This window comes from Oryctolagus cuniculus, chromosome 2 (genome assembly GCF_051225735.1).
Source record: "Oryctolagus cuniculus isolate XC-2025 breed Fujian yellow rabbit chromosome 2, ASM5122573v1, whole genome shotgun sequence".
NCBI lineage: Eukaryota > Metazoa > Chordata > Mammalia > Lagomorpha > Leporidae > Oryctolagus > Oryctolagus cuniculus.
In genome coordinates, this window is record NC_142868.1 from 118,583,322 (window position 1) to 118,653,352 (window position 70,031).

At 49.2% G+C, this 70,031-nt stretch overlaps 2 protein-coding genes across 2 annotated transcripts in view; both read left to right on the forward strand.

The window, feature by feature from the left end:
- The first annotated feature begins 13,578 nt into the window (after positions 1-13,578).
- On the forward strand, positions 13,579-48,664 carry TTL (tubulin tyrosine ligase). The gene is made up of 7 exons (XM_008254086.5): positions 13,579-13,879; positions 16,321-16,399; positions 26,829-27,061; positions 33,139-33,274; positions 34,821-35,090; positions 41,495-41,638; positions 44,990-48,664. Exons 1-7 carry the CDS (start codon positions 13,723-13,725, stop codon positions 45,102-45,104), a joined length of 1,134 nt encoding a protein of 377 aa, XP_008252308.3. The 5' UTR covers positions 13,579-13,722; the 3' UTR covers positions 45,105-48,664.
- Positions 48,665-55,874: 7,210 nt separating this feature from the next.
- Positions 55,875-70,031, forward strand: part of POLR1B (RNA polymerase I subunit B) — a 25,945-nt gene continuing 11,788 nt past the window's right edge. The window contains exons 1-10 of the mRNA XM_002709591.6: positions 55,875-56,317; positions 58,478-58,645; positions 58,813-58,959; positions 60,212-60,344; positions 61,857-61,993; positions 62,650-62,873; positions 63,562-63,733; positions 65,697-65,868; positions 66,550-66,831; positions 69,022-69,155. Coding sequence (XP_002709637.1) covers positions 56,141-56,317; positions 58,478-58,645; positions 58,813-58,959; positions 60,212-60,344; positions 61,857-61,993; positions 62,650-62,873; positions 63,562-63,733; positions 65,697-65,868; positions 66,550-66,831; positions 69,022-69,155 — 1,746 coding nt within the window. The 5' untranslated portion in view covers positions 55,875-56,140. The remainder of the gene's footprint in view (positions 56,318-58,477; positions 58,646-58,812; positions 58,960-60,211; positions 60,345-61,856; positions 61,994-62,649; positions 62,874-63,561; positions 63,734-65,696; positions 65,869-66,549; positions 66,832-69,021; positions 69,156-70,031) is intronic.

The following is a 70,031-nucleotide window of genomic DNA, read 5'->3' on the forward strand; positions in this document are numbered from 1 at the left end:
GGTCAATGGCCACATCTGGCAAGGGCATTCTTGCTGCATCATCACCTGGGGGAAGGCACCACATGGCACACGGGCAGAGAGAGCAGGAGGGAGGCAACCCCACACCCATGATAGCACCATTGGTCCATTCCTGGGACTGCAGCCATCATGACCTAACTCCCCTTCAAGGTCCCACCTCCTAATACCATCACAGGACAATTCAATTTCAGCATGGGTTTCAGAGTGGCCAAACAGTCACACCATAGCATTCCTTAAACCAGTTGCTGTCATATATGCAGTATTTCCCACTGAGACGAGGACCAAATGGTGGTTTCTCACCATCATGCATGCGATCTGTGCTTCCCTTCCTTGCCAACTTTAGACCTGCAGCCGTGGGTCCCAAAGCAGGCACACGTGCACCAGGGCACACAGGAAGAGTCCCATTCAGCTTCAGGTAGCAGGTGCCTCTTCAGATCCCCTCACTTGCAAGGTTCCTGGTGCTGTGATGTAGGCTGCTAGGAGTTCACAGGGGGTTGCTACGAGATGCCAGAGCCACTTCCCTGAGGGGCAGTCCTTCCCCCAGGGGCAGACTATGGCCAAGACTGAATGATAAAGAACATGGAAATCAGGCCCCCTGTGCTCACAGGGAAGGCCCATCTATGACACAGTCTGTGCTCTGTGGCCATGTCTTGTAGCGCAGAGTAAGTAAGACCAGACCTGAGCCTGCATCCGCGCTTGGCTCCTTCCCCGTGTGCTCCAGTTTCCCTCCTTCCTCGTAAGGCTTTTCCCGAAGGCTGCTCTGCAATACATTGTGTGTCTCCAAACCACTGTCCAGGCGCTGCTTCTAGGGAAACCAGACTAAGGCCTTTCCATCGGCTGCAGGGATAAATTCATGGAGGACAGATGATCTCAGCCTATCCAGTTAGGGCTGCCCCCCCCCAAACCTGTGGAAAGCTCTACTATGTGCTTGGAGCTGCTGTGAGCCATTTCCCCCCATTGATGGGGGCCTATCTGGGGATGGAGCCAGTACTACAGACACTGTAGCCAAGGGTTGGAGAGTGTTAAACCAAATCCGGAGGACATTGCTCAAACCCTTAGATTCAAGCAAAAGTTGGTCCTCTAATACATACATTTTTTTTTTTTTTTGCTTAAGCCATTTTGATCATGTTTGGGTGGTGAGACCGTCACACCTGTGCAGCCCACCCCTCTGGGGATTGCCTTTCTGCGCAGCTATAGTTGGTTCACGTGAAACGTTTACAGAGATGAAGGGGAGACATGCAGAATCCAAACACACCTCCTTGATTATCCAGAAATAGAGGTGGTTGTATCCAGCAATGGGGTTTGGTTTTGCTTTTTACTTTAGTAGATGCTGAGTTCTAAGTGGATAACTCATACAGCATTTTCAGCATGAACTCCTATCATCAGGCATTATAACACACCAAAGTGTATTATTAATAATTCAAATGACAAGGATTTGCCAACAAGGAAATGTGATTATTCCTTATTCAGAACACATCTAGAGATCAGCCAACACCATTTTATTCAAAGCCCAAGTTGTACAAACCCTGTGTCCCATCTTTGATGAACAATTGTGAGAGTGTAGCCACACACAGGAAACCAAAAAAGGTGAAAACATGGACATTTTTGCTTACCTTGGTGGGAGGACACTTGCCCCACTTCAAGCTAAAGCTCAGATGACTGGATTCACTCTCGTGTAAGAAATCCAGTTGGTATACCAGCCATAGGGATCTAGCCACCTCTCCACTACGGTTCAGTATGGAAGCATCTCCCGGCGACTGTTAGCCGACTCTGCGGTGATGTCATGGGCAGTATCACTAACAAGCAAACACCATAATTTATGCATGGAGCTATGGAGGCTCCTATTTCTGCTGGTAAAAGATGCTGCTTCTGCACAGGAGCAAGAAATAAGCTACAAGCTTTAATCCAGGCGTAGGAGAGAGGTTCAACTGTGGGTCTTCAGAAAGTGTGTGGGGAGCTCTGAATGAAATTAGGTACTGGGTGTGACGAAAGCCACACAGGATGAATCACTGAGCGGTTTAATCAATTTCCTTTTTGTCTCTCGTTCTCTTGTGGGAATCTTCATCATGGTGAATTTTCACAAGAGTTTGGTTTGGGCCGGTGCTGCGGCTCAATTGGCTAATCCTCCACCTTGCGGCGCCGGCACACCGGGTTCTAGTCCTGGTTGGGGCACCGGATTCTGTCCCGGTTGCCCCTCTTCCAGGCCAGCTCTCTGCTGTGGCCCAGGAGTGCAGTGGAGGATGGCCCAAGTGCTTGGGCCCTGGGAGACCAGGAGAAGCACCTGGCTCCTGCCATCAGATCAGCGCGGTGCACCGGCCGCATTGGAGGGTGAACCAACGGTAAAGGAAGATCTTTCTCTCTCTGTCTCTCTCACTGTCCACTCTGCCTGTCAAAAAAAAAAAAAAAAAAAAAAAAAAAAAAAAAAAAAAGAGTTTGGTTTGTGAGTGAATAGTCCAATTGCTATTTCCTGGGACAGAAATGGGCACTTAAACTAGAATGCAGATAGGTTTAAGTATCTGTTAGGTGTGTATAGTGTCCTAGGTACTTATCCACACAACATCTCTCTTACTCCCCTGAGCAACTTCATTATGCATTTCTTATTTCTTTTTATAAATTGACAAGTAGAAATTTTATGTATTTATGGTATACAGCATGATGTTTTCTTTTTTTAATTTAAAATGTTTAAGAAGGTTTATTTATTCATTTTGAAAGGGTTACAGAGAGAGAGGGTCATCCCCAGATGACTGTAATGGTTAGAATCAGGGCTAGGCCAGGCCAAAGCCAGAAGCCAGGAGCTTTACCTGGGTCTCCCATGTGGATGGCAGAGGCCCAAACACTTGGGCCATCTTCTGCTGCTTTCCCCATGCCATTAGCAGGGAGCTGAATTGGAAGTGGAGCCACCAGGACTTGAACAGGTGCCTATTTAGGATGCCAGCATTGCAGGCGGCAGCTTTGCCTGCTATGCCACAATGCTGCCCCAGTACGATGTTTTTCATCTATATATACATTGTGGAATGGATAAACTAAGCTTTTTAACATATGCACCATTAGGTATTATTTATAGACAAGGAAGTCAGAGCTCACAGGGCTCAACATCAGAGCTGACAAGTGAGTGGAGACTGGGCTCAAACCCATACCTGGGTGATACCGAAGTTGTGTTTTGTGTATATGTGTCTGTGTATGAGGGGAGAGAAGATTGGGGCATATGAATGGTGCTAAGCCTTTGAGAACTGTTTCCTATTCAAATTATACATTCCTTGAATTGCAGTACGTTCCTAATAGCACTGCCTGATCAGGAAAACAGGAACCACTCTAGTTACTTAAGCCAGAGTGTTAGTGTTGGGAGAGACAGTGATTCTGGTGGAACTCAGAGCTATGGTTGAGTGAGATCATCAGATCATTGTCCCTCAAGGCTATCACAAAGTTTGACAAAACTGCTCCCAAACCAACCATTTTAGCACTCTGGAAACTGCCCAATGGCACACACTCTCAGAAGCATTTATACCTGAACATCTGCTGATCTTTGTGGAGACTCTAGCCTAGGGAAGGTTCTGTCCACACACAGCCCATTCAATGCATCAGCACAGAGACTCTACCAGGGAGCACAGCCCAGGAGGACCAGGAGCTTCCCCTGCTGCCGTTGAAGGGGGCTCACTTGGGTAGGAGCAGTGATAGTCACAGCTACGGTCATTGTCAGTGAAGCTGATTTCCCCGGGAGGGCAGTGGGGGCGGGCCAAGGTCTTACCTCTGCTAGGCTAAAACTGTGATTGGGGCAAGCACCTTGCACTCTGCATTATGTGTAGCAGAGGCCGAGAAGCCCCAAGTTATTCACACACTCCCAGCTGACCCTAAGGCTTTGTGTCTGAGCATGGAGGCCTTAGACCGGCCCATCACAAAGTAAATCCCGAGGGAGAGCTGAGGCCAGTCTGAAGGCTGAATGTGCTGTTCTGCCTATCTGCAGATGAATTAGTAGAGGATGCATGGCTGATTGGAAGTGCTTAAGCACTGTCTCTGTTGAATTATTAGCCGAACACTAAGTTATGCAGACACAAGGTAACCATAGGAAACTAGGTTGAAGAATAAAAACAGGGCCAGCGCCGCGGCTTACTTGGCTAATCCTCCGCCTGCAGTGCCGGCACGCTGGGTTCTAGTCCCGGTTGGGGCGCCGGATTCTGTCCCGGTTGCCCCTCTTCCAGGCCAGCTCTCTGCTGTGGCCAGGGAGTGCAGTGGAGGATGGCCAAGTGCTTGGGCCCTACACCCATGGGAGACCAGGAGAAGCACCTGGCTCCTGGCTTCAGATCAGCGCGGTGCACCAGCTGCAACGCACTGGCCACAGTGGCCATTGAGGGGTGAACCAACAGTAAAGGAAGACCTTTCTCTCTGTCTCTCTCTCTCTCACTCTCCACTCTGCCTGTCAAAAAAAAAAAAAAAAAAAAAAAGGAAGTCCTTTAGCCCAAAGGGGAATGGTATCTGTTGGTTACTCAAGTCAATTGAAAGAAAGGAAAAGTTTCTATTAAGGTATCCACATAAGTAATTATCAGAGACAGTGCATACACATATTTTTCCATTTTTTTCCTTAACTGATTTAAAAGACCTAAGCGGGGCTGGTGTTAGGGCACAGTGAATTAAGCCGCCATCTGTGACACTGAGGTCCTGATTGCTCTGCTCCCAATCCATCTAACTGCTAATGTGCCTGAGAAAGCAGCAGAGGATGGTCTTGGCTTTGGTCTGGTCCAGCCCTGGCCATCGTGGCCATCTGGGGAGTGAACCAGCAGATGGAAGATATCTGTCTTTGTCACTGTGCCTCTCAAATAAATGAATCTTTAAAAAAGACATAAGAGGCCGGCGCTGTGGCTCAATAGGCTAATCCTCCACCTTGCGGCGCCGGCACACCGGGTTCTAGTCCCGGTCGGGGCGCCGGATTCTGTCCCGGTTGCCCCTCTTCCAGGCCAGCTCTCTGCTATGGCCAGGGAGTGCAATGGAGGATGGCCCAGGTGCTTGGGCCCTGCACCCCATGGGAGACCAGGAAAAAGCACCTGGATCCTGGCTCCTGCCATCGGATCAGCGCGGTGCGCCGGCTGCAGCGGCGGCCATTGGAGGGTGAACCAACGGCAAAAGGAAGACCTTTCTCTCTGTCTCTCTCTCTCACTGTCCACTCTGCCTGTCAAAAAAAAAAAATAAATAAATAAATAAAAAATAAAAAAATAAAAAAAATAAAAAAGACATAAGAGCGGCCGGCATTGTGGCACAGTGGATTAAGCTGCCACCTGTGGTGCCAACATCCCATATGGACACCAATTTGTGTCCCAGATGCTCCACTTCTGATTCAGCTCCCTGCTAATGTGCCTGATAAAGCAGTAGAAAATGACCCAAGAGCTTGGGCCCTTGCCAACCAGGTGGGAAACCCAGATGAAGCTCCTGGCTCCTAACTTGGATGTGGCCCAGCCCTGGCTGTTGTGGCCATTTGGGGAGTAAACTAGTAGACAGAAGATCTGTGTCTCTCTCCCTCTCTTTCTGTCACTCTGCCTTTCAAATAAATAAATAAATAAATCCTTTTAAAAATAAGATTAAATAAAGCAATAGTTTAACACTATTTGTAGTTACAACAATAAAATTGTAAAGAAAGAGAATGGAACTACATTAAAGCAAATTTTCATTATTTTACTAGAATTAAGCAGTTAGATGAAGTAGATTGGAAGTTAAGATGGCTGGTGTTGTGGCACAGTGGGTTAAGCTGTCACCTGTGACGTCAGCATCCCATGTGAGTGTGGGTTTGTGTCTTGGCTGTTCCACTTGTGTTCCAGCTCCCTGTTAAATTGCTTGGGAAAGCTGCAGAAGATGGCCTAAGTACTTGGACTCCTGCCATCCATGTAGGAGACCTGAATGGAACTCCAGGCTCCTGGCTTTGGCCTGGCCCAGCCCTGGCTGTTGCAGTCATTTGGAGAGTGGATCAGCTGATGCAAGGTTTCTCTCTCTCTCTCTTTCTCTCCCTCCCTCCCTCCTTCTTTATCACTGTACCTTTCAAATAAATATGTCTTTAAAATAAAAGTTAAGATAAACATTATAATCCCAAAAACAACCACTAAGGAAATAACTTAAAACATGAAAGGTAATAAAATGAATTAAAATTAAATACTAAAAAAATATTTAATACAAAAGAAGAAAGGAAGGAGAAAATAGAAAACAAGTAGCCAAAAAGTGCAAATGTATATAATAATAGGAACAATTATACTAAACTTGAACTACCTACATACCCTAATTAAAAGGCAGAGATCGACAGTTATTAAAAAAAGCAACATCTCGGGGCCAGCGCCGTGGTGCTGTAGGTTAATCCTCCGCCTGCAGCGCCAGCATCCCATATGGGCACCATTTCTAGTCCCGGCTGCTCCTCTTTCAGTCCAGCTCCCTACTATGGCCTGGGAAAGCAGTAGAAGATGGCCCAAGTCCTTGGGTCCCTGTACCTGCATGGGAGACCCAGAAGAAGCTCCTGGCTCCTGGCTTCAGATCGGTGCAGCTCCGGCCATTGCAGCCATCTGGGGAGTGAACCAGTGGAAGGAAGACCTCTCTCTCTCTCTCTCTCTCTCTCTCTCTCTCTCTCTCTCACTGTCTGTAACTCTAACTCTCAAATGAATAAATAAAATCTTAAAAAAAAAAAGGCAACATATCTTGGACCAGTGCTATGGTGCATCCCATATGGCTGTGGGTTCCAGTCCTAGCTGCCCCACTTCTGATCCAGCTGCCTGCTAATGCACCTGGGAAAGCAGTGGAGGACGGCCTGGATCCTTGGGCCCTTGCACACACATGGGAGACCTGGAAGAAGCTCCTGGCTCCTGGCTTCGGATGGGCCCAGCTCCAGTCATTGTGGCCATTTGGGGAGTGAACCAGTGGATAGAAGACCTTTCTTTCTGTTTCTCTACATCTCTGTAACTCTTTCAAATAAATAAAATAAAATCTTTAGTAAAAAAGCAACATCTCATTCTGCCTACAAAGGCCATAACTTTAGAGTGGGCTCTAATCCAGTGATGCTTGTCCTTTTTTTTAAAAAAAAAAATTATGTATTTATTTGAAAGTCAGAGTTAGGAAGAGGCAGAGAAAGAGAGAGAGAAAGTCTTCCACCTGGTTCACTCCCCAGATGGCCACAATGTCAGGCCTGGGCCAGGCTGAAGCCAGGAGCCAGGAGCTTTATTCGGGTTCCCACGTGTGTGGCAGGGGCCCGAGCACTTGTTCCATCTTCTGCTGCTTTTCCCAGGCCATTAGCAAGAAGCTGGATCAGAAATGGAGCAGCCAGGACACAACCCGGTGTGCTTAAGGGATACTGACACCGCAGGCAGCAGCTTTACCCACTATACCACAATTAACTTATCTTTGTGCTTTAAAAATTTGTTGGGGGGCCTGGTGCTGTGTCATAGCAAGTAAAGCTGACGCCTGCAGTGCCTGCATCCCTTATGGGCGCTGGTTCCAGTCCCGGCTGCTCCACTTCTGATCCAGCTCCCTGCTAGTATGCCTGGGAAAGCAGCAGAAGATGGTCCAAGTGTTTGGGCCCCTGCACCGGCCCAGAAGAAGTTCCAGGCTCCTGGCTTTGGATTCTCCCAGCTCTGGCCATTGTGGCTATTTGGGGAGTGAACCAATAATGGAACTCTCTGTTTCTCTCTCTCCCTAACTCTGAATTTCAAATAAATCTTAAAAGTAAATAATAATAGTAATAATAAATAAATCTGTCTCTCCCTCTCTCTGTAACTCTTTGTTTCTCAATAAATAAATAAATCTAAAAAAATTGCCTTGGGGCTAAAATTGTGACACAGCAGGTTAAGTCACTGATGGGCCACATACGTCCCACATCAGAGTACCCGGTTCAAGTCAACCCTGTGGTGTTGCTTTTTTTTTTTTTTAATACAGGCAGAGTTAGACAGTGAGAGAGAGAGAGAGAGGCAGAGAGAAAGGTCTTCCTTCCATTGGTTCACCCCCCAAATGGCCACTATGGCTGGCGCGCTGTGCCGATCCGAAGCCAGGAGCCAGGAGCTTTTTCCTGGTCTCCCATGTGGGTGCAGGGGCCCAAGCACTTGGGCCATCCTCCACTGCCTTCCCGGGCCACAGCAGAGAACTGGCTTGGAAGAGGGGCAACCGGGACAGAGTCCAGCGCCCCGACCAGGACTAGAACCTGGTGTGCCGGCGCCGCTAGGCGGAGGATTAGCCTAGTGAGCCGCGGCGCCGGCCAACTCTATGGAATTTCTAATCCAGCTTCCTACTAATGCACCTGGGAGGCAGCAGGTGGTGGCTCAAGTACTTGGGTTCCTGCCACCCATGTGGGAGACCCAGATGAAGTTCCTGGCTCCTGGCTTTGGCCTGGCCTAGCCTTGGTGAACATTTGGGGAGTAAAACAGTAGAGGGAAGAAATCTCTTTGTTCTCTCTCACTACCACTCTGCCTTTCATATACATATACACGTATACACACACACACACACACACACACACACACATATATATATAAATCTCTCAATTACATTTTTTAGTTTTGGTGTAGAAGTCTTGCACAGCTTTTGTTAGCTAGTCCCAAGTATTTGACATCTGTTGGAACTGACATAAATTTTTCCTTTTTAAAATTTCATTTTCAATTTCTTTATTTTTTTTATTTTTTTTTTTATTTTTTATTTTTTGACAGGCAGAGTGGACAGTAAGAGAGAGAGACAGAGAGAAAGGTCTTCCTTTGCTGTTGGTTCACCCTCCAATGGCCGCCGCGGCCGGCGCGCTGCGGCCGGCGCACCGCGCTGATCCAATGGCAGGAGCCAGGAGCCAGGTGCTTTTCCTGGTCTCCCATGGGGTGCAGGGCCCAAGCACCTGGGCCATCCTCCACTGCACTCCCGGGCCACAGCAGAGGGCTGGCCTGGAAGAGGGGCAACCGGGACAGAATCCGGCTCCCCAACCGGGACTAGAACCCGGTGTGCCGGCGCCGCTAGGCGGAGGATTAGCCTAGTGAGCCGTGGCGCCGGCCAATTTCTTTATTGTTGGCATATAGAAATACACTTGATGTTTTCATATTTACCTGCTACCTAGTGACTCTGCTATATTTTATTCATTCAAATAATGGGTGGAGTTTTTCAGATTTAGTATGTGCACACAATCATGTTGTCTGTGAAAAAGACAGCTCATTTTTTAAAAGATTTGTTTATTTATTTGAAAGGCAGTTACAGAGAGGTAGAGGCAGAGAAAGAGAGAGAGAGAGAGAGAGGTCTTCCATCTGCTGATTCACTCTACAGATGGCTGCAATGGCCAGAGCTGCGCTATCTGAAGTCAGGAGCCAGGAGTGTCGCTCGCTCCACAGGCTCATGGAGGAGCGGTAACGGATTTGCTGTTGTTTCTTTCCCCGGTCCTCCCCGGATTAGCTGCCCCCCCCCCCCCCCGCCTGTGCCTCCGTGGAGGAGCGGCACACCGCCGGCTTCAGGTGTTCCTCTTGCATGTTGCATGTTGTCTCGCTCCTCCTTTATAGTCCTCTTCCACCAATCCCGACTCTGCTGGCGTTCTCTCCCCACGCGCTGAGCACACTGCTCTCCTCCAATCAGGGGCAGGATCAGCTCCTGCAGCTTGTTAGTCGAATTGGTGAGGCAGCTGTGTGGAAGTTGTTTACTCCCTCTCAGCCCAATATGGTGGAAGATCAGGCACATAGAGTTAGTCTTAGCAGTTCCAGTAGTTTAGTCTAGTCTCAGTAATCTCAGTATTTGTCCTCAGTATTTTTTTGTCCACAGTCTTAGTACTTATTTGTCTCCCGGGCGACGGGCCCTGCTCCCCACACAGGAGCTTCTCCTGGTCTCCCATGTGGGTGCAGGGCCCAAGGACTTGGCCCATCCTCTACTGCTTTCCCAGGCCACAGCAGAGAGCTGGATTGGAAGTGAAGCAGCCGAGACTCAAACTGGTGCCCATAAGGGATGCCAGTGCTGCAGGCAGTAGCTTTACCCGCTATACCACAGCACTGGCCCCAGCTCATGTTTTTCAAACCTTACCTTTTTGGTGATTTGGTACTATTATAAATGAAACGTTGTTAACTTCCTTTTTGGTGTTTTCCAACTTTGCTAAATTTGTGCATTAGTTTTTTGGGTAGGGGGAGTGGTGAGTGATCCTTAGCCTTTGTTGCATAGCATTTCCTGCATACGTGCCAGCTGCAAACAGAATCAGTCTCTTTAATACATATAGCATTATTCAGATTTTGTATTTCTGCACATTTTGAGAAATGTGTCTATTTTATGCAAATTGGCAAAATTTTTAAAAATATTTATTTGAAAGGCAGAGTTGCAGAGAGAGAGAGAGAGAGAGAGAGAAAAGGAGAGACAGAGTGAGAGATCTTCCATCCGCTGGCTCACTCCCCAAATGGTTGCAATGGCTGGAGTTGGGCCTATCTGAAGCCAGGAGCTAGGAGCTTCGTCCGGGTCTCCCACGTGGGTACAGGGACCCAAGCACTTAGGCCATCTTCCACTGCATTTCCGGATGCATTAGCAGGGGGCTGGATCAGAAGTGGAGCAGCCTGGACTCGAACCAATGCCCATATGGGATGCCAGCATTGCAGGCGGCTGCTTTGCCTGCTGTGCCACAGCATATGCCCCCAAAATTGCTTATTGTACCTATTTTCCATGTCTTCAGAATCCCTAAAGATACTCTGCTTTTCGTTTTAATGTTGATTACTCATGCTTCATTTTCTTTGTTGAGCTTGAATGTTTAACGATTTAAATAGTGTTTTTCTAAGCCCTGCTTTTGGCTTTGTTAATTTCTTTACAATGCATTTATTTTTTATATTCTAGGTTTCGTATTACTTTTTTTTTTTTTTTTGCTCCACTTATTGTGGGTTTGATTTTTTTCTGTTGTTTGATGAGATGGAAGCTTGGATAGGTGATTTTCAATCTTCTTTCTCTCTGTACTTTAGGCTGTAAAATTCCATAAGCACTGTATTAACTGCACCCTGCTGGTTTTGATATGTCCTATCTCCATGGTTATTCAGTTATGCTATATTTTCTCATTCTGTTTTGACTACTTCACTGACTCATGGGTTATTTATAAATATATTAATTTCCAAGCAGCTTCATTCCACTGTTGTCAGAGAAAGTGCTTAGAATTGTTTCAATCTTACAAAAGTTATTGAGGTTTGCTTTATGACCAAGTGTAGGGCTGGCTTTGGTAAAGTCCTTACATCTTTTTGTTCTGCTATTGTTACTGGTTGTATGGCTTGCCTCCAGAAGAAGGGAGAGGCACTTCCACGCAGAGCAGTGAGTGATGGGATGACATCACTCACTCACGGATACTGGCAAGAACATATTCAAATAGCTGTGTGGCACAGTGGGTTAAGACCATATGGGAGTGCCAGTTTGAGTCTCTGCTGCTCTGCTTCCAATCCAGCTCCCTGCAATGGGCCTGGGAAGGCAACAGAGAGGATGGCACTTGGGCTTCTGCCACCCACATGGGAGACCCAGATTTCCAAGCTCCTGGCTTCAGCCTGGCCCAGCCCTGGCTGTTGTGACCATTTAGGGGAGTGAACCAGTGGATGGAAAAAGTCTCTCTCTTCTTTTCTGTTGCTCTGCCTTTCAAATAAATAAATCTTTTTATTTTGTTTTATTTTACTTATTTGAAAGGCAGAGTTACAGAGAGAGGTAGAGCCAGAGAGAGAGAGAGGTGTTACATCCATTGGTTCACTCCCCAAATGACCACAACGGTCAGAGCTGAATGGATCCGAAGCCAGAAGCCAGGAGCCTCTTCCAGGTCTCCCACATGGGTGCAGGGGCCCAAGCACTTGGGCCATCCTCTACTGCCCTCCCGGGCCACAGCAGAGAGCTGGACTGGAAGAGGAGCAACCGGGACAGAATCCGGTGCCCCAAGTGGAACCAGAACCCCGGGTGCTGGCGCCGCAGGCAGAGGATTAGCCTAGTGAGCCACCGCACTGGCCAATCCCAATTTTTTAAACAGTTTTTCTCTGTAGCTCTGGTTGAAGAATCCCAGAATCAGATTGTTCTGATCATTTTCCTGTGTTTTGCTACTCACTATGCTAAAAGGGATGGAGTGGTCCTGTTGAACCAAGCCAGGACACTCATTTTCCTGGACCTTTAATGGAGGGTGTTAATGCCACCAGGGCCACAAACATGGGTTCCCAGAAGAAACATGAATTCTATTATTAAGTAATAATACTTATATTATTATTATTATTATTCTATTATTAGATAAGAATTCTACTCTTATCTACAGGATAAGAAGTGCTGTAAAAAAGAGAACAAAAATGGTGTTTACTGTAAAAGATAAGTGAGAAAAAGGAGAAAAGTAACTGCTGATTTGGAAGTTCAGTGGTCGCTGGTGTTCCCAATGGAGCCAGGGCCGTGGAGAAGGGACCGGCAGTGAGTGTGGGCCGCAGCCGATGGCAGAGTTCCCCAAAGGGCGGTCCCGGGACAGGGACCCGGGAGGCGACCCTGGTCTCTGGAGAGGAGTGAGTGGGGTAGCGCGTAACAGAAGGTGCATGGACGAGCAAGCTATGCACAAACGGAGCTCCATCCTGCAGATTCACGGGAATGCGGCCTGGGACACAGCTCCACGGGCAAACCCACTGCAGCAGGAGGAAGGCAGGACCACCCGCGGACCGGCTCTGACCCTCGTAGACAGCTGCTGGGTGGGAGTGTGAGAGCCCCGCCCTTCCGGGCCGGCCCCCAACTCTGAGCAAGCTCCCCTCAGCTCCTGGACGCCTACAGGTGCAGGCACGTGTGCAAGGCGGGTGAGTGCCCGCTCCACGTGGGCACAGAGGGGCGAAGCGGGGCAGCTTTTGCAAGATGCTCTGTAGATGGCGGGAGCCTGGGGAGCACAAGGATGGGGAGGCGGCCCAGCTGTCTAGGGAAGAGAAAAATAGACGCGAGGCGCAGGGTTGATACTCTGTGAGGAAGTGTTGGAAATTTGCTGGGAACCCGACAGTCATTGTCCGCTTCCGGTCCCCTCAATGCACCAAAAATGGTTTCCTAAAAGGAAATCGGGACTCTCAGAACAGTTCCACCGCCACTCATCAGCAGGGCAAGCCGAGTCCCAGGAAGGGGAAGCCAGCGGCCTAACACCGGGCAAGGACGAAACGGGCACGGGAGCCTGGGGATCCCCGGGAGCCCGCAGCCCGAGCCACCCACGAGGTCTCCCCGGGTGAAAGGAGCGAGCCTTCGACCCAAAGCAAACCGACCGCCTCCGGGAGCTCCGGGCTGTCTGCGTGCAGCAGACGGGGCGGGAAGCGCCTCTTCCCGGGACACAACGCAGGGCCTTAAATAAAACTCCGAGCTTCTGGCCAGAAAACGTCCTTGGCACGGAGAGGGAGACCCCAGGGCGCGCCCCCCAGAAAGGGCGCATCCGCCAGCACCACCCCCTAGCCGGGGGCCGGGCCTCCGGGGCCGCCTCGTCTCCCTCTCCCTCTCCACTGCGGATTCTGAGAGCTGCGGCTGCAGCCGCGCCCGCCGCCGCTCCGCCGCACCCCTCCGCTGCCCGTGTAGACGCAGGCCGAGGACGCGGAGCGCGCGGGGAATCACGGGCCAGAGGCGGAGCGGGCGCGGCGCGCAGGCGGGCCGGGGGCGGCGCCCGGGCCAGGAGGCGCGGCCCGAGCGCGGGGCGCGGGCGCCGGCGGGGTCCGAGCTGAGCAGCCGCCTCGGCCGGCTAGTCCCTGCGCTGCTGCGGGGCTGCCTGGCCCCGGCGCGGGCGAGGCCTCCGCCATGTACACCTTCGTGGTGCGCGATGAGAACAGCAGCGTCTACGCCGAGGTCTCCCGGTTGCTGCTCGCCACCGGCCACTGGAAGCGCCTGCGGCGAGACAACCCTCGCTTTAACCTGATGTTGGGAGAGAGGAACCGGCTGCCCTTCGGGAGACTGGGTGAGCCGCGCGCCCTTCCCCGCCTCCCCGCGCCCCGGGCCGCCTGGCCGCTCCGCCCACGCCGGCCGCAGCGGGCGCTTTTGTGTTAAAGGCCGTGGGTCTTCCCCTCCGTCCCTCCTGGGGCACACAGAAAATGGTCCTGGGACGACCCAAGTCCACCTTTTTGTAGTGTCTTTTCTCCTCCTAAGTCGGATTTGGAGGCGGAGGGGACACCCGGGGACAATGACCCGCCCCCGCAGCCCGGGGCGCTTCGCGCGTCCCAGGTGCCCGGGTCCAAGCCCCCGAACCGGGCAGGTCTGGGGGCCACGCGGTGGCGGAGCTCGGCAGACGGCCCGGGTCCTTCCATGGGTGTCCCGCGCTCGAGGTTCTGCCCTGCAGGTGCGGGCGCCCATGGAGAGCTGTGGGTGGATTCTGTACCGCCCCCGCCTCCAAAGGCTCAAATGAACGGCCAGGGGATTTGGAAAAGACCTGGATTCCAAAATTAGGAGCTCCAGAAGGCACCCAGCCCAGGGCAGGGCGGAGGGGAGGGGCGTCTAGTTTAGGACGTTCCCTTCCTCTGACAGTGGTGCCCTGGGTAGCGGTTCGGCACCAGCTGGGGTTCGCCCTCCCCGCCCCCGTGTGTCCGCGGGACTCGCCCTGGTTCGCGAGGTGGGAGCGTGTTTGGCACCACCACCGCACACCCCCTACCGGAGGAAGGGGAGACCGGCGGCTCCTTCTCAATGACGTAATCCACAAGTTGTGCACAGGGGTTCAGATCCCATCTCTGCACCTGAGCGTGCCCTGTCATCTGGGCAGGCTGGCCTCTCCCTGAGCAGCCATATTCTTGGCCAGAATGCCCCTGGAGAGGGGGCCCACTGCATTGCAAGGACACTCAATGGGAGAACAGAGAGGGAGGAAGAACCTCTGTGCCTTGGAGGGCCACCCAGAGAGTGGTGCTTGGTGTCCCTGGCAGGAGATGGGTCTGGATGTGGGTGTGGTCTGGCTGGTGGCAGGCATTTGCAAGGACTGGCCACTGCTGAGCTGGCCGGTCTAGCTGTGCCAGCGTGAGGAGCGAAGGGTGTGGATGGTAACCTCATTGCATTCTCTTCCCTGGACTAGTAGTGGGGTCAGCTTTGTTGTACAGGTTTATCGTGCAGGATGGAGGCCCCACAGAAGGGCTGGCTGTCACGCCCAGGAATCTTCGAACACAGGGAATGTGCCAGGAGATTCCCTGTGATAAGTGGTCTCCTCTGGAAGCCCTTAGTAGAGAATGCCCATCCTACAGGAAGAAGAGGAGAAACTGCTTGTGGTGGGTAATAGTGATTTCCTCGTCGGGTCGCCTGCCTCTCTTCCTGACTGGCTGACTTTCATCTGTGAAGGCGCCAGTGGAATCCCAACACCAGCAAATGAAAAGGGCTTCCTGAGCGTGAGCAGGGATGGTTGGCACTGCTGTGGCGCTGGAGCACCAGGGGGAGCACCTGAGCCTAAGCAGGTGCCGCAGGTGCAGCAGCTGATCGGCCGAGATTTGGTTTTGGTGGGAAAGAAAACAACCCACCCGCAACCAAAATGGCTGCATGCCACTATTAGGGATGATGGTCATTTTCTTAGAGGCACCGTGACACTCAAGGGCTTATGGAGCAAGGTGAAGGCTCAGGAATGCTAGTCCCACGGGCATAAGGTCTGTGGTTGAGGTGTGAGTCAGGTGTCTCAGGCCCAGGGAGCTGGTGAGGTCTGTTGATGCCTGAAGCTGTGGATCTGATGGTGTGCCATTCTTGGGTGAATTACTCTCACCTTTGATTCAAAGCCCTTGGTTTGCTCTTACGTTGATGTTACTGGAAATGCAATACATTTTGTTAGGATTCGGAACTTTTTATTTCAAGTAGAAGTTACTTGCATCCTTCCTGCTTTAATGTTGTAGGGAAGGGCAGCTGTAATAAGAGCTGTTGAAAATGAGCTTCCCGTGGGCCGGATGCCCAGAGGAAAGCTCCCAGGGCTTCTGATTTGAGAGGCCTGGCCTCTCCACCCTGACGCTGTCCAGTGTGCTGGCTGTGCCACCTTCCTTACTGGCACACTGGGGATGTGAAATAGTGTGCCTCGCTGTATGGGAAAATCAGACCTGCGGGTGTGGACCCAGGAGAGAGGTGTGGTGAGGATCGGGGAGAGGTGAGGTGGGAAGCACCCGCCATGCCCTTCACCCTAACAAGAAGCAAAGTTTGCCACGGTCTTAGGCAGCCACACCACGCTGCTGTTAACATGTCCACTATGGGAAGGGACAGCGTTGCCGTGGCCAACTGAGAGAAATAAATAATAAGTAAGTGTCCCATTGCGAGCCAGCAGCCCTGCAAGAAAAGACAGCGAAGCCGGGCGTGGCGTGACTGCTGTGTTCTGCGTGTTGGTGCTGACACTGCTCCCGTTCCCCCATCTGCCCCTGCACCCTTCTGAACCTCCTCTTTCCTCCCAAGGTCACGAGCCCGGGCTGGCGCAGCTGGTGAATTACTACAGAGGGGCCGACAAGCTGTGCCGAAAGGCGTCTTTAGTGAAGTAAGTGTCCATTAATGCTCATGTCTTCTGTGTTTGCAAGCCCGGGGAATTCAAGGGCGAGATTCTTTTCCTGAAATAGCCGGCACATTTCAGTTCCGAAGAAGCTTCCTCTAAGCTCCGCGATTGCAATCTCAGATGTTGCCTGCAAAGTGCTGGAATCCCTCGGGGGGCGGGTCTCTTAGGGGGCGGCTCTCTGGAGGCAGAGGCTGACTCAGGACTTTTTGTGTAAGTGATTCCTTGGGGGAGGGCTCTCCAGAGAAACCCCTCAGGAAGCAAGGGGAGCAGGGTGTGGCAGGGGCCAAGCCAAGAGGTGGTTTCAGTGGAAGTCTCGCCCACAGAGCTGCGGAGCCGCAAAAGGCCCGGGCTTCTGTGCTCCTGAGTCCACCAGCCGCTGGCCCAGGGGAGAGATGGAGGATGTAGCTTTGAAGGCTTTTCTGGACAGAGGCTGGCCCCCCAGAAAGGATGTCTGGGCAGGTGTAAGAGGATCTAACCCACCGGGTTAGATCTAATCCACACCCATCCCTGTGCCCTTGGAATATGGCTGACATCACGGGAGTTATATTGTAAGGGAGAAGGCGGCAGTATGGCACGGTGACTGACATCCAAAGTCAACGGTTTTGAACCCCAGCTCCTCTTGTTAGCTTGGCAAATCTTCCCTCTCTAAGCTTCAGTACCTCCCTTGTTGTGAGGAGCAAACATGGTGATGCAGTAGAGTGTATCTGGCACAGTGGGCTGCTACGTGAATGCGTGTTGGAGTCTCTGCCTTCCTTGTCTTCTCCATACAATGAGGACATAGGAGTAACTGCTTTAGGGTGGGCATTTCACCTAGTGCTTATGACGCTAGTTAACGTGCCTGCATGCCGCATGGGAGGGCCTGGATTCAAGTTCTGGCTCTGTTCATGATTCCGGCTTCCTGGTAATAGGCACCCTGGAAGGCAGCAGATAATAGCTCAAATATTTGCATGCCTGCCACCCACATGGGAGACCCTGATGGAGTTACAGGCTCCTGGCTTCACGCTGGCCCAGCCCCAGCTGGCCCAGCCCCAGCTGCCGCAGACATTTGGGGAGTGAATCAATGGATAGGAGATCTCTCCCTCTCCCCCTCCCTCCCCTGCTACTTACTCTCTCCCTCTTCCCTCTCTCTGCCTCTTTCTCCCCTCTCCCTTCTACCTCTTTTCTCCGGCTCTCAAATAGACACATGAATTTTTTTTATTTTTATTTATTTATTTATTTATTTTTTATTTTTTGACAGGCAGAGTGGACAGTGAGAGAGAGACAGAGAGAAAGGTCTTCCTTTGCTGTTGGTTCACCCTCCAATGGCCGCTGCGGCCGGCGCGCTGCGGCCGGCGCACCACGCTGATCCGATGGCAGGAGCCAGGAGCCAGGTGCTTTTCCTGGTCTCCCATGGGGTGCAGGGCCCAAGCACCTGGGCCATCCTCCACTGCACTCCCTGGCCACAGCAGAGAGCTGGCCTGGAAGAGGGGCAACCGGGACAGAATCCGGCACCCCGACCGGGACTAGAACCCGGTGTGCCGGCGCCGCAAGGTGGAGGATTAGCCTAGTGAGCCGCGGCACCGGCCGACACATGAATTTTTTAAAAATGGTAACTACCTCAGGGTTGTTGTGCGTGGTAACTGAGTTAATGTATATAGAAGCTTGGAATCATGCCTGGCTCTTAGTTCCTCTTCCTGGTGCTTCCCATTAAGGTGGTTGTCCTTGCTGTTACTGTTGCCATTTTGATAGGGAGACGCCCGCATGGCAGGAGAGCGCAGGGCTGCATGAGGTCTTCAGGATTCTTTCTCAGAGAGTTAGTCAGTGTGTGTAGGTAGCTGAACAGGTAGTTAGGAAAGACACGGTGCAAAACACTCTTCTCACTAATATTTCTTTTCGGGGTCTGGATACTTAGTAGGTTGAGTGTTCATAGACAGTTACCAGCTTTGTGTTCAAACTCACTAGCCCTGGAAACGTGGGCACTCAGGCCTCTGTAGGATGGGTTCTCAAGATCTACCAGCTACTCCTAAAGGAGAGCAGGGCCTACAGTCTTCTATTTTCTTTTTAAAGATTTGATTTATTTATTCGAGAGTTAGAGTCACAGACAGAGAGAGGGAGAGACAGAGTTTTAAAAAGGTCTTCCATCCGCTGGGTCACTCCCCAAATGGCTGCAACAGCCAGAGCTGCGCTGATCCGAAGCCAGGAGCCAGGAGCTTCTTCCAGGTTTCCCACACAGGTGCAGGAACCCAGGCACTTGGGCCATCTTCCACTGCTTTTCCAGGCCATAGCAGAGAGCTAGATTGGAAGAGGAGCACCCAGGACTCGAACCATCACCTGTATGAAATGACAGTGCCACAGGCAGAGAGGCTCAGTCTACTGTGCCACAGTACCAGCCCCTGCAGTTTTCTTATTACCTATTCATAGATCTGCAGTACAGAAGGCTGTTACAGTAGAAGCAGGACAGGATTGTTTATTCAGATTTCTTTTAGAAATTTTTATGAATTTTGTTCAGTCCATCTCCTTAGGACTTTTCTCACTAAAGGTAGAATTTTGCTTTGGTAAGTGGGAAGCAGAAGATGGGATGCTGTGAAAAATAATGTTCTACATATTTCGTGTATTTGGCAGCTATAGTGAGGCGGAGTGAGTACAAGGCTGGAGTCATGAGCAGGTTCCAGCACATGTATGTGACCTTGGGTGGCACCGCCCGGAATCCCAGTGTCCCCGTTTGCACAGTGGGGATGGGCAGTGGCCGCAGTACCTGCTTCCTGTCCCTCAGTGACGTGTGACATGCCCTGTCATGGCAACCTCAGAAGTGTGACACCATCCTCATGCGCTTCTTCCTTCTCTCAGGTGCCCTGCAGAGGACCACACTGACTCCGGGAGAGGATGCTTCCCCGGTCTCTTTGCCTCTTCCCCATGATTTGGGTGGTGTGGAAGGGCTCCAGAACATCAGGAATGTAGGACACGGTGGCAGCGCAGAGAGGGGTGGATGGGACACGGGAGCTGTGTGACCAGGCATCCTCATAAGGCCTCCCGGGCCTCAGGAGGGTTCTGTGCTGGGCCCTCAGCCCACTCCTTCCAGCTGCCACTCAGAGAGGTTCAGAAATCCATTGAGGCCATAAGACCACGGTCTCCTGGCTCCTGGCTTTGGCCAGGCTGAGTTCTGGCTGTTGTGGCCACCTGGGGAATGAACCAGTAGATGGAGGCTCTCCCTTACCCTCACTCTCTAACCCACCCTCCCTCCCTTCCTCCCTCCCTCCCTCCCTCCCTCCCTCCCTCCCTTCCTTCCTTCCTTCCAAATTATTTTATCTCTTTGAAAGACACAGTAACAGAGAGAGGTAGAGCCAGAGAGAGGTCTTCCATCCTGCTGGTTCATGCCCCAGATAGCCGTAATGGCCAGAGCTGAGCTGATCCGAAGCCAGGAGCCAGGAGCTTCTTCTGGGTCTCCCACGCAGGTTCAGGGGCCCAAGGACCTGGGCCATCTTCCACTGCTTTCCCAGGCCGTAGCAGAGAGCTGGCTCGGAAGAGGAGCAGCCGGGACTCAAACCGGTGCCCATATGGGATGCTGATGCTGCAGGCTGGGGCTTTAACCCACTGGGCCACAGCGCCAGCCCCTGTAACTTTTTCAAATAAATAAATCTTTTAAAAATTGTATTTGTGGGGTCAGCACTGTGGTGTAGCAGGTTAAGACCACCGTGTGCAGTGCCTACATCCCCTCTGGGTGCCAGTTCGAGTCCTGGCTGCTCCATTTCTGAGCCAGCTCCTTGCTATGGCCTGGGAAAGCAGTGGAAGATGGCCTAAATCCTTGGGCCCCTGCACCCATGTGGGAGACCCAGAAGAAGCTCCTGGCTCCTGGCTTTGGATCGACTCCACTCTGGCCGATGTAGCCATTTGGGGAGTAAACCAGTAAATGGAAGATTTCTCTCTCTCTGCCTCTGCCTCTCTGTAACTCTTTCAAGTAAATAAAATCTTTAAAAAAATTTTATTTGTGAGAGACAGAGATCCCATCTATTGGTTCAGTCTCCAGCTGCCTGAATGGCTGGAGCTGGGCCAAGGCTGAAGCCAGGAGCCTGGAACTAAATCCAGGTCTCTCATGTGAGTAGCAGGAACCCAACTAGTTGAGTTATCACTGCTCCCTCCGAGGGTCTGCCTTAGCAGGAAGCTGGGAGCTGGAGCTGGAGCTGGGAATTAAATCCAGCCACTCAGATATGGGACATGAGCATCTTAACCACCAGGCCAAGTGCCCACCTCCCCACCTCTCTTGGAGTTTTAAATGTAGCTGGTTCATATGCAGTGCAGAGAGAGAGGTAAATTAATGCAAATAACACTGCCATTTTTTATCTTTGCTTATTGAGTGAAATATTTATTGAGTAAAAACAATCGTTTGGCAAGCATTCTCTTTATTCAAAAAAATCTGAATTAGAGTTCGCAGTACAGTAAATCTTTGTACAATTCCCTCAGTGAATATTGACAGAGAACTCAGTATCATTACATTCATTGTCTTCTGTTTCTTTCAACAATTCCAACTGGCAAATCATTGTAACATTTGCAGGTGCTACATACTGTACCAGTTCAACAGCTGTAGCCAGGATGCCTTACAGAGTTGGCTTCAGGAAACTGAGTACAGATATTTCCAACATGTATCACACAGCACAGTGAAACAAGTGTTTCCAATATGTATCATAAAGAAAGATGAAGTAAGGGAGGAAAAAGCAATCTAAAATCCTAGCAAATCCATATTTGATACAGCCTAGCTGCCAATCAAGACAGAAGGTAGTGGCCAGCTGTGGCACAGTGGGGTACGGCGTCGCTTGTGAAGCCAGCATCCCATATCAGAGCACTGGTTCCAGTTCAGCTACTCTGCTTCCAGTCTGGCTCCCTGCTGATGCGCCTGGAAAGGCAGTGGATAATGACCCAAGAGCTTGGCCCCTGCCGCTTGTGTGGGAGACCTGGATGGAGTTCTGGGCTCCTAGAGTCAGGCCCCAGTGGTTGCAGCCATTTGGGGAGTATAAACCAGTGGTTGGAAGATTCTCTCTCTCCCTCCCTCCCTCTCCCTCCCTCCCTCTTTCTCTCTGTTCCTCTGCTTTTCAAATAAATAAATCTTTTTAAAAAGTTGAAGTAATTTTTCACATGTGGGTGGAAATCGTTGACAGATGTGAAGGATTCAAAAATATCTACACCATGAGGTTGAAGTTTTGGGTGCTGCAATTTGACAATCTGTTTTCCTGCATGTGGAAGTTCTGAGGCCAAGTCTGCCGAAAGTATCAGCTGGGCATCATCTCTAATGTCACACACTCGTCTTAAGCTAAAGAGAAACTTTTAATCTTGAGTTCATCTTTAATATGGTTGGTTAGAAGGGCTTTGTAGACTGTGGGCAGCTGTGGCTTAACTGAGGATTGTTTACCTTTTGTAACATTTCTTTTAAGTTTTTTCCTTGAATAGTTTCTTTCACCATATTTCCTTCTAAAATAGTTCTTTTGGGCTGGCGCTGCAGCTCAGTAAGCTAATCCTCCACCTGCGGCGCCAGCACCCTGGGTTCTAGTCCCATTTGGGGTGCCGGATTCTGTCCCAGTTGCTCCTTTTCCAGTCCAGCTCTCTGCTGTGCCCCGGGAGTACAGTGGAGGATGGCCCAAGTGCTTGGGCCCTGCACCCCATGGGAGGCCAGGAGGAAGCACCTGGCTCGTGGCTTTGAATCAGCGCGGTGCGATGGCCGCGGCGCGCCGGCCGCAGCGCGCCGGCCGCAGTGCGCCGGCTGCAGCAGCCGTTGTGGGATGAACCAACGGAAAAGGAAGACCTTTCTCTCTGCCTCTCTCTCTCTCACTATCCACTCTGCCTTTCAAAAAAAAAAATAATAATAATAAAAATAAAATAGTTCTTTGGTATGCATGCAAAAATCCAAGTCATTTTATAGTAGACCAAAGTTTATAAGCTCAGATCATGTTAAAAAATTTTGGTGGATATTCGTGATATCAGTCACTAAATTCTTTTATTAATTTTTAAAACATTTGTTTACTTTGAAAGAGAGAGTGTTATCTTCCATCTGCTAGTGTACTTCCCAAATGCCCACAACAAGCAGGGCTGACCCAGGCCAAGGCCAGGAGCCTGGAACTCAATCTGGCTCTTCCAGGTGGGTGGCAGGGACCCGAGTACTTAAGCCATCACCTGCTGCCTCCCAGACTGCACACTGGCAAGAAGCTGGATCAGATGTGGAGCTGGGACTTAAAACCAGGCACTTCAGTATGGGATGAGGGCATCTCATGCAGCGACTAACTGCTGCTCCAAATGCCAAATGCACACCCCTATTTATTTATTTTATTTTGAAAGACAGAAAGACACACACACACAGACACACACAGACACATATCTCCCAACTGCTGGTTCCCTCCCCAGATGCCTGTAACAATCAGGGGTGAGCCAGGCAGTAGCCATACTCAATCCAGGTCTTCTCTGTGAGTAGCAGGGATCCAACTACTTGAGCCATCACCTGCTGCCTCCTAGGGTGCACATTAGCGAGAAGCTGGAATCGGGAGCAGAGCCAGGATTTGAACCCAGGCACTTGATATGGGATGCAGGCCTCCCGAATGGCATCCCCACTGAACCGTCTGGCCCTAGCCACTAGTTTCATTGATTGTGTTTTCACTGTTGAGAGGAAAGCACTTATGAGAACGTCTCCTTTACACGATAAGCTACTCCCTGCTCCTTTTTATTTCACTCTGCCCCAGCACGTGCAGTTGCCATTCCCTGTGAGTCTGTGACTTAATTTCTTTCAGTTCTTTTTTTGGCTTTGGTGCCCTGGTTATCGTTCTAATTTCTGTGTCTATTCAATTCCACATTAGTAGTCTGCCTTTGGTTTAAATTTGTTTAGGGAGCTGGTGTTGTGGTGTAGTGTGGATTAAGCTGCTGCCTGTGATGCTAGCATCCCATAGGGGTGCCGATTCAAGTCCCGGCTGCTCCACTCTGAGCCAGCTCTCTCCCTGCTAATGGCCTGGGGAAGCAGCAGAAGATGCCGCAAGTGCTTGGGATCCTGCACCCATGTAGAAGCTTCAGGCTCCTGGCTTTGGCCTGTTCCAGCCCTAGCTGTTGCAGCCATCTAGGGAATGAACCACTGGATAGAAGATGGGTCTCTCTCTCTCTCTGTGTAACTGACTTTCAAATAAATAAATCTTTTAAAAAGTACCAAGAATTTGTTCATACTTCTAAAAACTTTCTTAAAATTTATTGGGTGTGGAGATAATGAGAGATCTCCCATTTGCTGGGTCACTCCCCAAGTGCCTACAACAACCAGAGTTGGACCAGGCTGAAGGCAAGAGTCAGGAACTCAGTCTGAGTCTCCCACGAAGAGTCAACTACCTGAGCTATCACCTGCTGTCCCCCAGGGTGTGCATTAGCAGGATGCTAGAACTGGGAGTAGGACTGGGCTTGACCCTAGGCACTGTAGTATGGGATGCAGGCCCCCCAAGTGGTGTCTTACCCAAAGCCTGTCCCCAGTCCTTAGTGTTTGAGCTAGAAAAGCACAGAATTTTATTTCACTTTAGTTACCAGTTATGATTTACATAGCTGGTGCTGTAACTCGTGCTGAGTAGTACACGCATCATAAGGTTTCATCAGTGCACAGAAAAAAAACTCACTTGAACTTGAATCAGTCTGTTGTCCCTGAGTAGGACAACGATGTGTCTGTGTGTGATGCCAGAAAGGGACACAGCAATACAACAGTGAAGTGTCAGCTCACCACATCAGGAAAGTTGTGCTAAAGAGAAACATATTTCATAATGCATCAGGTGTTTTTAAAGATTTATATATAGGCCAGCGCCGCGGCACAATAGGCTAATCTTCTGCCTGCGGCGCCGGCACACCGGGTTCTAGTCCCGGTCGGGGCGCCGGATTCTGTCCCGGTTGCCCCTCTTCCAGGCCAGCTCTCTGCTGTGGCCCGGGAAGGCAGTGGAGGATGGCCCAAGTGCTTGGGCCCTGCACCCACATGAGAGACTAGGAAAAGCACCTGGCTCCTGGCTTTGGATCAGCGCGGTGCGCCTGCTGCAGCACACTGGCTGCAGCGGCCATTGGAGGATGAACCAATGGTAAAGGAAGACCTTTCTCCCTGTCTCTCTCTCTCACTGTCTACTCTGCCTGTCAAAAAAAAAAAAAAAAAAAAAAAAGATTTATATATATTTATTTGAAAGTCAGGGTTACAGAAAGAGAGAGAGAGAGAGAGAGAGATAGATTACCTCTGCTAGTTCACTCCCCCAGATGGTCATAATGGCTAGAGTCAGGAGCCAGGAGCTTCTTCCCAGGTCTGGCACATGGGTGTCTGGGTGGCAGGGGCCCAGACACTTGGACCATTTTTCACTGCTTTTCCCAGGTCATTATCAGAGAACTGGATCAGAAGTGGAGCAGCCGGGACACAAACTGGTGTTCATATGGGATGCTGGCATCTCAGGCTGTGGCTTTACTCGCTACACCTCAGTGCCAGCCTCAGTGCTGATTAGTTTTAAATTAGGATTAAATAAAATTTAAAATTGAGTTCCCAAGTTACACCAGCCACATTTCCAGTGCTTAGCAGCCACATGTGACCAGTGGCCACCTCAGGAGACAATGCAGATACAGATATGAACATTCATTGCTTTAGAGATTTATTTATTTTTGTTCCTTTGCATTTAGATAACTTTCAAATTCTGTTGCCTTTAGCTTTAAAACAAATTTATTTACTAATTAATAGTTTTAAATTTTTCATTGTATCTACCATTTTCTCACAGACTAGGAGTATTTTTGGGTACAGCTTCTTTTAAAAAAAAAGATTTATTTTTATTTATTTGAAAGAGTTACAGAGAGAGGTAGAGACAGAGAGAAAGAGAGGTCTTCCAGCCACTGATTCACTCCCCAAATGGCTGCAACGGCCATAGCTGAGCCGATCTGAAGCCAGGAGCCAAGAGCTTCTTCCAGGTCTCTCATGTGGGTGCAGGGGCCCAAGGACTTGGGCCATCTTCTACTGCCTTCCCAGGCCACAGCAGAGAGCTGGATCGGAAGAGGAGCAGCCAGGACTAGAACCATTGCCCACATGGGATGCTGGTGCTTCAGGCCAGGGCTTTAACCCGCTGCATCACAGCACCAGCCCCAAACTTCCTTTCTTAAAATTGTGTTTATTGGAGAGAGAGGGAGAGGGGGAGGGGAAGGGGGAGGGGAGAGGGAGGGAGGGAGGAAGGGAAGAAGGGAGGAAGGGAGGAAGGGAGGAAGGGAAAGACAGAGGAAGAGGGAAAAAGAGCTCCCATCTGCTGGTTCACTTCCCACATGGCTGGGGCTGAGCCAGGGCAAAGCTGGGAGGGGCAACTTATTCCAGGTCTCCCACATGGGTGGCAGGAATCCAAATACTTGAGTCATCACCTGCTGCCTCCCAGGACTGCACAGGGAGGAAGCTGGAATCAGGAGGCAGAGCTGGAAATCAAACTCAGGTGCCCGGAGATGGAAGGCAGATGTCTAACCGCTAGCTGAAGGCCTGCTCCCCAGTCTGGGTTTTATAGCTGAATCTTAGCACAGGCTCAGCATGAGCAGTCCTGTTCTAACCAGAAAGACAGCGTACCACCCAGGGGAGTCCCATACGTGTCCCTGGGTGGCTGTGAGTTCTGGGGAGTAAGGGTGGATTTGGAGTTGGGATTTGGGAGTTTAGGGATTGCATCCCGGCTGTCGTTCACTCCCTGTGTGATCGTGGGGCATTTACTTCTGTGTGGCCCAGCTCTCCCAGTTAGTGAAATGCGATGCCAGTGCCTCCTGTTCTGGGGCAGAGCAGAGAACAGATGCAACGGGAAGCCCTTATGTGTTGAAAGTGCCTTGCTCGGTGTCTGACTTTATCGTCGGCGGTGTTATGTTATTTTGGGAGCTGGAGATCTATTTCATTATGACTGCCGGTGTCCTATATCCCATTAAAAACCTTCCTCCTTTATTCTCTCACTGAAGCCAGGCTGAGCTAGAGGCAAGCAATAAAGAACTACAAAACGTCTTTAGATCATTGATTTCCAAGTCACCTTTTTTCTTCCCAGATATGAGCTAAGATAGTGTGTTTGCTGCTCTTCTAAATATTTGCCTCCATTTCCCACTTCATTTTTTAGTGTGAATCTGCTTCATCCACAGCATCTCTGTTGAAAAGATGTCAGCTCAGGATTACATCATTGGAGTTTCTTTAGAAATGCATTTTAAAAAGGAGCTGACGTTCTGGTTGTTAAGCTTTTTGAATGAGCCAGGAGATGCCTTTAACACTGCATGTAACAGCCGTGTGCTGCCCAGCAGTGTGTTTTCATATCTGAGCGGGGAGGCCAAGGACAGGGAGAAGGGCGGTGAGGAGACCAGGCCATGCCTTGCCTCCTTGAAAAGCTCTGCGGGAAAGTAGTGTCCTTTCTACATCCAGCGACAGTGCACTAAGAAGGGAGACTGACCCTCTGTCACCTGCCAGGCTGATCAAGACAAGCCCGGAGCTGGCCGAGTCCTGCACCTGGTTCCCTGAGTCCTATGTGATTTACCCAACCACTCTCAAGACTCCGGTTGCTCCAGCACAGAATGGCATCCAGCCGCCGGTCCACAACACAAGGACAGATGAAAGAGAATTCTTCCTGGCTTCTTACAACAGAAAGAAAGAGGAAGGGGAGGGCAATGTTTGGATCGCAAAGTCATCAGCTGGTGCCAAGGGTGAGTCCCTATTGCTGATCCCTCTTGTTCCCTGTTGGTTCCCGTCATGCTTTGTTCAATGGTGAATTCTATTTTTAAAAAATATTTATTTGTTTATAATCATCTACTTGAAAGGTAGAGTGCAGAAAGGGAGGGATCTTCCATCTGCTGGTTCACCCCCAAATGCCTGCCACAGCCAGGGTTTGCTGGGACCAAACCAAAGCGTCTCCCAGGTGGGTGGCAGGGGCCCAAGCACTTCAGCCATCATCTGCTGTCTTGCCAGGGTGCATGAGCAGGAAGCTGGATCGGAAGCAGAGTAACCAGGGCTCAGACTGGCCCTCTGATATGGGATGTGCACATCCCAAGTGGCAACCTAACCTGTTGTGCCACAACTCCCACCTGCATTGCATAAGATTTTAATAATTTCTGTTAGGGAATGACTGTTCTAATCTGAATCATCGAGAGTAGAGACCACATCTTTCTCTCATTGGTTCACCCCCCAAATGGCCTCTACGGCCACTGCGCTGTGCTGATCCGAAGCCAGGAGCCAGGTGCTTCCTCCTGGTCTCCCATGCGGGTGCAGGGCCCAAGCACTTGGGCCATCCTCCACTGCCCTCCCAGGCCACAGCAGAGAGCTGGACTGGAAGAGGAGCAACTGGGACTAGTACCCGGCACCCCAACCGGTACTAGAACCTGGGGTGACGGCACCACAGGCGTAGGATTAGCCTATTGAGCCGCGGCACCGGCCTGTTTATATGGTTTTAAATATCTGTCTATGCACGGATGTGTTCTGAATGTTCACCTCTGGTCCAGGTCTGTCCCTTTAAGCTCTGTCTTCACTGGCACCCTCACCATCTCTAAGAGGCATTTCAACTTAATGTGTCGGATGCCGGACTCCTCGCTTGCCCCACTGTGCCCGGCCTGCCCCTCTTCCAGTCTCCTCACTTAGTGTAAGATCCCACCGTTTGCCGGGTTGCTGAAGCCCAGCATCTGCAATTCATCCTTGGCTGCTCTTTGCTTTGCAGTCTTGACCTAATGCATTAGCAAGTCTTGCTAGCTCTGCTGTCAGAATATATTCTGAGTTGGGCTTTCTCTTGCCGTTTCTATTGCTGTCACTCTAAATTAAAGCCACCACTCTGTGTGGTGTAACGACACCATCTGCTCACAGCTGGCTGCCCTCTTCCCAGATAGAGTGGTGCTTTAAAAACAGATATGTTAGTGTGACTGCTCAAGACCAACCAGCTGGCTTCCTGACGCAGTTAGAATCAACTCCAGGTTCCTGGCGGTAGTCTACACCGTTACACGTTTGCTCACCTGTCTGCTCTCGTCTCCTTCCGGCCTTGCTCACTGCACTGGGTACACACGAAGTCTGCCGTGGCCCTCAAGTGCTCTGAAGCTAAGTACCTGGAATGCACTTACATGGATTATTTTCTGTGTATCTCAGCTCAGCTCTTGCCTCGTCAGAAACGGCTTTCCTCACCCCCAGGTCCATTGCGTTTGTCCCTTTCCTCTGCTGTTTTTCCCACCTTGTACTAACCCCTTCCTAGCTCTGTGTTACTATTTGTTTCTCTGTCTCATAAGCTCATGTCATCACAGACTTTTTGAAAATTTCTATTTCGTTCATCTTTGTACCCTCCTTGTAGGCACTCAGTAAACGTGTGTTAGATGAGTGCGTAGAAGGGGTGAGGTTATAGTAGTAACTCGGGCTTAAAACCAGTAGTTCCCAACGTAGTGAGCATATGAACAGCCTCTCTCTCTAATGACCATCATTTGCTCATTGAAAATCATTCCATCGGGACTTACTTCCTCTTCTGTTGCCTTGGAGACCAGGTACTCGTTTCTGTCCTGGGGTCCGGTGGGCCTCATCTCCTTAGCCACCACCCATATGATAGGAGGGCATCGTCTGGGTCTCCTGGGATGGGAGAGCTGGGCTCCGGCCGTGAGCCAGGTGCCTCCTCTTTACCTCTTGTGACCTCTTCTCCATTCCTGTCCCCCGCTTTGGTCCTAACTGCAGAGGGGGAGTGGAAGAGGAAATAGGCATCCATGGTATTCCAGAGTTTTCCTGAGGATTTGGGCTTGGGGTCAGAAAGGGCTTTGTGAGGACACGTGTGTGGTCCCTGGGTTCTCCCCAAGCCAAGTCTTAGCGGGAGGCCCAGTAGCAGGGAGAGACACAGAGAGAAGAAAATGCTGGAGAATTTTCACTTTAGGAGTGGAGGTAAGTGGTGGATAATTGTTTGGGAAGTATGAAATGAAACCAACAGAATAAATGGAAGACTTTTATCCTGTTAGACAAGCAGCTTAGTGCCTACCCCATGCTTGGGATGGTTGGGTCGGGATCACGCCCCTGTTCAGCAGTTCCACCGCCCATGTCTGACCTGAGCTACCTTCACCTCTTGCCTGGAGCATGTCTCCCTGTGTGGCCTCCTGTCCGTGGCCATTCCCCAGAGCCTGTGAAAGCCGGCAGGCGTGGTAGACCACGTCCCATCCGTGCCACGCAGCACGTGGCACCCCACAGAGGTTCAGTGTTGGGTGAATGGGTGAATGTTTGGAATTACAAGAGCAAATAAGATAGATTTGATCTCTTGCTCTCATGGCCCCACAATTTAGTCCTAAGGATAGTTAGTGATACACCTGTTTCCAAATGGGAACAGCAGTGGTAAAAATGACCATGACCTTGAAGCTTCTTAAAAATCTCAGAATTCCTTCATCCTTTCTGCATGTTTAGTTCATGAGAATATAGACATATAAATGATGTTAACACACAGAAACAAGCTATTCTAGTGTCCAAATCTAACAAAATAAATTTGGCTTTTAAGTATCATTTTACACTTATCAGAAAACAAACACCTTTAATGACAGTTCATAGCCCTGTGCAAAAGCAATAGGAAGACAGAGAGCAAGAGCCATAAAAAGTATGGATTGTTTGAACAAGTAATCTCATTCCTGAAACATGCTCTGAATAAATACTGACAAAGAAACATGAGTGAGCTACAGCAAATCCTCCTCATAGCCTAGCAAGTCAGTAAATCAATGTGTAACTTTGTGCCATCCATATGGTGGGGTTATTTTAAACATTTATTTATTTATTTGAAAGTCATATAGTGACACAGAGAGAGACTGATTGGTTGGTTGATTGATTGAATGATTTTCTACCCACTGCTTCTCTCCCCAAATGGCCGCAATGGCCAGGTCTGAGCCAGGCTGAAATCAGAAGCCAGGAACTCATCTCCCACAAGCACTTGGGTTGTCTTCTGCTGCCTTCCCAGGTACATTGGCAAGGATTGGAAGCAGAGCAGCTGGGACTTGAACCAGTGCCCTGATGATGGGATGCTGGTGTCCCAAGTGACAGCTTAGCCTGCCATGCCACAGCTCCAGCCCCATGCTGGGAGTTTTTCAGACACTAACATAATTGTGAAATTAATTTGGAAATAGTGAAAATATTGAGAATATAAAATGAAAAAAGGACACTAAAGAGTTCACTGTGTTTGAAACAGGCTTTTCCTATATGTAAACAAGAAAGTAATGTAAGAATTTAAGGAGTCCATGCTGTGATGGGGCAGGTAAAGCCATGACAACAGTATCCCATATGGGCACCGGTTTGAGTCCCGGTTACGCCATTTCCAGTCCAGCTCTCTTCTATGGCCTGGGAAAGCAATGGAAGATGGCCCAGGTGTTTGGACCCCTGCACCCATCGGGGAGACCTGAATGAAGCTTCTGGCTTCTGGCTTTGGATCGGCGCAGCTCCAGCTGTTGCATCCATTTGGGGACTGAACCAGCGGATGGAAATCTTCTCTATCTCTCTGTCTCTCCTCTGCCTTTCTGTAACTCTGCCTTTCAAATAAATAGAATAAATCTTTTTTTTAAAAAAAAGGAAAGACATATACTATATTCACAGGTTGTAGGACTCAATTATAGTAACTTAATTCCTATCAAAGTCTCAGGAAGGCTTTTGTGCACATGTGAGCCTTCTTCTAAAATTCCTGTGGAAAGGCAGAGGCTTAGCAGTTTTGAAAAAGGACAGCGTGGAAATAATCATCTGCCTGGTATTAAGGCACGCGATATAGCTTTGTGTGTAATATGTTGTGTTCATGGAAGGATAGAAATAGAAATAAGCCAGTAGAAGAGATAGGAGTGTGCAAAAATAGACCCAAATATGCATGCCCACCCAATTTTTTACAAGGGTACAAAGGCCATTCAGTAGAGGAAGGATACATTTTTCTGACAAATGTGCTTGTGCTCTATAAGGTGTTTTGCACCATATGCAAAACAGAAACAGGAACATCAGTGTAAACCTCACACCTCCTGCAGTAACTCAAAGCAGATTATGGACTTAAACATGAAACTAAATATTGGGGTGGGAGGACAGATTAAGAGTGAGGCAAAAGATTCTTAAACTTGATCCCAGTGTAAAATCCATAAAAGTAAAAATTAGTAAGTTGAACTACGTCAGAATAAAACTTTTGCTCTATGAAAAAAAAATCCCATTAAGAGACTGAAAAGCTTTAGACTGAGATGGGATTTCCAAACCATATATGTAATATAAATAGAGGATTCAGATCTAGAATAAACAACTTTAAAAATTTTTATTAATATAAAGAGAATAGATTTCATGTATTTCATAGAAAAGTTCCAAGACAACTTTTAAAACTTAACAGTAAACAACAATAGACACACAATCCAACTAGAAAATGAGCAAAAGGTGTAAAAATACATTTCTTTATAGAAGTTGCAGAGATGGAAAGCAAATATGTGAGATTTTCCATATCATTAACCATTAAGAAAATGCAAAGGAAAACCACAACACACTGCTGCTCCTATTGAAATGGCTAAAATAAGCAACGGCAACAACAGCAACTACTGGCAAGGACCTAGAGAAACTGGCTGTTATATTCTGCTAGCAGAATGAGCGGATGATTGAATAAAGTGTTGTGAACTAAAACCATTGAATTCTATTCACAAGTAAAAAGAAATCAGACAGTGATACACACAGTAATTTGGATGAATCTCTAGGGAATTATGCATGGTGGAAAGAGCTAATCCTAAAAGATCACATATTATATAATTCTGTTTATGTTTTGAAATGACAGAATTATAGAAATGGAGGGCAGATCAGTGGTTATTGGGGAGGGAAGTGTAGCTTTCAAAGGACCATGGGATTTACCCATGCAATAGTGGAACTGTTCAGAATTGGAGAAGATGCTTGCAAATCGTGTCAGATGAGGGACCTGTATCCTGAAATTTTTTCAAAAACTGTTATAACTCAGTAATAAAAAAGACAAATAATTCCATCAAGAAACAGATAAGAATCTGAATAGACATTTCCCTAAAGAATATACCCAAATAGCCAGTGAGCACATGGGACAGGTGCAACATGGTGAGTCCCTGGGAAATGCAAACCAAAAACACAATGAGATACCACGTCCTGCCCATTAGGATGGCTGTAATCAAGAAGACAGATGATAACAAGGCTGTACAAGGATGTGAAGAAATTGGAGTTACTGGTGGGATGTAAGATTGTGCACAATGGAAAACAGGTTGGTGATTTCTCAGAAAGCTACACATAGAACTATAGCATAATCTAGCTATTCCACTCCTAGGCATATTCCCAAGGAATTGAAAACATATTTCCACACAAAAGCTTATGTGTAGATCTTTATAGCAGTGTTATTAATAAGAGCCAAAGAACAGTAAAAACAACACAAATGTTCATCAGTTGATGAGTGAATGAATCAACAAAATGTGGTTTGGTCATACATTGAAACAGTATGTAGCCATACAAAGGAATTAAGTAGTGATACATGCTACACCACGGATAAACTTCAAAAGCTTCAAAAGCTTCGTGTTAAGTAAAATTAGCCAGATACGAAAGGCTCCTTCCTATATGAGTCCATTTATATGAAATGTCCGCAAGAGGAAAAATCTATGGAGACAGAGAAATAGATGAGTGGTTGTCAGGTGCTGAGGTAAGGAGGAAATGGGGAGTGACGGCTAATGGGCACAGAGCCTTGCAGGGGAGGTGATTAGAATGTTCTAGATTGTAGTGATGGTTGCAAATTTTGAATGTTCTAAAAGCCATTGAGTTGCTTTTGGTGTGTTAGGTGAAGGCATCCTCATTTCCTCCGAGGCCTCGGAACTTCTGGATTTCATAGACAACCAAGGCCAAGTGCACGTGATCCAGAAATACCTTGAGCGCCCTCTGCTTCTGGAACCAGGCCACCGCAAGTTTGACATTCGGTAATGCGCCAGCATCCGTAGTTTTGGTTTCTGTTCTGAAAAAGCAGGCAGTGGTGTATGGTAAGGATGCACGCATGGAGAATGAGCAAGTGTTTGCCGTGTTTAATGCTGGCACGGAGTGCAGCTGAGTGGAACAGAGCTTCTGCACCGAATGGTCTATTTTTCTTTCAATATTTTTTTTCTTTCTAGAAAATCTTACTAAAACTATAGTTTTCCTTTTTAACAATATTCTCTCTATGAAAATGACTCTGGGTGCAAACAGAAGAGTATAAATGCATGGGGCTTGCATATGAAAGAAGCTGTGAGGCCGGTGCCGCAGCTCACTAGGCTAATCCTCCACCTGCGGCTCCAGCACCCTGGGTTCTAGTCCTGGTTAGGGCGCCGGATTCTGTCCCGGTTGCTCCTCTTCCAGTCCAGCTCTCTGCTGTGGCCAGGGAGGGCAGTGGAGGATGGCCCAAGTGCTTGGGCCCTGCACCCGCATGGGAGACCAGGAGGAAGCACCTGGCTCCTGGTTTCGGATTGGCGCAGCACACCAGCCATAGCGGCCATTTGGGGGGGTGAACCAATGGAAGGAAGACCATTGTCTCTGTCTCTCTCTTTCACTGTCTAACTCTGCCTGTCAAAAAAAAAAAAAAAATACAAAAAAGAAAAGAAAGAAGCTGAGAGACATGCACAGCCCACACAGCTGAGCCACAGCAGGCTGCGTGGCGGTGCCCAGGAGTGTGTCCCACCTGTATGGGTTTGAAGAGTACACCTGAGGTTTGGGGACTGTAAGCCTCAAGCAAAGGGCCTGCCTGGAGAGAGGTGTGTGGTGCTCGCCCGAGCTCCGCGGCTCGCCCTCGGCCCCCTGTCATCTCCTCACCAACAACCTGTAGTCTCTGATGCCTTCCTAGTGATGGGCTGCTGCTTGAACGTCAGTGGTCCGCCAGATCAGCTCCAACAGGAACACTCCTCCTCTAGAGATGATGGCAAGGACACACGGGGCAAGTGGGTTTTCAGAGTTAGCCTGAAAGCCCGCCGAAACTCTCCATGGGGCTGTGTCTTTCTGATGAGCCCACGTGTCCTTGTCACTTACGGTGCGATGCTTTGATTGCCTCGTTGTAGTGACAGCCCACCACCTTGGCTTATGTCGCTTTGGGACTTAGCTTCTCTCCCAATTCCCCCCATTTCCCCAGCCAGAGCTGCGCCGATCCGAAGCCAGGAGCCAGGAGCTTCTTCCAGGTCTCCCACGTGTGTGCGGGGGCCCAAGGACTTGGATATAAACATGGGTGTAGAAGTTTTCAACAAGTTCATGGGAAAAATAGAATTAAAAGATTAGTTTATTTTGATACAAAAAAAAACCTTTGAAATCCGTGTGTATTTTTTCACAGTACACAATTTTTGTGAACTGTTTGAAGACCCCCTCATGGGTCTGGATTTCAAAATTGTTTGCGCCAAAATCAACTTTTAATTCCATTTCCCACTGACGTTTTGAAATACCTTGGGGTGACTGGAGAACTTTAGATGATGAGTCAGTGGAGTAAGAGAGCGTTTTATTGAATTGCAGAAGCTGGGTCTTGGTGGATCATCAGTATAACATCTACCTCTATAGAGAGGGCGTGCTGCGGACTGCCTCAGAGCCATATCACATGGACAATTTCCAAGACAAAACGTGCCATCTGACCAACCACTGCATTCAGAAGGAGTACTCGAAGAACTACGGCAAGTATGAAGAAGGCAATGAGATGTTCTTCGAGGAGTTCAATCAGTACCTAACAAGTGCTTTGAACATCACCCTGGAAAGTAGCATTCTACTTCAAATCAAACAAATAATAAGGTAACTTCACTGTGTCTTTTCCCTCTGTGTGCTTCTTGAAGAAGGTTTGGGTGTTTATGCCTTACAAGGAATGCTTCCATTTAAGTTGTCAAAGAGATGAGTAAAAATGGTTTGTCTATCCTTTATTTTTTCTTTTGATATCTGTAGGATCTAATCTATAATTATGTCACATGTTTCATCCTAACAGTGAGCATTTATATTTTCTCCCTGATTTGCTTTGACTATTGGCTCATGGTTTATCAATGTTAATAATTTTTCTAAAAAATCAGCATTTGACTTTGATTCTATTTATTGTTTTATTTTCAGTTTCTCTGGTTTATGTTCATCATTTCCTTTTTGTGGCCTTCTTTTTTCTCTTAAGGTAAAATATTTTCTTGAAATAAAATATAGCATTTTTTTATTATTATTTAAAGATTTATTTATTTATTTGAAAGAGTTACACAGAGAGAGGAGGAGAGGCAGAGAGAGAGAGAGAGCAAGCTTCCATCCAATGGTTCACTTCCCAACTGGCTGCAATGGCCGGAGCTGCGCCAATCTGAAGCCAGGAGCCAGGAGCTTCCTCTGAATCCCCACATGGGTGCAGGGGCCCAAGGACTTGGACCATCTTCTACTGCTTTCCCAGGCCATAGCAGAGAGCTGGATCGGAAGTGGTGCAGCCGGGGCTCGAACCAGTGCCTGCATGGGATGTCGGCACTGCAGATGGCAGCTTTACCCGTTATGCCACAGCGCCGGCCCCTAAAGTATAATATTTTAATGTAGTCAGTTTCCTTCCAGCACTGCCTGAGCTACATCTCCGAGATTTTCCTGTACTGTGTTTTACTTTCCAGTTTACTAGAATATTTTGTAATTTCCCTTGTGACTTCATCTTTGACTCATGTGTGATTTAGAAACTTTTGTTTGATATCCAAATATTTGAGGATTTTCCCATGGTAGTCAGAGGAATGCATTTTGTATGGCTTCAGGTCTTGAAGGTTTGTTTCATGGCCCAGAATGTGGTCTCTCTCAGTGAAAGTTTCGTGTACACTGGAAGAACATATATTGTGCTGTAGCTGGACAGAGTCTTATGTTAATGCCAGTGAGGTCAAGGCGGCTGGTAATGTTGTCAAGTCTGTACTGCTCTGTACAAGCAAGAGGACCAACACTGGTGCCTCCACGCATAATTACAGACTTGTCGATGTTGAGTATTGGGCATGTGTCTTTTGTTTTTGTTTGTGTGACTGGTCTAGAGGTTATAATATACAAATCTGATATATTTCACAACCTTCTTAGAGTTAACAACTTACCACTAAAAATAAAATGCAAAAATCTTGTAACCGTACTCGTTAACCTTTTATGTTGCTGCTTTGTTTCCTGCCTTTCCTGGCTTTTGTCCAGAATCATTTTCCTTATTGTTAAAAAAAATTTATTCTTGGTACTTTTATTTTTAGATCATGCCTACACAAATATCTTCAAGCATTTCCCATATGTGTGTGTGTGTGCATACATATATACACATATATATATATATTTAAGATTTTTTTATTTGTTTGAAAGGTAGAGTTACAGAGAGAGGCAGGTAGAGAAGAGAGAGAGATCTTTTATCTGCTGGTTCACTTCTCAAATGGCTACAAGGGCTGGGGCTGGGCCAGGCCAAAGCCAGGAGCCAGGTCTCCCATGTTGGTACAGGGGCCCAAGTTCTTAGACTGTCTTCTAAGGCTTTCCCTTCCATTGCCTTCCCAGGGGCATTAACAGGGAGCCAGATTGGAAGTGGAGCAGTCGGGACTCGAACTGGCCCCCATAGGGGGCCTACTATGCCGCAGCACCAGCCCCTCTCCTGGTACTTTTTAAGTAGGGTCACCAGGTGATGCATTATCTGAGTTATTTATCTGTTAATAAATTTGTCACTGTGTGTAAAGCAGATTTGCTCTGGCAGTAGATTTCTAGCTCAGTAGTTAGTGTTGCCACTTTGAATGTCACCTGCCACTGTCTTGTGCCATCCCCAGTTTCTGCTGAGAAGTCAGCTGAAATCTGTCTTATTTTTAATGTGCAGGGTATTTCAAAACGTTTATAGAAAATGGAATTAAAGGATAAGTTTGTTTGGGTGCAAAAAAATTTTGCAATCCATACATATCAGGGGTCTTCAGAGAATTCATGGGAAATAAGTATTTTGAAAAAACTGCATGGATATCAACATTCTTATATAAAGTCTGGCAGAATTAGCACAGCAGTTGGAGTCTCATTTTCTTCGGGAATTCTGAGTGATTAGAATTCTGACACCACAAAAATGAAATTTCTGGAAAAAGAATTCCTATTTTAGGCAAAGTGTATATTAGGAATTCGCTGCGCCCCCTCATTGTTCTGTGCTGTTAGAGGGTTGCTCCCTGGGTCCTGTGCATGCGCCTCAGCCTCGGGTTTTCTTCTGATCCATCTGTCCTCCCCCTCACTTCCCACAGCAGGGAAAACAACACATGCTATACACAGTCTAGGGTGATTAAAATAAATCCTTTAATGCAAGATTATTAATCTTGAGCTTTCAGCAGATGAAAAATAATTCTTAGTTTCGAGTTGGTTCTGACTCACTCTCACGGTTTTTCCTTTTTTTATTTTATCTATTTTTTTGAAAGGGAGAGGGAGGAAGGGAGGGAGGGAGGAAGGGAGGAAGAGAGAAAGAGAGAGAGAGGGAGAGAGAGATCAGTCTTCCATCTGCTGGTTCTCTCCCCAAGTGCTTGCAGCAGCGGGGACTGGGCCAGGCTGTAGCAGGAGCATGGAGCTCTACCCAGGGGTCCCAAATTGGTGATAGGCACCCAGGCACTTGAGCCATCATCTGCAGCTTCCCAGAGTGCGCATTAACAGGAAGCTGGATGGGAGGTGGACACAGGCCCCCTCCCAGGCTCTCTGCTACAGGGTGCAGGTGTCCCAAGTGGTAGCTCGACCTGCAGGACCGTCAGGCCCGCCCTCGCAGAGTATAAGGCTTCTCTTACTTTTTCATCCTTCAGTATTTTGGTTGCTGTCTCTCTTACCAAGAGCATCTATTGACCTTTTCAACTTTTTATAATTCTAATATTTCAAAGGGTATTTTAATTAAAGCCAAAGTTAAGGGCTGGTACTGTGGCTTAGCTGGTAAAGTCATCATCTGCAGTGCCAGCATCCCATATGGGTGCTGGTTCAAGTCCCAGCTGCTCCACTTCCGATCCAGCTCTCTGCTATGGCCTGGGAAGGCAGTAGAAGATGGCCCAAGTCCTTGGGCCCCTGCACTCACATGGGAGACCCAGAAGAAGCTCCTGGCTCCTGGCTTTGGATCGGCGCAGCTCCAGCCATTGTGGCCAATTGGGGAGTGAACCAGCGGATGGAAGCTTGCGTGCTCTCTCTCTCTCTGCCTTGCCTACTCTCTCTGTGTGTGTAACTCTAACTTTCAAATAAATAAATAAAATCTTAAAAAAAAAAAAAAAGTAGAGGTGCAGCTGTGACTAGAACAGGCACCCATATGGGATGCCAGTGCCACAGGCGGAGGATTAACCTGAGCCACAGTGCTGACCCCTGTAATTGGTTTTCAAGTGGCTAATCTATCTACAATTTTCTTTTTGAGGTTTCATTGTATTTATTTGAAAGACAAAGTTACAGAGAGGGACAAATAGAGAGAGAGCGTCCATCTACTGCTTTACTTCCCAGATGGCCACAATGGCCAGGGCTGAGCCAGGCCAAAGCCACGAGCTTCTTCCAGATCTCCCATAGGGTAGCAGGGGCCTACGCACGTGGGCCATCTTCTGCTGCTTTCCTAGGTGCATTAACAGTGAGCAGGATTGGAAGTGGAGCAGCCAGGACTTGAACCAGCACCTCCCTCTTTGAAACTCCGCCTTTCAAACAAAAAAATATGAAAGTCATGAGTGAAAACCTGGCTGTAAGGTTGCATCTTGGGGGTGGGCGTTGTGACACAGCAGATTAAGCCACCATCTGCCATGCCAGCATCCTGAGGGGCACGGGTTAGAGTCTCAGCTTCTCTACTTCAAGTCCAGCTCCCTGCTTATGTGCCTGAGAAGGCAGCAGAAAATGGCCCAAGTGCTTGGACCCCTGCACTCATGGGGGAGACCCAGATGAGGCTTATGGCTCCTGGCTGTGGCCTGGCCCAGCTCCAGCTGTTGTGGCCAACTGGGGACTGAACCAGTGGATAGAAGATCTCTTTGTCTCTCATTTGTCTCTGAAACTCTGCCTTTCAAATAAATAAATGATCCTTTTAAAGATATGAATCTTTTGGGCCGGCGCCGCAGCTCACTAGGCTAATCCTCCGCCTAGCGGCGCCGGCACACAGGGTTCTAGTCCCGGTCGGGGCGCCGGATTCTGTCCCGGTTGCCCCTCTTCCAGTCCAGCTCTCTGCTGTGGCCAGGGAGTGCAGTGGAGGATGGCCCAAGTGCTTGGGCCCTGCACCCCATGGGAGACCAGGAAAAGCACCTGGCTCCTGGCTCCTGCCATCGGATCAGCGCAGTGCGCCGGCCGCAGCGCGCCGGCCGCGGCGGCCATTGGAGGGTGAACCAACGGCAAAAGGAAGACCTTTCTCTCTCTGTCTCTCTCTCTTACTGTCCACTCTGCCTGTCAAATAAAAAATAAATAAATAAATAAATAAAGAATGATTTAAAAAATAAAATAATAATAAAAAAAGACATATGAATCTTTTAAAAAAAAAAAGAAAGAGATGCATTTTAGAGCCAGCCGTGTGGACACCAGTTCCCTGCATCTTTTCCTTTCTAAATACATAGCCGTGTGGGAGGACAGGTATCAGTTATTGTTGGTCATCCTACAGTAATCATGACATATTTTGCCCCCATCTTCAATGGAGGGAGAAATCAGGGAAGATGGTCATAAAACAAATGATGCAGCTTCTCTGGCATGGTTATAATAGATAGCAGGTATTCGTAACTAGTAGATTTGTGATTATCACAATGATAAATTAATGAGATGATGACTGTTCCTATAAGTAACATTTATAACATGCTTCCTAGGTGCCAGGAGTTGTGCTAAGTTCCTTATGTAATTATCTCATTGAACAATCTGCGCACTAAGAGTAGGTACTGTTTTCACCCTCAACTTTATGGGTAAGGGACTCAAAGTTTGGCCAAGAAAGGATAAAAAAATTTGCCTGGGGTTCTGACCTGACCTCTGATCTTATGTGCTATATGTTTCTGAGTTTCACTTTAAATGTTTTTTCTGTGTCTCTGGAATCCCCCAATTTTTTTCAGAAAGTAGTTGATGCTCATAATACTTCTATACTATTTTTTTTTTAATTTTTTTTAATGACAGAGTTACAGACAGTGAGAGGGAGAGACAGAGAGAAAGGTCTTCTTTCCATTGGTTCACCCCCCAAATGGCCGCTATGGCCGGCGCTGTGCCGATCCAAAGCCAGGAGCCAGGTGCTTCCTCCTGGTCTCCCATGCGGGTGGCACTTGGGCCATCCTCCACTGCCTTCCCGGGCCACAGCAGAGAGCTGGACTGGAAGAGGAGCAACCGGGACTGGAACCTGGCACCCATACGGGATGCTGGCGCCGCAGGCGGAGGATTAACCAAGTGAGCCACGGTGCCGGCTCCTCTATATTTCAATATTTGGTAAAATATGTACAGCTTTCTAATCTTTTTAATTAACAGTCGTGTGGCTTTAGAACTTGAGCTAGTGAAAGAAATTACTGAGACCAACATTCTGTTTTGCAAATTCTGCAAAACTTTATCAGATGGTCCCCATTCTCTACAAGGCAGAAGTACGTGGAAGTGTTTTCTTTCTCATAAACCAGCGTGGCAGCAGCCCAGCTGTTGGAGCAGTCTGCATGTACAGAGGCCACAGGGCTCAGTGCTGTGCTGCTCATGGGGCCGGAGGAAGCAGCCTTTGCCCGGAAGAACATGCGTGCTTACAGAGTTTTCCAGCTAATTTCTAGATAAAGCTGCATTCTCTTGAATAATCTGTTGGTGAGACATTTATTTATTTATTTATTTATTTTTGAAGATTTATTTATTTGAAAGCAGGGTGACGAGAGAGGGAAGAAGAGACAGAGATCTTCCATCCCCTGGTTCACCCCCTCAAATGACTGCAGCAGCCAGGGCTGGGCCAGGCCAAAGGCAGAAGCCAGGAACTCTGTCCTGGTCTCCCACATGGGTGCAGGGGCCATCCTCCACTGCTCTCCCAGGCGCCGTAGCAGGGATCTGGATCAGAAGTGGAGCAGCCAGGATTCGAAGCAGCACAGTGATACAGGATGCCAGTGACGCAAATGGCAGCTTCACCTGCTGCACCACAGTGCTAGCTCCTGGGGACAAATTTAAAAGAGAGGCTTAAGTCCGAGCCGGTTTTTATGTGTACTTGCTTTAAAACCTTGCTGGCGCGTCTCAGGTGTTCCTGCTGCCTGGAGCACCCTGTTCTCAGCACACTGTCTCCTCCTGCCCTGCAGGAGCTGCCTCATGAGCGTGGAGCCCGCCATCAGCACCAAGTACCTCCCTTACCAGAGCTTCCAGCTGTTTGGCTTCGACTTCATGGTGGACGAGGAGCTGAAAGTCTGGCTCATTGAGGTCAACGGCGCCCCTGCTTGTGCTCAGTAAGCCTGAGGAGGTTGTGTTGTGAGCCGTGGGAGGTGGGGCGGGCAGCTGTCTTGGTGAGGGGGTGAGCGCGCGTGCCCAGAGGGTCAGGCGGAGGCCCTTTGCTGCCAGGGAGGGCGTCACAGCGATGCGAATGTTCTGGGAGGACGCCGGCTGGCGGGGGCTTTGCTGAGTTGTTTCCTTTGCCATCTCCTCTCTGTGTTGAGCAGTTGCTCCATGCTCAGGAGGGTGGTGGGCCTGCTAACTGCCAGGGACCCTCTCATGTGGCTGCAGGGTCCTTCGAGGGGGCCTCATCCCGGCCACCCCGCAGAAACAGTTCTTGGAAGGTCACCAGCCATGTCCTTCCTGGCAGGTCCGGCCTCTCCTTCCTGTGCTCGCATCCCGGGGCCTGTGGGCAGCATTGGAGGCAGCTGGCCAGCCCTTGCCGAGATGCCCTGACTGTGCTTCAGTGCACAGAGCGCTGGGCAGACCTGCCTTGGGGAGCGTGGGCAAGCGTGCTTTCCTCTCTTCCTCATTAACCCTGGTCTTAGCCCTGGGTGTCCCTCTGTCTCGGCTACCCCGTCTCTGCAATCTCATCAGCTTGATGATTGTTAAACTACCGAATGACACCGCGGTGCAGGCTTGCAGACTGCCCTCTCCACCCGCCTTGCTGGCCTCCTGTCAAGACTCCCGCGGGTCTGATAGGCACTTCCTTATCCCGACTTCCCCATCCTCAGGAAGTGGCCACCAATCCCCTGGCGCCCAGAACAGCAGCCAAGTCCCGCCTCCCGCTTCCCTGCAGGGCTCTGTGGGTTCTGCCTCCAGCCTGCTCCATCCTCTTGCCCTGCACCCCCACTGCTGTTGCCCTTGCACAGGTCACGTGCCATCACTGGGGAGGCTTTTGCAGAGAGCCTAACTGGATTTCCACTTCTGCTCTTGCCTCCATAAAACACGTCTTCCCTAGAGCAGCCAGCACTGTGAGTTGGAGACGACTTCCCATTTCACCTGGGATAAAAGCCAGAGCAGGCCGGTGCCACGGCTCACTAGGCTAATCCTCCGTCTTGCGGCACCGGCACACCTGGTTCTAGTCCTGGTCGGGGCGCCGGATTCTGTCCCGGTTGCCCCTCTTCCAGGCCAGCTCCCTGCTGTGGCCCGGGAGTGCAGTGGAGGATGGCCCAAGTGCTTGGGCCCTGCACCCCTTGGGAGACCAGGAGAAGCACCTGGCTCCTGCTTTCGGATCAGCACGGTGCGCCGGCCTCAGCGCGCCAGCCGTGGCGGCCATTGGAGGGTGAACCAATGGCAAAGGAAGACCTTTCTCTCTGTCTCTCTCTCTCACTGTCCACTCTGCCTGTCAAAAAAAAAAAAAAAAAAAAAAAAAAAAAAAAAAAAAGCCAGAGCCTTCCTGCAGCTGCAGGGTCACTGCTTCGCCTCCCTCTGCAGCTTCACCCCGAGCATCCTTACCCTTGAGGGCTCTCGTCTGCCATGGGGCCTTTGCGCTTGCTGTCGCTCCCCTGCCAGTCTTACCATGGCTGGGTTCCTTGGTTCAGGGAAGCTGTCTCTGAACAATCCCATGTCTGAATTTCTCACCGTAGTACTTTCCTTCTTTGAACTCTTCAAATTAACTCATTTTTTATTTTCTTTCTAGAACATGTTCACCATGAAGGCCATAGCTTTGTTTTTCTCATTGTCTGTTGAGTCCCACAGCCTAGCACAGTGCTGGTACATCTATTTTAAAATTTTTTTTAAGATTTATTTATTTGAAAGGCAAAGTTACAGAGAGGAAGGGGCAGAGAAAGAGAAAGGTCTTCCATCCACTGGTTCACTCCCCAAATGGCTTCAACAGTTGGAGCTGCACAGATCCGAAGCCAGGAGCCAGGAGCTTCTTCCAGGTCTTCCATACTATGCAGGGGCCCAAGGACTTGGGCTGTCTTTTACTGCTTTTCCAGGCCATAGCAGAGAGCTGGATCAGAAATGGAGCAGCCAGGACTTGAACCGAAGCCCATATGGGATGCTGGCGCTGCAGGCAGCAGCTTTACCTGCTACACCACAGTGCTGGCCCCAGCATATCTAGTTCTTGTACATAATTAGTTAAATGAGCAAGGTGCATGTTCCTTATTAACACTGCAAGTCATCTGGCTCAGAAGTTGCTTGAGTTCGACTTAAACAGAATCATCGTTGTAGCGTCCTTCTATTCCCTCATGAATTTCGTGCTGAAAGACAGAAGGTTTCTCAGTTGCGCCATCCTGGCACATAATGTGGAAGGGGAGAGCTCAGAGAGTGTCCACAGGGATGCTTTAAGGGGGCAGAGTGGGAGTACCAGAGACAGGGATACCATCATGTCTCGGTGTTGGCTCAAGGGCCAGAATCTAAAATGCAGTCAGGCACACACATGTAGAATGGAAGAAGGGAAGAAAGTCGCCCCACCTTTGGGGGCTGGGCGAGGTAAATGAGTCTCTTTGACTTTACCCCTGAAGCTCATTTGGATGATATCCAGGCAGTTTCTCCAGGGTAGCTCTTTTTAAGCAGAATTATCCTGTATCAAAGTGCAGGCCATCTCCTGCGGTCCTTACAAGGCCGAGCACTTCAGTAGAGACCGGACACTTTATTTAGTATTGGCCCTAAAGGCTTTGGGTATAAGCCTGTGGGTATAGGAAGTAAGAGGCATGCAGACAAGGAGAAGGGGGGAGGCGGAGACACAGTGCCTCCTCCTCAGTTGAGTTACTCCCTTTCCCCACCAGAAGCACTCCCGTGCCCCTCGCAGAAATGCCTCTGTTTCATTCAAGAAGTCTGCAGGAGCCTCTGGTTCTAGGGCCTGGCTGAGGCCTCTCGTGATTATGCATCAGTGTTCAGTCTTCTTGGGCTCTGCTCCCCGGCCCCCACGCAGCCTCTCCGTGTCTGCGGGATTCCCTCCAGTGCCTTGAATCTCTACCTCCATCGGTTCTCTCACTCCCTCTCCCTCTCCCTCCTCCGTTCTCTGTCTCACTGTTCATTTTCCACGTCTCGGCTTAGCTGCCTCTCTTGGGGAATCTTTTCCAGTGTCTCCTCAACCGTACTGGGTCAGTCCATTTCCTGGAGGTGCCTGCCCTTCCTTATACACCTGACCAGGTCAACAAGATGTCCCTTCTCTGCTGTTGAATCTGCCTCTTCCCAACCACGCAGGTTGTCTGTGTGGTTCATAGTGAGAACATCCATGCATATTGAACTGTTTTATCTTCCTCCACTGCCTCCTGCAGTATTTGTATGTCAAATGGGAACCAGCTTTATAAATATGGTCATGAGATGGGATGGACGGAGCAGATTTTGGTCAAAAATGATTTTTCACTTAGGATGTTGCTGAGCATCCCCAGTGACATTTTTCAAATGCGTTTCAGGAGGCTGTATGCGGAGCTGTGCCAGGGCATCGTGGACATAGCCATATCCAGTGTCTTCCCGCCCCCCGACGTGCAGCAGCCGCAGCCCCCGCCGGCTGCATTCATCAAGCTGTGAGCCGTGGGGGTGCTCAGAGCTGCCTTGGGAAAAACACGGCGTCCTGCCGCAGGGAAGCTGGGACGACTGCTCCTGTTCACACCGACACGGAGGAAGGAAGGGCAGCTGGAGCCGGCGTGACGGAAGAGGGCTTGCCAGAAGCGGAGGCGACCGCGCCCAGAGCACGCTGCTCACCACTTCCCAGGTGGGGCGCAGCGCTCCGCAGGGCTCTTGAAAACGGAAGCCAAAGTCTCTGAGCAGAGTGGAATTCTTCTAAGAGGAAAAAACCAGCAGGAGTTGGGTTATTTTGTGTTCTTGTGCTTTAGAAAACTCTGCTAAGGCAGCATGGCAAGCAGAACCTCATCTCCCTGGGAATGCAGACGGCTGGGACCATGGCTGGTGTCTTTTCCACCGGCTACAGACTTAGTGCCTTAGCTCTGCACCCGGCTGCAGTGCCACTGCCCTGGGACAGGCATCGGATGTTAGCGCGGTCTGGGGGCTGCCCGTGTGTTCCTTGCTCACCCTCTCTACCACACCTCTGCCCCCTAGATGCTGGACAAGCATGCACCAACAGCCCTTAGTCTCCTGCCACGTGCTGGCCTCTGCCAGGGCGGGTCACCCTCAGCACCTTCCATCATGGCGGTTGGCCGGTCACCTGCCAGGGTTCCTGAGGGTTGGGCACCAAAACGGCACACCCTGCTCTTGGTCTGCTCTCTGCATGTTTTAGAAACAGCAGCAAGTTTGCCCCCTGTGAGCATCACAGAAGCATGAGAGAAAAAAAAAATACCATATCTTGCTTTACTTAATAGGTTGGGTATGGTGGGACTTTGCTATAAGATGATTCGCAGTTACCTTTGCTTTTTTAAGCCAGAATTCTAAATTGCAGTTTTGCAAAGTTCCCTTTCCTTCCTGTTTTGTTTTGTTTTGTTTTTCAAGTACAGATTTGTAAAAACTTCTCCGGGGAGTCAGGAGAAAGAATTAGACTCCTTATGCCCTCCCCGAGTGACCCTGCCCCAGACAGTCTGCTTTCCCCCTTTGTGTTCTGTGTCCCAGGCGCCCCCTGCAGAAGCTGGAGGGGCCGCTTTGGTCACCAGAAGGGTTCTGGGTGTGCTGTGTCCGCAGGCATCAGGAGAGGCCATCTGTGCGAGTGACTGCTCTTTTTCACTGGCCACGTTGTGGTTTCTCAGCTCCAGGCCGCGTCCTGTAAGCCTGAGCCACACAGCACACAGGTTCTGTTGGCCAGTTGTCTCCATGTCCTGGTTCGACTCATGGGAAAGGTAGCTTCAGAAAGTTCAAAGAAGATGAAATTAAAGATAAGTTTATTTTGATGCAAAAAAACTTTGAGATCTATGCATACATGGGGTCTTCAGAAATTGGAAAATGATGGGTCATTTTTGCACCAGAGTAAATTCGTCTTTTCATTTCACTTTTCTGTGAAGTTTTTGAAACAGCTTTGTATTTCGTAGGCTTTTCAGGAAGCCGCACTAATGGTGGGAAGAACAACTGGCATTTGTGTTCCATGTGAGCCCAGTTAACAGGCTCTTAGAGTGTCCCAGAAATCAGAGCAGACCCATTGAAACACACACACACACACACACACGCACACACCCTTAGAAACGTGTTGGGTGCTTTCTGTGTGCATTCGTGTGCTCCTTTATTCGTTTCTCCTTGGAACAAGTAGTTCTGCAGTGAGTGAGACTTTGGCAAAGAGAAGGAAAAGCAATACCTCAAATATGATGAGATATAGAAGCTCACAATGAAAAGACTGATCATGGTAGAACTGATGTAACAGAGGCAGCAGTGGGGATAGGCCTGGATGTGTTGCTTTGGGAGGAAGTGAAGAAAGGCGTAACTGAGTTGATTGTTGTAGGGATTTGGAATTACAGAAGAGAAATCCTGGGGGTTACCCAGAATGTGGATGATACGGCTTGCATCCAGAGCCTGTGTCAGTGGTGAACAGTCCTGGAGCCCAGTGTAGCTGATGGGTTGGTGTCGGGGCTCATGGATGCGAAAGGAGTGAGATCTAATTAGATCATGGGACAGTGTGCACTCATTTAGAAAGCTGAGGGTGCTGGGTCCTGGGTGTGTCTAGGTGGGCTGGTAACAGGGAAAGCATGGAGGCTTTTTTGTGCTGTTGCAGGCTAACACAGGCTCAGACTTAGCCTTTTGTACCCCAGTTACAGTGCCATTGGAGAGTTTTCCAGCTCTTACAAGTGGCAGAGCGGAGAATCTGTATTTTAGGAAGTCTGTGAATCCTGATGGGTTTTCTAAGAAACCTGAATCACTAATGATTCTGTGAGGGAAGTAAGGCCCTAAAAAACAGAAAAAGTTACTGTTCATTCCTCACATTGTGTCGAATAGGTATCTCTGGTTTGCATTTATTTCCAATTTGGTGGGAGGGTTGACTCAGAACGGTCCCCTACCCCCTCCCTTGGTGTCCTTGGCACTGGTGATCATGCCTGGCCCCCCAGTCTTCCTCTGTTGAGTCCATGTGGGTGTTGCCATTTGCTGGGGGAGGAGGCACAAATGTGTTTGAAGATGCTGATTCCAGTCTTGGCTCTGTTGCTTGTGCGAGCGGCAGCCGAGCCCGTTAACCTCTCTGTGCCTTAGTTTCTTATCTCACGGGAGAGATCCTTGCCTGACCCGAGGACTACCTCAAGGGCTTGTAGTGAGGACAGGTGAGAGTCTGAGACTCAAGAACCTTCAGTACTAAGGTTCTCAGCGCTGACTGCATGCTGGAGTAACTAGTGAAGCTTCTAAAAAATGTTGATGCCCGCACCCCCTGGCCCTCCCCCACCCTTGGCCAATTAACCAGAACCTCAGGCAGCAAGTACACCTCCAGATGGCTCACCCCACTGCCTGAGACGCAAGGACGCACACCTCGGAAGCACTGCATAAGGCTTACGCTTCTTAACAGATTCCTCCTTGGGAAACGTAGACATGTCTGGAGGAAATGCTGACACCTGTATTCATGATTATTCGAGTATCGTCTGAGCTGGTTCTCTGTTTTTCACTAAGCATCTGGAAGACTCAAATAAGCTTTCATTTATTCCGTGTATGAAGCCTTGGCAACCAGTGTAAACAGATGTGGATTTATAAATCTTCTAAATACATGTTACTTATACTCCCTTGTACTTAACTGCTGTGCTAATTACAAACTCCATTTTCCCAAGGACACGTTAGTGCCTCCGTGTCTGTGATGCAGTGGAGCAGGCGTGGGCGTATTCGTCAGCCAGCGCGACAGTGGCTGGGAGTGCCGGGAATGTGCTGGGACAGACGGAGCCAGCAAGGGCCCCTGAAGCCACCATGTGTGTGTTTATTAACAGTCAAGGCCATGTGTTGAGCAAGGGTGGATCCAGCCTTCCTGCGAGTGTGGTAGAGGTGGGGGCTGGGCTCCTCCAGGGAAGACAGGGCACGAAGTGGATCCCGTATGTAGCATGTGGATACTGTGGAGAACATCTAGTGATGTTCGTGTCTCTCTGATCCTGGACAGAGTCTGTACCTAAGAGGAAATGACTTCTGAAATAAGGCAGTTTATGAATGTTTAAAATGCCTGGAGCATTAAAGTAATGATATTTCAACTGTTGTTGTCGGCTTTGCTTCTGTCATCCTAGTGTGCATTGACTGTGCTATGATGTCACTGGTTATTTAAATCCCTGATACTGTTACCCTCAGGTAGGCAGACTTTTTCAGTAAATGACTAGACAGCAAATGGGCTGGGGTTTGGAAGCCAGATAGAATCTGTCTTACAGCCTTTGCTCCCCTCCCCCAATTCTTCAATGAAAGAGCAAAAACAATTCTAAGCTTGCAAGCCATACAAACACAGGCCAGATGTGGCCAAAGATGGTCCTTCTAAACTGATGAGCCGCTCTAAAGTGAAGTGTTTAAACAATTGCAGCTGCCAAAACCCAGGCCGTTGTTTCTGTCTTGTTTATTGTCTGAGTCACGATGCAAATTGTGAAGTGAGACCCATGGCCATAAAGGAGAGTTGTGTGTGCCTCTAACGTGCGGTGAATGCGGCTGGGCTTCTGAAATGAGCCTCTTTCCATTCCTGGCCAGAAGGCCAAATCCTCACACAGCGTTTCACTAAGCCCAGGCTTGGAAAGGCCAGCAGATCTCACACCCTGTAGGCACTTGGTCTCATGCATAGAAAGGGCTTCATCTGGGTGAGCTGTAATAGTTTGTCATTTGTGTGATGCGGCTGATTGCTCGGGACCTCTCTCCCCTGTTCAGCTGGCTGCCTTTTGTGTCTGCTTCCACTCCATAAACTTACTTCTGGCACACAGTAGGGTCCTTCCATACCAGAGACCCTGGCACAGGCACCTCACTCTCAACAGGTTTCAGATGCGCAAGACTCTCCCACTGAACTCAACAGAGATCTCACGGGCAGGGGACAACACATGTGGACTCAGGCAGCTTCAGGAGCAGGTTCAGAGCCTTTGGGGGATTGGCCTTAGGGATCGGTTGCATTTGTGTGGGAAGTTCTCCCCTGGCCCCTGAGGTCCAATAATATTTTTTTTTTTTTTACAGGCAGAGTGGACAGTGAGAGAGAGAGACAGAGAGAAAGGTCTTCCTTTGCCGTTGGTTCACCCTCCAATGGCCGCCACGGCCGGCGCACCGCGCTGATCCAATGGCAGGAGCCAGGTACTTCTCCTGGTCTCCCATGGGGTGAAGGGCCCAAGCACTTGGGTCATCCTCCACTGTACTCCCTGGCTACAGCAGAGAGCTGGCCTGGAAGAGGGGCAACCAGGACAGAATCTGGCCCCCCGACCGGGACTAGAACCTGGTGTGCCGGCGCCGTTAGGTGGAGGATTAGCCTAGTGAGCCGCGGCGCCAGCCCCAATAATATCTGCCTGCAGTATCCCTGCAGGCAGAGGGACATGAGTCCTGTCTCTTGGGATTCTTGATGGCACAACCTGAAGGTTGCTGAAAGTAGAATGTCTTTTAAGAAGTTGACATGCGAGGACATCTGTGGGCATAGCAGAGTAAAAGTCTGAAAATCCTCTCTTCCATAAAAGTAACGAGGACCCTGGCAGAACTCTGGAAACAAACCAAGGGCTTGCAGCAATCCGGGAAACATTTGTTCAAGAACAGTGGTCGCATCTGGGTAAGAACAATGAGGTTTCTGACATTCTAGCTTTCCCTGTCTCCTTTTTGCCTCCTCCAACTCCATAGGAATCTTGAAAACAATCATGGTGAAATCCAGTAGCCAGGGCAGCCAGTGTAGGGCAGGAATGGGGTTGGAGCTTGTCCAAAGCCACACTGCAGGAACTGGCATGACCTGACCGCTTTGGTGGTCTCACGCACGTTCCCATTCCTCCAGCTTTATTTGATGTGACTGATGATGCACCCATGTGGACAGTGTTTTCCCTGGGTGCATATCTCAAAAGCGAACAACAGCACTGTTTTAATTTCTCAACTTCTTTTTTTTTAAGATTTTATTTTATTTATTTGATAGGTAGAGTTACAGACAGAGGGAGAGACAGAGAGAAAGGTCCTCCCTCCATTGGTTCACTCCCCAGGTGGCCACAACGGCTGCAGCTGCGCTGATCCGAAGCCAGGAGCCAGGTGCCTCTTCCCGGTCTCCCATGTGAGGCAAGGTCCCAAGGACCTGGACCATCCTCCACTGCCTTCCCAGGCCACAGCAGAGAGCTGGACTGAAAGAGGAGCAGCCAGGACTAGAACCAGTGCACATATGGGATGCCAGCGCCTCAGGCGGAGGATTAACCTACTGCGCCACAGGACCGGCCCCCTAATTTCTCAACTTCTTGAAGTGGCTATAACAAGTGGAACAAACAACACACTGACCATATAACTCAAACAACTTAACACCGTTAACATAAGACTTTGGGGATTAACCACCTGTACCAGCTTGTGGGGATACATCATACTCAAATCACAGCAAAAGGAGAAGGCAGGAATGAGGGAGGAGGAGGAAAAAGACAGGAACCTAAGAAAACAGCAAAATGGCAGATTAAGCCTACTCTATCAGTAATTTCATTAACCACAGATAAAACACTCCAGTCAAAAGGCAGAGATTAACAGAAACAGATTTTAAAAAAATCATGATCCAGGGCTGGCGTTGTGGTGTAGTAGGTGAGGCCACTTCTGATCCACCTCCCTCCTATTGGCCTGGGAAAAGTAGGAGAAGATGGTTCAAGTGTTTGGGCCCCTGCTACCCACTTGAGAGACTTGGATAAAGCACCTGGCTCAACCCTGATCCTTGCGGCCACTTGTAGAGTGAACCAACAGATGGAAGATCTCTCTGTCTCTTCTCTCTCTCTAACTCTGGCTTTCAAATAAATATGTAAATACTCTAAGAAACAATCACATTCCAACTATGTGCTGACTACAAGAGACACACTTTGAGTTTAAAACCATGAATAGGTTGAAAATAAAGGGATAGAATAACGTACCATGCAAATATTAACTCAGAGAGCTGAAGTAGCTGTACTAATATTAGAAAGAAAAGGCATCAAGAAGAAAGTTGTTACTACAAATGAAGGACATTTTAAAATGGTAAAAGGATCAGCCCATCAGGAAGATAAAAACATATGCTCCTAGCAAATGAGCCGCAAGTTCCATGATGCAAAAACTCAGAACTGAAGGGAGAAACAGACAGTTCAGTAATAGTTGGAGCTTTCAGTACTCTATTTTCAGTAATGGAGAAAACAACTAGGAAAAGGATCCATGAAGAAGCAGAAAACCAACTGGACAAATAAGTGTAGAACAATACACCAACAGCAGCAGAATACAACATCTTCTCAAGTATGCATGGAATGTTCTCTGGGATGGGTCATGTGCTAGGCCATAAAATAAGCCTCAGTAGATCTAAAAGCACGGAAATCATACAACATATGCTCTCTGACAACAATGGAACAAAATCGGAAATCAATAACAGAACTTTTGTCCATTTCTTTATCAATAAAGAAATACACAAGAGATTGAATTAATAATAAGACCTCCCAGAGGGAAAAGGTCAGGACCAGAATGATTAACTGCTGAATTCCACCAAATGTTTAAAGAGGAATCTCACAGACTCTTCCCCAAAACAGTACTGAGTCACTTCCTAATTCATGATGCCATTATGAATAGTCTAATACCAAAACCAAAGACATCATAAGAAAATAACACATCAGTATCTACTAGGAATATAAATAGAAAAGTCTTTAACAAAATACTATCAAGTCCAGCAACATGTAAGAAAAGACTATGGGGCCAGCGCTGTGGCATAGTATGTTAAGCACCTGCCTGAGGTGCCAGCGTCCCATTTAGGTGCCAGTTTGAGTCCAAGCTATTCCACTTCTGACCCAGCCCCCTGTTGATGGCCTGTCAAAAGCAGCAGCAAATGGCCCAAGTGCTTGGGCCCCTGCACCCGTGTGAAGACTTGGAAGAAGCTCCTGGCTCCTGGCTTCAGATTGGCCCAGCTCCAGACGTTGAGGCCATTTGAGTAGTGAACCAGCAGATGGAAGACCTCTCTCTCCGTCTCTCTGTCTGTCTGTAACTCTTCCTCTCAAGTAAATAAATACATCTTAAAAAAAATTATAGACCATGACTAATATTTATCCTTAGAATACACAGTTTGTTTGATTCACAAAATTCAATCAATGTGGTGTGCCATTTTAATAGAAAAAAGGACAAAAACCACATAATATCAATGCACCTGAGAAATCATTGACCATCCGCAACATTTGTTCTTGATTAAAAACACTCAACAAACTAGGAATAGAAAGGGAACTTCCTCAACTTGATATAAGCGTCTTTAGAAAAGCCCACAGCTTCCTTCATATTGAGGGTAACAGACAGCTTTCTTCCTGATAGCAGCCACAAAACAATAACCATTCTTGCCACTTCATTGAACACTGTACTCAAATTTTTAGAGTAATTAGATGAAGGGAAGAAGAAGGGTGGGCACACACATTGAAAAGGAAGAAGTAGAACTGTCTCTTGAGATGACCAAAATCTGTATATAAAATCGTAAGGAATCCACAAAAAGTTTCAGAGCTAATAAACTAGTCCAATGGGGTTGCCAGAGCAAGAGCAATCTACAAAACTCAGGTGTATTCCACACAACACAGATTAGCGATTTGAAAATGAATGGATGCAATTTATATCAGCACCAAAAAGTAGCAACAAACTTGCCAAGAGTCAATTGTGTAAGATTTTTTTTTTTATTTTTTTTTTATTTTTTGACAGGCAGAGTGGACAGTGAGAGAGAGAGACAGAGAGAAAGGTCTTCCTTTTGCCGTTGGTTCACCCTCCAATGGCCGCCGCGGCCGGCGCGCTGCGGCCGGCGCACCGCGCTGATCCGATGGCAGGAGCCAGGAGCCAGGTGCTTTTCCTGGTCTCCCATGGGGTGCAGGGCCCAAGCACCTGGGCCATCCTCCACTGCACTCCTGGGCCACAGCAGAGAGCTGGCCTGGAAGAGGGGCAACCGGGACAGAATCCGGCGCCCCAACCGGGACTAGAACCCGGTGTGCCGGCGCCGCTAGGCGGAGGATTAGCCTAGTGAGCCTCGGCGTCGGCCAGATTTTTTTTTTAAAGATTTATTTATTTGGCTGGCGCAGTGGCTCACTTGGCTAATCCTCCGCCTGTGGCACCGGCACCCCAGGTTCTAGTCCCTTTTGGGGTGCTGGATTCTGTCCCGGTTGCTCCTCTTGCAGTCCAGCTCTCTGCTGTGGCCGGGGAGAGCAGCGGAGGATGGCCCAAGTGCTTGGGTCCCTGCATCCGCATGGGAGACCGGGAGGAAGCACCCAGCTCCTGGCTTTGGATTGGCACAATGCTGGCCATGGCAGCCATTTTGGGGGTGAACCAACGGAAGGAAGACCTTTCTCTCTGTTTCTCTCTGTCTATAACTCTACCTGTCAAATAAAAATTTAAAAAAAAATTGTTTATTTGAAAGGTAGAGAGAGAAGAAGAGAAAGAGAGATCTTCCATCCACTGGTTCATTTCCCAAATGGCCACAAGCTGGACCAGTCTGAAGCCGAGAGCCAGAAGCTTCTTCCAGGCCTCCTGCATGAGTGCAAGGGCCCAAGTCCCTGGGCCATCCTCCTCGGCTTTTCCAGGTGCATCAGCAGGGAGCTAAATTGAAAGTGAAGCAGGGGCCGGTGCTGTGACATAGCAAGTAAAGCTGCTGCCTGCAGAGCCGGCATCCTATATGGGCACATCCTATATGTAACATCCTATATATAACAGGATGCCGCCAATAAAAAACAATAGTAAGTACTGGTAAGGAGATGGAAAAAATCAGACCCTTTATACATTGGTGTGGGGAATGTAGAATTGTGGAACAGTTCCTTCATAAAACAGTTCTTTACAACCTCAAAAAGTTAAGCACGGGGGCAGGCAATGCCTAGCATTTAAGTCTGCAGCTAAGGCTCTTATGCACCACAGTGAAATGCCTGGGCTCCACTCCTGGCTCCAGTTCCTGAGTCCAGGTGCTAATGTGAAACTCAGGAGGCAGCCATGATGGCTCAAGTCATTGGGTTCCTGTCAGCTATGTGGGAGACCTGGGTTGAGTTCTAAGCTCTCACTTTTGCCCTGGCCCAGCCCTGACAGTTGCGGGCATTTGGAGAAAGAATCACAAGTTGGAAGTTCTTCATCTCTTTTCACTCTGCCTCTCAAAATAAATAAATAAATAAATAAATAAATATGTAGTTAATGTATGACTCAGAAATCCCATTTCTAGCTATAAAACCTAAAAGGATTGAAAACCTGTCCATACAAAAACTTGTGCAGATATTCACAGCATTATTTGTAATAGCCAAACAGTGGAAACAACCCAAATGTCTACCAACTAGCTAAATAGATAAATAAAAATACAATACACACAATGGGTTTCATTTTTTAAAATGGAAGAACAGAGGCTGTCTATTATAGCACAGTGGGTTAAGCCACACTGCAACCCATATGAGCAACAGTTTGTGTCCTGGCTGCTCCACTTCCAATCCAGCTCCCTGCTAATGTGCCTGGGAGAGCAGTGGAAGATGGCCCAAGTGCTTGGGACCCTGCCACCCACACAGGAGACCCAGATAAAGAGTCCTGGACTCCAGGCTGGTGCTATGGTGTAGTAGGTTACGCCTCTGTCTGTGGGGCCAGCATCCTAAATGGGTGCTGGTTCAAGTCCTGGCTGTCCCACTTCTGATCCAGCTCTCTGCTATGGCCTGGGAAAGCAGTGGAAGATGGCCCAAGTCCTTGGGCCCCTGCACCTGCATGGGAGACCCGGAAGAAGCTCCTGGCTCCTGGCTTTGGATCAACACAGCTCTGGCCACTGTGGCCATCTGGGGAATGAATCATTGGAAGTAAGACCTCTCTCCCCCTTTCTCTGTAACCAGCAAGTGGAAGATCTCTTTTTCTCCCTCTCTGTAACTCTGCCTTTCAAATAAAATAAATACATTTTTTAAAAGAACCAAAAAACAAAACAGTTCTGGGCTCCTGACGGTGGCCTGGGTTGCAGCCATTTAGGGAGTGAACCAACTGACAGAAGATCTCTTTTTCGCTCTCTTTCAAATAAATATTTTTTTTTTAAAGCGGAAGAACATGTTTTATTGGAAAGGCAGACGGTCAGACACAGAGCTCCCATCTGCTGGTTCACTACCAAATGTCTGGAACAGCCAGGGCTGGGCCAGGGGCAAAGCTTAGAGCCCGGAACTCAATACAAGACCGCGCTCTCCTTGAAGCCACAACTCGAGCTGAGTGTCTCCCCAAGTCCGCTCTCCGGCGATCCTTACTGAGCGAGAAGGACCAAAGAGGTTACCAGCTAAATTGGGCTTGCAGCAAGCTTCACTTCCGGTATTTGGGGGCGGAGGAAGGAAGGATTTGAGTGGGGCGGAAGAGAGTTGAAGGTGCGCTCTCGCCCTGTTCTAGTTCTGTACAGTTCTAACCGGTCCATTCGCTCCATGGTTTTGGTTCCAAGTCGACCCTATAACACCGGAGGGCCGAAGGCGGGCGGAACATGAAGAAACTACATTTCCCAGCAGGCCGCGGGCGCCGGGATTCCGGCAGCGACTCCTGCGTGTGGCGCGCTGCCGCTGGCTTCTCGGTGCTCCGGCGGACACATGGATCCGGTTGGCCGGTGGCGGACCCTGCCCAGCGGGCCTAGCCTAAAGCACTTGACCGACCCCTCTTACGGGATCCCGCGGGAGCAGCAAAAGGCGGCCTTGCAGGAGCTGACGCGGGCGCACGTGGAGTCGTTCAACTACGCGGTGCGCGAGGGGCTCGGCCACGCGGTGCAGGTGAGCGCGGTGCCTCCCCCGGCGCCTCGGAGGGCTGTGTACGCCGGCAGGCTGGCGGAGGAGGGGGCTGGGCAGGGTGCATGAGGCTGGGGGCTCGTGGGGGAGAAGGTCCCGCAGGCGGGCGGGCGACGGGGTCCCGGCGAGGCGCCGGGGAGGCTCCGGTTTTGCTTAGCTTCTGTGGAGTGGATCCTTCGATTCTGCGGCTCAGAATTCATGTGTGCATCATGTGGATTTTTTCAGAACACAACTAGTTTCATCCTTCGGGGATTCCTAATTCACAGATTCATTTACTCACTAAAATTTACTTGTGACTTTCCGTGCGTAGAACAGCAAACATTTGAGTTGCCCGATGCGCGCGTTCCCAGCTGAGATCCAATAAGACAGTGTTCTGCCTCTCGATTTCAGTTCTCAGACATAAACACCTGTTCTTTTTGCTGTCTGGTGCAGCCTTTTTCACATTTTTGTACTGTTTGTTGATAATTTTGCAACTTGAAATAGTGCCTGAAAACATACATTGAAGTACTTTGTGTTGTTGCTGGGCACAGGAAAGCTGTGATGAAAATACACGTTAGGTAAGCTTCATTCAGACCATTCTGCTGTTAAATTTATTATTTATTTATATGAGAGGAAGAGAGAGGGAGCTCTTGCCCACTGGTTCGCCACCCCAAATGCCCGCAGCAGCAGGGGCTGGGCCAAGGCAGGGACCAACTGCTTGATCATCACCGCTGCCTCTCGGGGTCTGCATTCGCAGGAAAGCGGAGTCAGAGTTGGGACGCAGGTGCAGGCGCTCCAGGGTGGAATGTGGGCATCATAAGTGCTAAGCTGAACGCCCGCTGCTCAGCCGTCTATCAAGTGAGGCGCCCTTTAACAGGAACAGGTAGGGCGAGGTTCTGTACTGATCGGCTGATGGCAAGCTGTGACAGAGGCTCTCAGGGACTTGACTTCGTGTTTCCCCGGAGCGTGGGTCAGCGTTTGCGGTAACTTTAAAGAATTTCACTAACGTGAGCGTCAAGGCTCAGCGGCGTTTACCTGCCGAGAGTGCAGCTGTGGCTTGCACGAGTGAGTCTTTTTTTTTTTTTTTTTTTTTTTTTTTTTTAAGATTTATTTATGTGAGAGGCAGAGTAACAGAGTTGGGGAGGGGAGGAGAGAGAGAGTCTTCCATCCACTGGTACACCCCCCAAATGGCTGCAACACCTGGGGCTGGGCCAGACCGGAGCCAGGAGCTGGAGAAGCAGATCTTCCTCTTCTTCTTCTTCTTCTTTTTTTTTTTTTAATTTATTTGACAGGTAGAGTTATAGACAGTGAGAGAGAGAGAGATAGAGAGAAAGGTCTTTCTTCCGTTGGTTCACTCCCCAAGTGGCCGCTACGGCCGGCGCTGCGCCGATCTGAAGCCAGGAGCCAGGTGTCTCTTCCTGGTCTCCCATGCGGGTGCAGGGCCCATGCACTTGGGCCATCCTCCACTGCCCTCCCAGGCCACAGCAGAGAGCTGGCCTGGAAGAGGGGCAACTGGGACTGGAATCCAGAGCCCATATGGGATGCCAGTGCCACAGGCGGAGGATTAGCCAAGTGAGCCACAGCACCGGCCCCGAAGCAGATCTTCTAATTGCCTCTCCCTGTTTTGACACTACATCCCTTAGACATGAAATATATTTAACATTTCAGTTCTAAAGTACCATCAGTCTTAGATAAAACTGAGAAAAGCTGGGTTGAATTCACATGAGGGCGGATGGCCTGTGTATTCTTAGTCGGCTCCGCCGTCCGTGTTCCTGTCATTCTAACACTAAGCCGGAGGGTTGTTTGTGTCTGGTGGGCTGCCAGTGTGAGCCCAGTCGGAAGGAGGCTTCCCTCTCCTTGCTGTCTGAGCAGGGTCAGACTGGAGAAGGTCGGCGCTGGGGTCAGAGAGCAGGCGCGTTGGCCTGGTGCCAGCTGTATCCTGAGAGCCTCCTCGCTCTGCTCATGGCAGACAGAACAACCCCGAGTTAACGCGTGGCAGCCTGAAGTGCGTAGTGAAGAGTGGACCGCATGTCGTCTTAACTCTCTTCTGTTTGTCACGGTGGCGTTGCGGGCTTCAGTGCTTAAGGAACACAGGGATTTGCAGGAGTCCTAGAGAAAAAGTGCCTTGGAAATGCAGGCCGTGTAATCATGCGTATTGTATTCCAGGCCATAGCTCCCTTTGAATTCGCTTTCAAAGATGAGCGCATCACTCTTACCATCGTGGACGCTGTGATCAGTCCCCCCACGGTTCCCAAGGGCACCATCTGCAGAGAGTTCAACGTGTACCCAGCAGAATGCCGGGGCCGAAGGAGCACCTACCGTGGGAAGCTGACGGTGAGTGTGACCGCGCCTGGCTCCCACAGGGCGGATGGCTTCTGGGGTTCATACAGAATTCTGCCTTCTTGGTGCTGGCGTCTGAGAGCGCCCGTCTTTGAAACCTGAAGCATGAAGTCATTCGATGTAGTCTGCTTCCTAAGAGTGTTTTTCTCTTTTTCACCTAGGCTGATATCAGCTGGGCAGTAAATGGCACCTCCAAAGGAGTCATTAAGCAGTTTCTCGGCCATGTTCCCATCATGGTGAAGTCCAAGCTTTGCAACCTGTACAACCTTTCTCCCCAGGCCCTCATTGAGCACCACGAGGAGGCAGAGGTAGCGGTGGGGTCCGGGCCCCGGGGCAGTGAAGTTCCAGGGTGGGAAACGTGCTAGGAGCGGGTTTTCTTTCTCTGCTCCAGTTTCTGGATAGGTGAAATGAGATGTTGATACCCTGTCTGCACACTCTCTCAGGCTCTTGTTGACTGTTCCCCAAGGCAGAATGAAAAAATGCTTATATAATTGAGCAATTGAGGGAGGGGGGTGGAAAGAACTGGGAGGTTTTCCCCAGTTTTCTGAATGATGGTTTTTTGGAGACTTTTAGGAATTTCGTTTGTTTAAAGCTGTGTTAACCCCCAGAGCTGCTGTGAGAAATGTCTGTCTGCTGGGGTAGCATTCTGTGAGCGTATTTATGATTCGCACACCTTCTCTCCACGGTGGTGGGTGGCTTCGCAGCGCTGAGCTGGAAGAATCGAGATGAGCTGGTTCTGCCTGCAGTAGGGAGACTCACGTGGCGGGAAGAGGGTGTTGGTGTCAGACCTGGGTTTGACTTGTAGTTGTTCCCCTTACCCGTGTGTGGCTTTGGGAAGTTGAGTGTCCGCTACCCCCCTGTTAGGAGGGTTCACTGTTAGGCAGCATGGAGACCTAGCCGTGGTATGCCTGATTCTTTATTATGGAAGTGTGATATTGCCCAGAGCTAATTTTTTTTAAGATTTATTTTATTTATTTGAAAGTCAGAGTTACACAGAGAGAGAAAGAAAGGCAGAGAGAGAGAGAGGTCTTGCATCCGCTGGTTCACTCCCCAGCTGGCCGCAACAGCCAAAGCCGTGCTGTTCTGAAGCCAGGAGCTTCTTCTAGGTCTCCCACGTGAGTGCGAGGGCCCAGGGATTTGGGCCATCTTCTACTGCTATCCCAGACCATCGCAGAGAGCTGGATTGGAAGTGGAGCGGCCAAGACTAGAACCGGCGCCCATATGGGATGCTGGCATTTCAGGCCAGGGCATTAACCCGTGGCGCTGTTTTAATGCCATTTTGGTGAACAGAAGCCTGTCCAGTTGGCCTTTCCTTCCTGTGTCCAGGAGAGGGAAGTACCCTATTTTCCTTCCACACTTTTCTTCCATTTCCTCATGTACGAGAGAAGAGTGTTTCACACATAAACCATGTCTATCCTGTTCTCAGGGGATCAGCAGGGCCATTCACAGAGGTGTGTACATTACCACTTCTGTGTGTGGTTCCACATCTGGCTAGGAATAAGGTTCATGTGTATAGTCGGTGAGGTGTCTTTTTAGCAAATTTCAGTTTATCTCTGACAGGAAATGGGAGGCTATTTTATAATCAATGGCATTGAAAAAGTCATCCGCATGTTGATCATGCCTCGGAGGAATTTCCCCATTGCGATGGTGAGACCGAAATGGAGAAGCAGAGGACCCGGCTATACTCAGTATGGTGAGTTCTCATGATGGTTGCAGTGTTCTTTTGGGAAAGTGTTAAGCCTTTTTTTTTAAGTAGATGTACCCAGACAGTCCTTAGACTTGTTCTCATGTTTATATTTTTTGTTTTTGTATTGAGCATTTCTGTGTTATGATTTCATCATGAAAGTAGAGAGGCAAGAAAGATGTTGGTCAGAGGGTGCAGACTTCTAGTTATAGAAGAATCAGTTCTGGGAATCTAATGTACAGCATGGTGGTGATGGTTAGTAACACTGCATTGTTTCCTTGAAATTTGATAATACAGTGTCCTGACTGCCAGGTGTGCGTGTGCGCATGCACACACACAGTCACAGATGATAACTGGGTAGTGATTGATGTTTTGATCAGCTTGATTGTGGTGCTCATTACACAAGGAACATATGGCATGCTCCTTCACTTAACGACAGAGTTGTGTCCCATTCAGCCCACCATGAGATGAAAGTACTCAGTGGAACACGGCGTTCATTGCTTCTAACCTACAGACCGTCAGAGCTTAGCCTCACTCACTTGCATTAGCCTAGAGTTGGGCAAAATCATCTAACACAGAGCCTGCTTTATAAAGGGCCGAGCATCTTGCGTATGCACACAGATGGGCATTTTGTGGACACAGTAGGACGTGACAAGGGGAAAGCTGGCCACACAGCCCTGTGTGAAGTGCGGGCTGCCTCCCCTGGGGACTGTGTAGCTGACTGGGAGCCGCCCTCGGGTCGTGCTGTGTGTCTCTGGCCCTGGAAGGGACCACAATTCAAAATGATGTTAAAGTTGAAAAAGATTCCAGTTTCATAGTGGGAAACCTACTTCCTATTTTTCCAACGGGAAGAGCACAGTGTTTATGTTACTGCTTACGAAGGTGAAGGCTGGCCTGACGTGGCTGCAGGGGATGTGGCCCCAGAAGTCTTGTTTAGATGCCCACGGCACTCTTCTGGGGGTCTCTGGCTGAATACTCTGTGACAGCGCCAGACTTCACAAGACTATTCTCTTGGGGCGACCCCTACAACCAAACAACCTACGCTGATTGAGGATTGAGATGAAAGTCGGCCTTTACTTGTAGCTGTACGTACTACGCCCAGAAGCATGTCTCAGCACACCCACGTGTCTAGTTTACTCCTTTGCATCAACTGGTGCGGTATGTCTTAGCAATCTTCAACTGATGTTGCAAACCCAAAATCCTCCTTTTCTCCATTTGAACTGTTGGATGAAGCCACCAGCTCCCCACAGGGTGGAGGGATATGCCGTGCTGTCTGACCTCGTTCCTGGGGGCTGGGGAGGGACATGCCATTCAGATGGGTGGAGGGAAACTCTGTAGTTTGGTTAACTTCATAACTTCAGTTATTTTGCGTCCCTGTCTCTGAACCTGGGGAGATTTCACGCCCAGAGGACATTTGGCGAGGTCTAGAGACATTTTGGTTGCCAGCCCTGGCCACTCCCAGCGCTTGGTGCTGTGTCCGTCTGTCACTGAACCCTGGCTCTCTGCCGCTTGCTTCCGCAGGAGTGTCCATGCACTGTGTGAGGGAGGAGCACTCTGCAGTCAATATGAACCTGCACTACCTGGAGAATGGCACGGTGATGCTGAACTTTATTTACCGGAAGGAACTGTTTTTTCTTCCTTTGGGATTTGCACTTAAGGTGTGACTTACTGAATGTTTTGTTGTGGTTATGGAGGGAGTATCCGGTGCAGATCTGATGGATTCCGTCATGCTTTTCTTCACTGTTCAGTAAACATCTGTTCCTCAGGAATTCGAGGGGGGTGGGCAGTCTGCTTTGAGGTCTCCGAGGGGCACAGGGGGGTGTCAGTAGGGGCTGGGTCATTTCAAAGGATTGCCCAGGGCTGGAGAATCCACTTCCCAGGTGGCTCAGCCCCATGGCTGGCAGATGTGCGCTGGCTGTTGGCAGATCTCAGTTTTTCCCCAAACAGGGGCCCTTCCATAGGTTCCTGGTGGCAGCTGTGTGCTCCTGCCCTCAGGTCGTGAACCAGGAGGATCTGGTGCAGGCGGCAGTGGCCTCTATGACTTAGCCTGGGGTGTCTCACGTTATCTTTTTCACCTTATTCTCTTGGTCACCCTGAAGCTCCGTGGGGGACACCACCCAGGCTGTGAAATACCAGGGGCAGTTGCTGGGGCTATCATCCACGCAGTGCTGTGTTTCAATAGAGGCCAGCTGTGGGACGCTCATTTTTCTTGGGTGTTAAAATCATCAGAGGAGCGAATTGCTACTAAATGAATAAGATAGTTTATCTGTTGCTAGTGAGCAATTAAAAATACCCTTTCCCCACCCCGTTCCAGGCACTTGTCAGCTTTTCCGATTACCAGATTTTCCAGGAACTCATCAAGGGGAAAGAGGCTGACTCTTTCTTTAGGAACTCTGTCTCTCAGATGTTGAGGATTGTCGCGGAAGAGGGTTGCTTCACACAGAAGCAGGTTCTCAACTATCTCGGCGAGTGCTTCAGAGTGAAACTCAACCTTCCAGACTGGTATCCAAATGAGCAGGCCGCAGAATTCCTGTTTAAGTATGTCTGTGCCACTGCCGCTTCCTCGGGGCGGGGATTCTTTATGCTGACGGTCATCAGAATGTCAGGGTGAACTGGGGTGGAATCCTGTCCAGGCTGGTAGGGGCTGGCTTTGTCTCTGTAGACATTCTCACTCCCCTCTCTGTTTTTGGTAGTTTCATTTGATGTTACTGTACTTTTTAACTTTTATTTTGAAATCATTTCAGACTTCTAAAGTAATGTCCAAATTGGGCACATACATCCACCAGCTGTTCACACTGTATCTCATACACTTGATTGCTCTCGTGTACGTGGACACACATTTTTCCTTGTGCGTGTTTGACACTTGCAGGCTTTGTGTCCCTGTATTTTCCCAAGGTCCAGCGCTATACCAGCTCTGTCCACAGGCAGCTGAAGCCACGGGCCAGTTATTTAGAACGTGGCCAGTCAGTTGAGAAACTAGATCCTCAGCTTGGATTAAATGGAAATAGCCATGTGGGGCTGCTTGCTCCCATACTGGCCAGCACAGGGCGAGCCCTTGGCCCCTGTTCTGTTCTTTCACTCATGTTGTCAGAAAACAGGAAAAAGCAACTTTACTGATGTAAAGATTTTTGTTTTAAGTAAACATGCACTGGGGATGTTGGTCTGTAGGACATTAGGCGGTATTAGCAACTGAGTTTCTTTAAGCGTTTTCTTTCTGTTTTCACAGCCAGTGCATCTGTATCCACTTGAAATCCAATACTGAAAAGTTTTACCTGCTTTGTCTCATGACCCGGAAGCTCTTTGCCTTAGCCAAAGGCGAGTGCATGGAGGAGAATCCTGATAGTCTAGTGAACCAAGAGGTGCTCACGCCTGGTCAGCTCTTCCTTATGTTTCTGAAGGTAAACGCCCTGCTCTTACCACATGCCCGCTCGCAGAATCGCAGAATGGGGTGAGGGCGCCCAGTAGTGTTTTCTGCACGTTTAGAACTCCCAGTGTGGGCATTTTGCACAGTTTCTTTCTTGTTGTGAGCGGTAAGACACTTAGTCAGAAATCCTGGCTGACACCGGATTCAGAAATGTGTCTGATATTTTTATGCTTCTGAAGACAGCATCAGTCTTGGTCACAGCATTAATGGTGACGTGCGAATGGGCTGTGTGTGTGCATAGCGTTCACTGTTCTTTACAGAGTGCGTGTTTGTGAATTCACCTGCTCGCTAGAATTTACTGGGGACCGCAATACGAGGGGCTTTTGCTGTCACTCACTGGCATGGCAGAGCTGTGGAAGTTGGTCTCCTGATGCCTGGGCTCCCTGTTGAGGCTGTCAGAAAGGCAACATTTTGCCTTCTCTCGGCACCAACACGGTTAGCAAAGGTCTTTTTCAGGGTTCTGCTTAGTGCCTCGTTTGTGGCATTTTTGTGTTTTTTTGTTGGTGATGGTCAGTGCTTAAAATGTCCTCCAGAGATAGCCTCGTGTTCCTCAGTGCACGAAGGCCTGTGGGTGTTGAGCAACCGAGGCTGTGTAGTAAGCCTTCTTCCAGTAGAAGCGCACGTGAAAGAGGATCGGGGACTGACCCACTGACCTGCGGGAACAGCGCCCCGTGTTTTCCCCGGAAGCGGTGGTCTGGGATTTGCTAACTCGGTATTTAGGGCGTAAATACTGAGAACTGATCCTGGGCAGGGGGGTGTGGAGATGTGGAGAATGGTGTGGCACAAAAAGTAATTTCACTAAGAAAGCTGATTTGGTGGTAGTTTGTATTTGGTCATTACAGTGTGCGTGTGTGTGTGTGTGTGTGTGTGTGTCTGGAAGCCTCATGTTGCACCCCACAAGTTTGTACAGTTATTAAATGTCAATCAAAACTGAAACCAAACTTTGAAGGAGCGAAATGGGCAGGCCTGGCAGAAGAGGGTTCAGCTTCCTTCCGCTTCTCCTTCCTCCTCTGCCAGCTCGCAGCGTTGCCTGTGTCTGTCCCTCACCTCCGTGGGCTTCTTTCCTCCTCTTGGTCTTTTTTGTCTTCAGTCCCTTTGCTGTTGGGTTTCAGGTTGTATGGTGTCTGTTGTTCCTGCTCACTGGGCAGCTGTCCTGGCTGTTGGATCTCAGCTGGAGACTTTGAGCCCTCATTGGCTGGCGGTGTTCTGACAGGCGCAGGGACTGCTGCTGCCGCCTCGGAGCTCTGCTGCTGTTGCTTGTCCCTGGCGTGGAAGCTGTTGCAGTGGCTCGATGAGAGGTGTCAGTTAAAAACTTCAGTTAGAATTTTAATTTAAGGGCTGGCACGGTGGCGCAGTGGGCTCAAAGCCCCAGCCTGTAGTGCTTGTTTGGGTCCAAGCTGCTCCACTTGTGATCCAGTGCCCTGCTAATGTGCCTGGGAGAGCAGCAGAGGATGGCCCACAGTGCTGGAGCCCCTGCACCCACGTGGGAGAACTGGAAGGAGCTCCTGGCTTCGGATCGGCCCAGCCCTGGCTGTTGTGGCCATTTGGGAAGTAAGCCAGTGGATGGAAGACCTCTCTCCCTGTCTCTACCTCTAACTCTTTCAAATAAATAAAAGTAAGTCATTAAAAGAATTTTTTAAAATTTATACCAAAGCAAACAAGTGATTCTGTCCATTAACGTGGACCATCTAGAGCAGAGGTTCTGTCCCCACCCCACAGGGACGTTGACAATGTCTGGAGGCATTTTTGGTTGTTACAGCTGGGGTGGGGGTGCTGCTGGCATCCAGTGGGTAGAGGCCAGGGATGCTGCTAAGCAGCTACGGTGCACAGGACAGCTCCCTACCACGAAGTGCTCCTGGTGCCCGGAAACCGGATGGCGAGTAAGTCTGTCTTGAGAAATGCCTGGCTAAATTGAATTTTTCTTTTTCCTATGTTAGGAAAAGATGGAAGCCTGGTTAACGTCTATTAAAATAGCTTTGGATAAGAAGGCTCAGAAGACCAACATATCCATAAACACTGAAAATTTGCTGAAGGTTTTTAGTATGGGAGCAGACCTTACCAGGCCATTTGAGTATCTTCTTGCTACTGGGAACCTACGTTCTAAAACAGGTGAAATTAAACAGGCCTTTCCAGTTACCTGCAGACTGGGGTTTACAGGTGGCGGAGGGAGGTTCTGTTTAAAAAGAAACTGCCCCCTTTCCCTGAAAACTGACCTCTAGTGGTGAATTTTGGTAAATGTCTGTGAGCCTGGAGGGCTTTAGACTAGGTGTCTGTGTAGCTTTAGGCCAGTTCTTAGCACCAAATGCCTTTCTTGTGCCTCCTGGAAAACTACTTAGGTCTCTTGAGGGAGGGCTGCCTGGTAGGAGGCCTGGGCTGATAGATGGCAAGTCCCTCAGCTGTTTGCATTCGAGTGACCTGAACTTTGAAAAGTCACGCCTGGGGACAGAAATCTTTATTTTGGTAACAGATGCTGCTAATGCAGATTCTGTGGTTAGCGGGCTAACTCAAGGGTGTGAATCCGCTGGCCTGCCTCCCACATCAATCTAATGACTTAATGTTCTCCCACAAAGGGGCTGGTGCTGGAGGAGACGGGGAGCCAATGGGTGTGATTGTGAAACCTGGTGGGGGGGGTTGTTTTCACTGTTTTTGTTAAGCTCCACTTACCACTGCTAACAGTATGTGTTGGAGTAACCCACTCTGATCTATAGAGTGCTCTGAAGATTTGTCTTCTCAAAGATTGAACAAATAGACTTTGCTTGACCCTTTTCAAGTGACTTCTGTTTTGTTAAGGTCTGGGCTTCCTGCAAGATTCTGGACTTTGTGTTGTGGCTGACAAGCTGAACTTCATACGCTACCTCTCCCATTTCCGCTGTGTGCACAGAGGGGCTGACTTTGCCAAGATGAGGACCACCACCGTCCGCAGGCTGCTCCCGGAATCCTGGGGCTTCCTGTGCCCTGTGCACACCCCAGACGGGGAGCCCTGTGGTCTGATGAACCACTTAACTGCCATCTGCGAGGTCGTTACGCAGTTTGTGTATACGACATCCATCCCACCTTTGTTGTGCAGCCTGGGTATGTGACCAACAGCAGTGAACGGTCTGGTTTGGGTGGATGGCTTCTAACAGGTACAGACTGTTGGGTTAATGCCCCTTTGGGGATTCTGTAGTGACTTCTCACAGAAGTTCCTTTTCACTCTTCTATGCAATAGTTGGGCTACTTTTTTGGCTTGCCTTTGGAAGATCAAATTCATTCTTTGAAAAAGGAAACAGGAGAACTTCAATGTGGGTAGGTGATTTGTTCTTTCTGAAACGAACAGTATCAAGACATTTGAACAAGACCAGCAGTTAATATTGGAAGTATAGAAGCTATTGTGTAACTTTAGTTCTCCAAACTTCTGTGGGAGGACCCCTGCCGTGTTGGTGCAGGAAGATGTTTAAAAAAAAAGGTTGTCCAGTATACTTAATGCTGCCAAGTATATAACCGTTGCTCCTGGCTACCTTGCAGCTGCTGCCTCTGCTGTGGCTTCTCTCACACTGTTCTCCTGTGTCTGATGCTTGGTTTGAGCTTACCTTCATACTTAGAATAAACAGCTTTTTCTTTGAACAGTTGCCAGTCCTGGGGTCCTCCAGTTGTGATTTGGAGACCTAGTTTGGTGGTCTGTGGGTAGGTTCTCCAGTGGGATTAAGGCTTACACATTTTTGGGTCAACTGGCATAGTTTTATGTGGTTCTGGTGAACGCCTCCACTTCCCAGGGGTCAGATGATCATAGAGTTTCTCTAGCAACCAGAGAATGTGGAGTCAGGGGTCCAGAAATGTCAGCTTACAAGTGCTTCTCCCAGTTAGAGGGGGGCCAGAGAGAAGGAGGCCCCAGAGAAAGGCATGAAGAAATACACAAGATTGAGAATGTAAGCAGTATAATTTGTACATTCACCATCTACAAGGAAAAGGATGGCTTTGTTTGCTACTGGGGATTTAAATGCCAAAGCCTGGGAGATGGGAGAAAGGCGAAAAGAAAGAAGTGGGCAGATGGGAAACGTGTCCCCTGCTGAAGAGGAGATGGGAAGGGTGGTTTGCTCCGGGCCTGGGGAAGGAAGCGACAGAGATGGTCGGGCACTGTAAACGCTTCGGGTCCTCAGGAGCTCTTAGGGGCTCCTGGGTGAGTGCCCTTTCGCCTGATGACAGGTGGTTCTTGGTGGTGGTGCTGGGTCTGTAAAGCCCCTGCCACCCTGAGTTAGTGAGTGCTGCAGTTCCAGGGGTGCTCCTGCAAGCCCCAGGTCACAGCCGCTTTGGTCAGCTGGTGTAGTTTTATGTGTTTCTAGTGAAAGCACCTTATTCAGCTTGTGCTGTTGATTCCTGGATGTTGCGGGGCACCGTGACTGTAAGTGTACCTGGATAGCGTGCAGCACAGCCTCACACCCTGAGGAGTGCCCGACAGCACTGCAGTGCTGTGCTTGAGGTCCGCGTTAAGTAGCAGAGTCGCCAACAGAAAGCAGAGAGGCCGCAAGCACTGAGCGGCCTGCACTTGTTCCACCTGTTTCCAGTGTCAGAGCTGAGGCAAAGCCGCGCGTCCCCTTGATCCATCTCAGCTGGGAATACGCACGCCCGAGTTGCGGCTGCATGTCCTAAGATGGCCTTGAAACTGCCCTTAATCTTGCTTTTGTGGTTACAAATAAAAAGTAGCAAGCAGGTAAATTATAAGTATGGAATCTGCAAATAATTATATATTTTTGAAAACAGTTATGTGTACGTGGCTCAGACGTCATACTTTAAAGAGTGTACGGGTATAGGGAGAGGCTACCTTTCCTCCCTCTCCTGCAGCTCCTCTCCCCCAAGGCTAGTTGATATGTAAACTGTTGAAGCTGTTGATGAACCCTCCGGAGGGCATTTGAGATGTTGGCTACAGGGGCCGGTGTGCTGTGGCTCACTTGGTTAATCCTCCGCCTGCGGCACCAGCATCCCATATGGGCGCCGGATTCTGTCCCGGTTGCTCCTCTTCCAGGCCAGCTCTCTGCTGTGGCCCGGGAAGGCAGTGGAGGATGGCCCAAGTGCTTGGGCCCTGCACCCCATGGGAGACCCGGAGGAAGCGCCTGGTTCCTGGCTTCGGATCGGCGCAGCGCCGGCCGTGGCAGCCATTTGGGGAGTGAACCAACAGGAGGAAGACCTTTCTCTCTCTCTCTCTCTCCAACTCTACCTGTCAAATAAATAAAAAGAAATGTTGGCTACAGCATTCTGACGTGATCATCCCGTCTGTTCCTTCGCCAGGGGTCACACCCATCGATGGGGCTCCACACCGACCGTACAGCGAGTGCTACCCTGTCCTGCTGGATGGCGTCATGGTAGGCTGGGTGGATAAGGAGCTTGCTCCCGGCATCGCAGATTCTCTCCGTCTTTTTAAGGTGATCTTCAGTCTGTGAGTTGTCGCGTCTCTGGACGTTCGGTTTTGGGTCCTTTGCCATGGATGAGATGGCCCTAGGGCAGTCTCAGGTGGTCAGCGGCCAGTGGTTTGAAGCTCATTGAAGAGCTGCCAGTACTTTCCTCCCGTGGGCAAAGGCTTGCCCACTGCTGACCTCCTTGGCAGGGTCTGTGACACGTTTGGCCCATCTGCAGTTTTTGGTCGTTTCATTGAGATCCCAATGTAATAAATTTTAACTTTTTCCTTCTTGTTAATATTAATAGCATATAAGGGATTTCAAAATATGAACATTTCAATAACAGTAAAGATACATGAGAAATATAAGAAATACAAACATCTGCCTGCTTTTAAAGGGTGAACAGAGTACAAATGCTAATCCTCCAAGAAGAAAAATGCTAGTATTTATTAAGTGTTAACAACAACAACAAAAAGACATACATCATACCCTCTTTTGTCTCTCTTTTTTTGAGAGTTCCTATCTACTAATTCATTCCCCCAAGTGCCCACAGTGGCAGGCCTGGGCTGGGTCTGAGGCCAGTAGCAAAGGACTCAGTTTGGACCTCCCATGTGGGTGTCAGTAACCCAGTCACTTGAGCCATCACCTCTCCCGGGGCCTGCATTAGCAGGAAGCTGGAGTCAGGCGCCAGAGTTGGTATCAAACCCGGGTCCTCGAGTACGGGACACAGGCACCTTAGGGACTAGGGATTACGTGTTATCTCCTCCTCGCTTGCCTTCTAGGACCTGAAAATACCTTTTTTTAAAGTCAAGTATGTGGGGAGCAACTCGGACTAGACTGTTACTGGAATTAAGACTTATTCTATGCATCTGCTCTCCCACAATATGGCGCTGGGAGAGAAGA

Coding starts and splice junctions, on each gene's coding strand:
- TTL (XM_008254086.5), top strand. CDS start 13,723: ATGTACACCTTCGTGGTGCGCGATGAGAACAGCAGCGTCTACGCCGAG. Junction 27,062..33,138: donor GTCATCAGCTGGTGCCAAGG/GTGAGTCCCTAT, acceptor TTGGTGTGTTAG/GTGAAGGCATCCTCATTTCC. Junction 41,639..44,989: donor GGCGCCCCTGCTTGTGCTCA/GTAAGCCTGAGG, acceptor AATGCGTTTCAG/GAGGCTGTATGCGGAGCTGT.